Source organism: Grampus griseus (assembly GCF_964374135.1).
Source record: "Grampus griseus genome assembly, chromosome: 11".
Classification (NCBI taxonomy): domain Eukaryota; kingdom Metazoa; phylum Chordata; class Mammalia; order Artiodactyla; family Delphinidae; genus Grampus; species Grampus griseus.
Window position 1 is genome coordinate 70722165 of NC_139005.1, and position 72089 is coordinate 70794253.

Below are 72089 nucleotides of genomic sequence, written 5' to 3' on the forward strand. Positions count from 1 at the left end.
GCAGAGGGAAGAACACTCCCAAATTCATTCTACGAGACCACCCTCACCCTGATACCAAGACCAGACAAAGATGTCAAAACAGAAAGAAAACTACAGGCCAATATCACTGATGAATATAAATGCAAAAATCCTCAACAAAATACTAGGAAACAGAATCCAACAGCAAATTAAAGGCATCATACATCATGATCAACTGGGGTTTATACCAGGAATGCAAGAATTCTTCAATATACAAAAATCAATCAATGTGATACACCATTATTACAAACTGAGGGATAAAAACCATATGATCATCTCAATAGATGCAGAAAAAGCTTCTGACAAAATTCAACACCTATTTATAATAAAAACCCTCCAGAAAGTAGGCACAGAGGGAACTTATCTCAACATAATAAAGGCCATGCATGACCAACCCAAAGCAAACATCATCCTCAATGGTGAAAACACCAAAACCATTTCCACTTACATCAGGAACAATACAAGGTTGCCTACTCTTACTACTATTATTGAACATTGTTTTGGAAGCTTCAGTCACAGCAATCAGAGAAGAAAAAGAAATAAAAGGAATCCAAATTGGAAAAGAAGAACTAAAACTGTCACTGTTTGCAGATGACATGATACTGTACATAGAGAATCCTAAAGATGCTACCAGAAAACTACTAGAGGTAATCAATGAATTTCGGAAAGTAGCAGGATACAAAATTAATGCACAGAAATCTCTTGAATTCCTATACACTAATGATGAAAAATATGAAAGAGAAATTAAGGAAACACTCCCATTAACCACTGTAACAAAAAGAATAAAATACCTAGGAATAAACCTATCTAAGGAGAAAAAAGACCTGTATGCAGAAAACTATAAGACACTGATGAAAGAAATTAAGGATGATACAAAAGATGGAGAGATAAACCATGTTCTTGGATTGGAAGAATCAACATTGTGAGAAGAACTATACTACCCAAAGCAATCTACAGATTCAGTGAAATCCCTATCAATTTACCAATGGCATTTTTTGTAGAACTTGAACCAAAAATTTCACAATCTGTATAGAAACAAAAAGACCCCGAACAGCCAAAGCAATCTTGAGAAAGAAAAACGGAACTGGAGGAATCAGACTCCCTGACTTCAGACTATACTAGAAAGCTACAGTAATCAAGACAATATGGTACCGGCACAAAAACAGAAACATAGATCAACGGAACAGGAAAGCACAGACAAAAACCCATGCTCATCTGGTCACCTTACTTTTGATAAAGGAGGCAAGAATATACAATTGAGAAAATAAAGCCTCGTCAATAAGTGGTGCTGCCATTAAAAGGATCATACACCATGACGAAGTGGGATTTATCCCAGGGGTGCAAGGATTCTTCAATATACGTAAATCAATCAATGTGATAAAACACATTAACAAATTGAAGAATAAAAACCATATGACCATTTCAATAGATACAGAAAAACCTTTTGACAAAATTCAACACCCATTTATGATAAAAACTCTCCAGATAGCGGGCATAGAGGGAAACTACCTCAACGTAATAAAGGCCATATACGACAAACACACAGCAAACATCATTCTCAATGGTGAAAAACTGAAACCATTTCTTCTAAGAGCAGGAACGAGACAAGGTTGTCCACTCTCACCACTATTATTCAACATAGTTGTGGAAGTCCTAGCCATGGCAATCAAAGGAGAAAAAGAAATAACAGGAATACCAATTGGAAAAGAAGAAGTAAAACTGTCACTGTTTGCAGATGACATGATACTATACATACAGAATCCTAAAGATGCCACCAGAAAACTACTAGAGCTAATCAATGAATTTGCTAAAGTTGCAGGATACAAAAGCAATGCACAGAAATCTCTTGCATTCCTATACACGAATGATGAAAAATCTGAAAGAGAAATTAGGGAAACACTCCCATTTACCACTGCAACAAAAAGAATAAAATACCTAGGAATAAACCTACCTAGGGAGACGAAAGACCTCTATGCAGAAAACTATTAGACACTGATGAAAAGTTAAAGATGATACCAAAAGATGGAGAGATATACCATGTTCTTGTATTGGAAGAATCAATATTGTGAAAATGACTATACTACCCAAAGCAATCTACAGATTCAGTACAATCCCTATCAAATTACCAATGGCATTTTTTTTTACAGAACAAGAACAAAAAAATCTTAAAATTTGTATGGAGACACAAAAGACCCCAAATAGCCAAAGCAGTCTTGAGGGAAAAAAAACAGAGCTCGAGGAATCAGACTCCCTGACTTCAGACTATACTACAAAGATACAGTAATCAAGACAATATGGTACTGGCACAAAAACAGAAACATAGATCAATGGAAGAAGACAGAAAGCCCAGAGATAAACCCACGCACCTATGGTCAACTAATCTATGACAAAGGAGGCAAGGATATACAATGGAGAAAAGACAGCCTCTTCAATAAATGGTGCTGGGAAAACTGGACAGCTACATGTAAAAGAATGAAATTAAAACACTCCCTAACACCATACACAAAAATAAACTCAAAATGGACTGGAGACCTAAATGTAAGAATGGACAATATACAACTCTTAGAGGAAAACATAGGAGGAACAGTCTTTGACATAAATCACAGAAACATCTTTTTTGATCCACCTCTTAGAGTAATGGAAATAAAAACAAAAATAAACAAATGGGACCTATGAAACTTCAAAGCTTTTACACAGCGAAGGAAACCATAAACAAGACACAAAGACAACCCTCAGAATGGGAAAAATATTTGCAAACGAATCAACGGACAAAGGATTAATCTCCAAAATATATAAACAGCTCATGCAGCTCAATATTAAGAAAACAAACAACCCAATCCAAAAATGGGCAAAAGACCTAAATAGACATTTCTCCAAAGAAGACATACAGATGGCCAAGAAGCACATGAAAAGCTGCTCAACATCACAGTTATTAGACAAATGCAAATCAAAACTACAATGAGGTATCACCTCACATCAGCTAGAATGGGCATCATCAGAAAATGAACAAACAACAAATGCTGGAGAGGGTGTGGAGAAAAGGGAACCTCCTTGCACTGTTGGTGGGAATGTAAATTGATACAGCCACTATGGAGAACAGCATGGAGGTTCCTTAAATAGCTAAAAATAGAATAACCATATGATCCAGCAATCCCACTACTGGGCATATACTCAGAGAAAACCATAATTCAAAAAGACACATGTGCCCCCAGTGTTCACTGCAGCACCATTTAGAATAGCCATGTCATGGAAGCAACTAAATGCCCATCAACAGATGTATGGATAAAGAAGATGTGGTACATACAATGGGACATTACTCAGCCATAAAAAGTAACGAGATTTGGTCATTTGTAGAAACGTCGATGGATCTAAAGACTGTCATACAGAGTGAAGTAAGTCAGAAAGAGAAAAACAAATATCGTATATTAACGCAGATATGGGGAACCTAGAAAAACAGTACAGATGAACCGGTCTACAGGGCAGAAACTGAGACACAGATGTAGAGAACAAACGTATGGACACCAAGGGGGGAAAGCGGCAGGGGTTCGGGGTGGTGGTGTAATGAATTGGGAGATTGGGATTGACATGTATACACCGATGTGTATAAAATTGATGACTAATGAGGACCTGCTGTATAAAAAAAAATAAATAAAACTCAAAAATTAAAATTTAAAAGAAAAGTGGTGCTGGGAAAACTGGTCAGCTACATGTAAAAGAATGAATTTAGAACATTCCCTAAAATCATACACAAAAATAAACTCAAAATGGACTGGAGACCTAAATGTAAGGCCAGACACTATAAAACTCTTAGAGGAAAACATAGGCAGAACACTCTATGACATAAATCACAGAAAGATCCTTTTTGACCCACCTCTTAGAGAAATGGAAATGAAAACAAAAATAAACAAATGGGACCTAATGAAACTTAAAAGCTTTTGCACAGCAAAGGAAACCATAAACAAGATGTAAAGACAGCTCTCAGAATGGGAGAAAATATTTGCAAATGAAGCAACTGACAAAGGATTAATTTCCAAAATTTACAAGCAGCTCATGCAGATCAATATCAAAAGAACAAACAACCCAAACCAAAAATGGGCAGAAGACCTAAATAGACATTTCTCCAAAGAAAATATACAGATTGCCAACAAACACATGAAAGATGCTCAACATCACTAATCATTAGAGAAATGAAAATGAGAAGTACAATGAGGTATCACCTCACAGTAGTCAGAATGGCTATCATCAAAAAATCTACAAACAATAAATGCTGGAGAGGGTGTGGAGAAAAGGGAACCCTCTTGCACTTTTGCTGGGAATGTAAATTGATACAGTCACTATGGAGAACAGTATGGAGGTTTCCTAAAATACCAAAAACAGAACTACAGTACGACCCAGCAATCCCACTACTGGGCATATACCCTGAGAAAACCATAATTCAAAAAGAGTCACGTGCCACAATGTTCATTGCAGCTCTATTTACACTAGCTAGGATATGGAAGCAACCTAAATGTCCATCGACAAATAAATGGATAAAGAAGATGTGGCACATATATACAATGGAATATTACTCAGCCATAAAAGAAATGAAATTGAGTTATTTGTAGTGAAGTGGATGGACCTAGAGTCTGTCATACAGAGTGAAGTAAGTAAGAAAGAGAAACACAAATACCGTATGCTAACACATATATATGGAATCTAAAAAAAAAAAAAAAGTTATGAAGAACCTAGGGGCAGGACGGCAATAAAGATGCAGACCTACTAGAGAATGGACTTGAGGATACAGGGAGGGGGCAGGGTAAGCTGGGACAAAGTGAGAGAGTGGCATGGCCATATATACACTACCAAATGTAAAACAGATTAGCTAGTGGGAAGCAGCCCCATAGCACAGGGAGATCAGCTTGTTGCTTTGTGACCACCTACAGGGATGGGATACGGAGGATGGGAGGGAGGGAGACGCAAGAGGGAGGAGAGATGGGGATATATGTATATGTGTAGCTGATTCACTTTGTCATAAAGCAGAAACTTACACACCATTGTAAAGCAATTATACTTCAATAAAGATGTTAAAAATAAATTAAAAAAAAAAACAATGAAAACCCTAACAATGAAATCTTTTCCACTACAAAGAGAAGGATATATATTATTAAGTATACGATCAAGTAGTTGTTAATTAAATGGTGCTTTTGTTTACTATCCATTCACCTAATGCTCAGTAGAATGCACAGGAAAACAAAGCAATCTCCCAATTTGGAGATAAAAATTGTCTCCCAATTTGGAGACAAAAGGGTTAGCACAACAGCTATGAGAATATATAAGCTACAGAAAGATGAAGTGAGAGTGGGGTGATCTGAAGTGAATGTCCAACCTATTTAAATTGGGATCCTAAACCTCCTAAGCATCTTGCTACTTCCCACGATAGTAATGTTTTCTGAACAATCTCAGATAAAAGATACCCTAGTTGGGGCTTCCCTGGTGGCGCAGTGGTTGAGAGTCCACCTGCCGATGCAGGGGACACGGGTTCGTGCCCCAGTCCGGGAAGATCCCATATGCCGCGGAGTGGCTGGGCCCGTGAGCCGTGGCCGCTGAGCCTGCGCATCCGGAGCCTGTGCTCCGCAATGGGAGAGGCCACAACAGAGAGAGGCCTGCGTACCGCAAACAAAACAAAACAAACAAACAAAAAAACCCCTAGTTGACCCACATTGTAGTGGGAGGCAGAACTATCTGGTCTTCTATCTGCTGAACTGGGCCAGCATACTACAATAATATAAATATGCCAAGCATTCCCATTATTCCCTTAATTATTTTCTTAAATTATTTCACATGTTTCCTGTATGATCCTCAAAGGTAGTAACTCTGAGAAAAAGATAACTCAGTCCTCATAATTCTCCATGAAACCTTGCAAAAGAGAGCTATCTGAACCAGTTCTATTTAAAATCAACACTATTCCTTAATGCTCAGTTTTTTTTTCTACTTACAAGCCTGAGGCAGGGATTGCATAGAGATTTACCTTGTAGTGGCCTAACTGTAGCATTTTGCCTAACAGTTATTCTTGATTTATGCCACAAGTTATCTTATTAGCAAGGAGGATGAACGAATGTGAACAGGTGGAAAAATTCAAATGGCAAAGACTGGCTATCTTGGGATGTAGTAGTAGCCAGAACTGACACTAATTTTATGCTTTCCCCTCCAATATTAGCTGAATATTATCATTTTGATGATATAAACTGGGTGAGTCTCTTTCCTAGTCTTCACTTTCTAAGGCTGAGACATATTATGAACTCTGCACATGCAAGGGACACTTGCTTAGGAGCAATCTTTTCACCCCACCATCTTTCTTCTTTGCTACTATATACCTTCACTCTTGTCCTGGGATTTTTCTTATCCACCAGAGGAGCTTAGCAAATGGAAAGTGTCAGGTATTGGAAAGTAATGCAGAAGTCATGGTTTTCTCTAATTTTTTTTCAATTTCTTAAGTGCTAAGAAAATTATAGCAGCTATACTGTTTGTGATCTTAGCGCCCTCCATTATCCTGAAAATGCAGGGCTGTTAGCAGTAAAATCAAAGGATGGAAGGCAGGGTTTTATAAGCAACAAAAATTTTGAGATTCTTTGAATGTCAATCCTTTCTTCTTTCTCTCTTGTAGACCATGATGAAAGAAACACTTTTGAAATCTTGAGGCATTAGTCCCTAAGCCCTCTGTAATTTTTTTCCCCTTTCTTCAGCATGTCTGAGGCCTTGATCTCTGCCATCTGCTTATTCTCATACTGTGGTGCTCCACCTTTCATTTGTACTGGGTCATCTTCTTTTCAGGTGTGCTGCCTCTCCATCTTACCTCTGAACTAAACTTCTTTTGAAAAGCCATAAATCTACCAAGTGCTACAGGGAGGAAAAGTGAAGGGAAGTTCACTTAAAATAAACTATAGTATTTTTCAGGTAAAGTTTAAGAGAAGTCTTTTGGACATTTTTTAGCCTATCTTTTAGAATACTTTATACAAACTGTATAGTTTTCACTTTCCTCCTTTCTTTTTTTTTTTTTTTTTAAGATGTTGGGGTAGGAGTTTATTTTTGCTGTGTTGGGTCTTCATTTCTGTGCAAGGGCTCTCTCTAGTTGTGGTAAGCGGGGGGCCACTCTTCATCGCGGTGCATGGGCCTCTCACCATTGCGGCCTCTCCTGTTGTGGAGCATAGGCTCCAGACTCGCAGGCTCAGTAGTTGTGGCTCACAGGCCCAGTTGCTCCACGGCATGTGGGATCCTCCCAGACCAGGGCTCGAACCCGTGTCCCCTGCATTAGCAGGCAGACTCTCAACCACTGCACCACCAGGGAAGCCCAACTTTCCTCCTTTCTAGTTTGGTGATTGGCATGGTCAAATACTAATTGTTGTGATTAAACAGAATACAGGGAATTACAGCCAAATAGCTAAGGTAATGATTTTAAATGATTTAAGAATAATAGTTAGTAGCATTGAAATGTCTTAGATTTTCTTTTTTTAAAGTCTTTTTCATATCTGACTAAAGTAGATGTTTTATGTAGCAAACACAAGTATACTCTATAATATCATTATTTCCATTCTAAAGATGAGAAAACAGTCTATGTAAAGACCTCACAGATAGCAAGTTACATAGCACTTTTACAACCAGTTTAGATCTCTACACGTTGTCAAGAAATGTATATTTAACTGAGATCTACTAAATTTAGGCATATTTCCCAAACTATCACTTATTTCTTACAGAATGAAGACATATATGCTCTCAATTGAGCAGTTGTATATTCATTCATTTTTTGCAAAAATATTAACTGAGAAACTAGTGCTAATAGTTATTTTGCTTGGTGATGGGAATACAAGGTTGAATAAGACAATAAATAAGAGAGTGAAGATCATAAGTATTTTAGATGAAATAGTTAAGATACCAAGATAATGCATGGGAAGGTAGTAGCTCCTTCCACATGGTGACTGATCAGTGAAGACTTAGAAGATATTTAAATTAAGTCCTGGAAGATTAGAAAAAGTGAGTTATAAAAAAAAAGGGGCATGTATTTTAGGTAAAGGAAACTGTAATCAAGAAGGCCATTAGGCAAGCAACAGCTTGTTATGTTCTATTGACTTTTAGAGGATCAGTGTGGCTCTAAAACAGTGGGTGAGAAGGAAAATCATTCAGTGAATTGGGAAAGGTGGTCAGGAATCCTATAGGCATGTATGCTCCATCTCAGTGAATAACACAGGGTGTCATTGGTGACTTTTTATCAACAGGAATTTTACTGATGTGGTAGGGCAGATAAGCCAGAAAGATGTGCTTCAATGTAAATTAGAAGTGAGAAAGTGGAGACAGCATCTGTGTGTAGACAACCCTTCCTTTCAGGACGTTTTGCTATAAAGAGCCCCAGATGGGGAAAAATTTAGCATATACATATGCATTGATGATCAGAGTTTTGTAGAAACATATAGATGAACAATAAAATGTAAAATATATTAAGTTAATTTATGTGTTGTAGAGTAGAATACACCTAAAGAAAATTACTTTCTATATTCAACTTTCAAGCATTAATATGTAGTTCATGAGTTTAAAACAAATTCGGCAAATCATCTATTGGCTTGGTATTAAAATTTAAAATATATAAAACTGAAGTATCTGATACCCATATTTTCTTAGAATTTCATGTCAAATTAATTGCCTACAAATATAAATGCTAAACAAGAAATAAATATGGTCTCAATTCTGACATAAAATCTATTGCATTGAACAGGTTGCTGTAGGACTCAATTCTATAGTTGTTATGTACCCATAAAGTGTTAGAATAAAGTTAAATTTTCTTTGTATACCCTGAAATCTATGATTTTATCAGATCATATAATAAACATTTTTGTTTTTCATTTGCTTTTTTTGATTGCAGTAAGAGAGACACAACAAGTTGACTCAAGCTGTATATCATCCTTGATATTTGAACAAATGGAACGCTGGGCTAAGTGCTTGAATAGGAAAGTTCACCATCATAAAGTTATTAATTATTTCTAAGACAAGTTACAAACTTACAGTCTAATAAACATCGGGACAATTTTTGACTTGTTTTGCTTCTTTGTAACTAAACTGATTACAGATTTCATATACATGAAAGCATACAATTATGTTATGAACTGGGTAGGAATTTGCAGGAAAATAAATAAATTCACACTTCACTCTTGACATCAAGAAAAATTCCAAAGGTATCAGAGAAGGGAAATTGTGGCATTGCATGGAGCATGAATCTTGCCATGAATCCTTGTCCACTCCCACTCCATGAGATTCTGCCCTGCTTACCCCTTACTCTCTACCATCTCTGAAGTTTCTATCTCCGGAATCTCTCTGACCTTCTGCTCTGCCAGTTGCATCCCTCTCCACTTTTGAATTCATTATTCAGCAACCCTCCCAATCTACTTTCTGTCATTCAGAAATATAATGAAATAACATAGTTTCACATGCACATGCACACATATATGAAGGCTTTATTGCTATTTGTTTTTACCTTTTTCTTCCTTTACTATACTTTAAAAGGAACCAGGGAATAAAATGCATAAAGCTTATGTGTTTAGTCCGTACTTAATTAAATACAGTTTCATTTGGCAAAATGACAGCTCAACCTAATAGTAAGTCTGGTCTAAAACTAAAAAACACTTAAATCAGAGCAATGTCTAAGTGATACTGTCTCTTGTCTTTATAAGGGACATAGAGTCTCAAGTATTCCATTAAGATCATTTATATATTGTGTTTTATCTTATGTCATGTGTTTTCACTTATGTCATCTTATAACTCTCAACTTTTAGAAACATGTTCCCCTCTATATTTTGCTGTTCTTATTAATAATAGTTTAAGTTCCTTTGCTACTTAGATTTATATTTAGTATCTTGTAAAGTCATCCTATATGCCTATCTCACATTTCAGGTGATAACAAACATTTAAAAAGTCTGAGTTTTAAATAACCTTTGCTTTCATCTCTTTCCATTTCCCTAACCACACCTTTTTCTAGCATGGGCCCAGACTCTTCTTCTGGGTTAATGATGTAGGTATGAGCTTCTCAAGCAGAAATAGGTACCTCTTCAGTTATATAATCATGTTCCAGGAAAAGGATTCTAAAAATCTGTGTCCCATACAGGTATACAGTGGCTAACTGGAGGGGGTGAACAATTCAGGGACTTTGATTTTGAAACTGAGTTGCTATTCTTTTGTTTGAATGAAGAAAAATTCTGACAAAAGTTATACCAAGGTAAGTTAATTCAGTACATTGCTTACCTAAGTGATAAATGGCTCTTCATGGAGTCAGTTTACTTAGCAGAAATTGTTTTTTAAGGCACAGTACTCTCAATCAGCACCTGCATGGAAAACTGTAACATTTTTTTCCCCAATGTGATGTTTTTATTTTGAATGCAAGAGAACCAAGTCCATAAATCAAAACAAGAGGGAGAATTTGTACAGATAGTAAATAATTTAAATCAGATTTTATTAAAACAAGGATATGTTACAGAATTTTTAAATTTTAAAATATTTAAGGACAAGACATGAGACTCTAAAAAAAAAAACCTTTAAAAATAGTTCAGTTATGTTAGACTAGTGCTCTTCAAACTTTCCCAACTAGTAAGAAAGAGGAGAATATTAATATCCATGGATATTTGAGAGTAGATCCCCAAGAAGCTAACCATAAGTGTGAAATATCTTTAGAGTCTAGTCTAACATAACTGAACTATTTTTAAAGGTTTTTTTTTTAAATTAAATATTCAGAGAATTTAGATTCATAGAGCTTTAAGCATGTGAACAATTAAAAAAGTTTGACTAGATTGCCCAGATGATATAAGGACATAGTAGCACATATATTTAGAAGTAAAACTGTTCAGTCATGGGCTTCCCTGGTGGTGCAGTGGTTGAGAGTCCGCCTGCCGATGCAGGGGACACGGGTTCGTGCCCCGGTCTGGGAAGATCCCACATGCCGCGGAGCGGCTGGGCCCGTGAGCCATGGCCGCTGAGCCTGAGCGTCCGCAGCCTGTGCTGTGCAACGGGAGAGGCCACAGCAGTGAGAGGCCCGCGTACCGCAAAAAAAAAAAAAAAAAATGCATCTAAGAAGTTTTTGTTTTGTTTTGTTTTTGTTTGGCTTCTCACCAGCAAGAGAAGAAGGTATGCCAAGCTCCACAGACTACTTAGATTGCATGCCCTTGAATGCTCTATGATGCTCCTCAGCGCTCCATGAAAATATGGTGCGTCTTTCACCTGAATTATAATACAGGCAAAACAAATAAACAAAAACACCTAAGTATTTTAAAAATTATTTTACTACCTTCTGGTATTGCTTATATTCAATTGATCTCCCAATTTAATATCCCCAGGTTTTGATTCCATGAGTTTGCTCTGCCTGAATACACTTTTGCCTTCCTACACTCTGTCATTTACACCGCTAACCTTAGGTTCCATCCAGAATTACACCATTTTCTTAGGGAGTGAAAAGGGCTAAAGAAGAAAGAACAAACACATGGTAGGGAAATGAATGCATGTACAATGCTGGGCTTAAGTGATAAGCTGTGGGTATGGTGATGCAAATGCTGTACATGTGTACCCTACTTAAAAGATAAGCAGTGCCTTGTTGCAGTATTCAGAGTTTAAAAGATAAGTCATGCAAGGGTTTGAACTAGAAGTAGGAAATCTGTACACAGACTAGCTAAACTTTGGTTAAATGGAACATTTAAATGTAAACAACTAAAATCAATACTGATTTCTTATTTTGGCTAGTCAATGGAGGTAACACCTACTGTCATATCATGAGTTAAAGATATGGGACTACATTGACATTGTAAGGTTCTCAAATAAACATATTCATTGACTTGAATTTGGATTTTTCCTGTATATTTTTAATGTTACCTGGAGACTTAGACCACTTATTGAAGGGACATCAGATGTGACATTTCCTAAAATGGAAATCTTAGGACACTATTTACCTGACTGCAATCTTTCAATCTCTACACAAACCTTTCACAACAAATTCAGACTTCTTGAGATGACATATCATGCCCTTCAGGACCTCTGCAAACCTCTCTAATCTGACTCTATTTCACACACCTACACACACACACACACACTCTACCAGTAACATCAGTATACATGCAGTTCTTGCAAAAGGATAACTTTTTAGACCTATAACCTTCACAGCTTTACACAGGCACTTTCTTGTGCTCTTACCCACTTTTTCAATATTTAGACTCAGCTCAAATATTTTTCTGGCCCCTACAATTTGGGGAGAGTGAAACTGCTTAGCACTACAACACCAATCTATGCATACCTCTACCCACTGCATCCAAGTCATTCTACTGTAAATTGTAGGTACATGTTTCTACCTCTCCCTTAAAGATAAGAACTGTGGTTTGTTTATAATATTTGGTATATGGAATATAAAATATTCAAATATAATTTATAAAATGAATTATGGGTTAATTAATGGAATTTTTATTGATATACATAGAAATTGATATTTCTCTTGTGATTTGGGGGTGCATTTTTAAAACATTTAAAAAATGTATTAAACACAAACACAAGTTAAAATCATCTGCTATCCTACTATCCAGAAAACAAATAATTGTTTATATTTTGCTTTATTTCCTAAACTCTTTCACAGTTCTAGAATGTTGTTATTTTAAATTGTAAATACATGTGGATGTGTGAATTCGTTTTTAACATGTATCTTTCAAAGGAAAACAATGGCTATTTTTAACAGGCTGGCTACAGCCACCAAAATTCCAGTATAGTAGCAGGCTATTTTCAAAAAGAAGAGCAACTTTTTTATTTGGAGAAATTTTAATGAGCCTTTTAGTTATTCTAAGAAGAGGCTAGAGTAGATTGGAAAGACTGAGACAAATTGGAGTTAATTTGCTCAGTGAAACAATGTAAAAGAGACTCCCTTTCTCACATTATAACAGAATTTCTGGTTTTTAGCTGGACACATGGCTGCCTAAAATGAAAACATTTCCCAGTGTTTTACGCAAAGTGACGTAGAGCTGCACAGTTAGATGTCACATAAAGCCTCCTGCAACTGTCCATAACAGAGAGCGGCTGCATATTTCTTGCCCTTCCTCTTCATTCATTCCTTCATTCTGCTGCTTAGAATGTGGTGTGATGGCTGGAACTCTGCTCACCTATAAATATTCTATAACGACCTTTTTTGAACATGAATCTCTTACATGTCTCTGATTGGTCTGTGTGGGAATCTTCCTAGAAATGGAATGCATGCTTAATGCATTTGACTGACATTGTCAAATTGCACTCTAGAATAACTGCAGCAAAATAGTCACACAATGAATGAATGTTCCAATTCAAAATATTCTAAATATCACTGGACACTCTTGTGTTTGAATCTTCATTAATTTTTAAACAAAAGCATCTCATTGATGCTTTAACATGTATTTTTTGTATTTACTGATTAGGTTAAATTTTATTCATAATTACGCCTTTTACAATTTTTTGTTCCTAGTCTTTTCTTTGTCAACTGTTTCCTCTATTAGTTCACATTTTCATCGTAACTGAAGGAGTTGTGTATCTAAATTTTATTAATTTTTTAATTGAGGTAACATTCGTTTATAACCTTATATAAGTTTCATGTATACAACATTATATTTCTACCTCTGCATACCCTACAGCATGCTCACCACCAAATATTTAGTTTTCATCCATTACCACACAGTTAATCCCCTTTAACCATTTCTCCCTCCTGTCCTCTGTTCCTTCCCTTCTGATAACCACTACTCTGTTCTCTGTATCTATGTTTTTATTGTTGTTGTTGTTGTTTGGTTTGCTCATTTATTTTGTTTGTTTGTTATATGCTAAACACAAGTGAAATCATACAGTATTTGTCTTTCTCCATATGACTTATTTCACTTAGTATAATACCCTCAAGGTCCATTCATGTCCAAAGGGCAAGATTTCTCCTTTTCTTATGGTTCCATAGTGTATATACACCACATCTTCTTTATCCATTTAACTGTTGATGGGCACTTAGGTTGTTTCCGTAACTTGGCTATTGTAAATAATGCTGTGATGAACATAGGGGTGCAATTCTCCTTGCCATTAAAGATGAAAATTTTTTTTTCTAATTTGAAATATGTCTTTAATTCTCATTATGGTATGACTCAAGATACAAAATTTTAAATTATATATTGAAATATACTTCTATGAGAAACATTATTAGAAGGAAGAACTTGGATTATTTATTGTTTTATAAAAAAACCTTATATCTCTACACATCCACACATTCAGAGAGAATAGAGAAGAATGTCCAACACTGGCCTTTAGATTTGTGTAGATCTTCTAATTTACTTTGAAAAAACCTTGCCTGCATCCACACAGATTAATAGAATCAAGAACTATTTCAGCAGTTGGCATTAAAGAGGCCTCACTACTAAATACAATCCCAGACCAAGCAGATAAATTTGTAACTATACTGTTTATTTCAGGAACTTTCTAAAAAAACACTTCTCAGAACAACATACTGCTCAAATAGCCCTCTGTCAGGACAATCAATTTCCCCTTAAGGTAAACAGCCCCCTTTTTAGGGTAATAAGTCACTCAACTGGGCAAACTTTTTGCTTATCAAAATACTTTTCTCATCAAGTCCTTGCCTCACTGTGTCCACCAACCCTAAACAATTCTGTCATAAACTTAACCCAGTACTAATAAAATATCTACATCAGTGAGCTTAGACCTTCCTAATACCAGATCCTAAAACCTTATGAATATATGGCCTTGATAACCGCACCCCACACACACACTTCAGAAGTACTACCAAAAAACATACCAAGGTAGCAAGATGAAGTCTCCCTTACTGCAACAGGTGATAGTTTGACTTACACTGAATGATAGGTCATTGACAGTTTATTTGGTGGCATTTTTGAAGAGCTGGAGGTAGATAATATGGACTCTCCAGGAAACTGAGAATTTTTTGTGGCTCCTCTTGCCTAATGTAACTCCCCTTCCCTCATGCCTTTCTTTATCCTGTCTTTTGGTATCAGCTAGAGGACATTTTCAATTCTAGTCTCTAGGAAATCCACACATTCCTTAAGGATAGTCTCTATTTTTTGTTGTTTGGTTTTCACTTCTTTTGCCTCCTTTTCATCTTTGATTCTAGCACAGGTTCTCAGTCATCCAGCTCCTTTAAGACCTGTTTTTGTGCAGAGGTGGAATGGTGGAGGAGTCGTAAGAAGAGTGGAAGACCCAAAGCTGGCCAAAATAAGCTTTTAATAAAATTATATTTCCAGTTAGTTATTGTGTAAAACTGGATGCTTTTCTTCCTCTGTCTTGGTTCACTTTATCAAATTCCCCCATTTTAATCCTAGTGGATGAATTTGAGGAAAGTATGAAAGCTACATCCCATTATACGTGGCACTGTCCAGGAGATATTGTAGATCCTGCATCTCTAAGTAATTGGGTGTGCACTGAGGGAGGCACAAATCACTTCCTTTAAATTCCACAAACTGCAATGTTTCTATCTTTCATGCAGTAAAGTGTGTGTCAGAGTCAACCTTCAACTTTGACTGCTTTTCAGTGTTACAGCAAAGAAAATCATCTGGACTTTATCAACAGGTAGATTGCAAACTTGGCTTGTCAGAAGCATTGAGTTCCGAAATAAATGTTTGCCATAAGTGTATACAAACCTTTCTGAAATGTTCTTCAATTTTACTTTACATGTAAATACAACGTTTTGGAAGTTTCATTTATACAAAATCAATTGACTGCTTTCAGCATTTTCAAAAGGAATATAATTCTTATTTTATCTTGTCTCATCATTGAGGTATTAAACTACAATGTTCGTATTCTATACATATAAATTTTTTTATATATAGATGTATTTTCAGAGTATTCACTGCATTTCCCAGAGGGAAACTTACTTATCCTTTATTATGTTATAACTAAAATTTTTCAAATATTTTGCCAATTAACTATAAATTCTAAATAAAATATGTAAGTGATTCATAATATTTACATAGGTATAAATACTTTGTTTTTTCAATTAAGTGTTTATAAATATATTCAGGTATTCTCTTCTTGTCCTTAATCAGAAAACACCCTAAATTTTACATTAAGCCATTATATTGCAGCTGCCATATTTAATATTATGGCTGCTGTTTTATTAAAAAAATTTTTTTAACATCTTTATTGGAGTATAAATACTTTACAATATTGTGTTACATTTTGCTGTATAACAACGTCAATCAGTTTTAGGTATACATATATCCACATATTCCCTCCCTTATGCGTGTCCCTCCCACCCTCCCTATCCCACTCCTCTAGGTGCTCACAAAGCACCCAGCTGATCTCGCTATGCTATGCGGCTGCTTCCCACTAGCTGTCTATTTTACATTTGGTAGTGCATATATGTCACTTCATCCCAGCTTATCCTTCCACCTCCCTGTGGCCTCAAGTCCACTCGCTATGTCTGTGTCTTTATTCCTGTCCTGACTCTAGGTTCATGAGAACCTTTTTTTTTTTTTTCAGATTCCATATATATGTGTTAGCATACAGTATTTGTTTTTCTCTTTCTAACTTACTTCACTCTGTATGACAGACTCTAGGTCCACCCCACTCACTACCAACAGCTCAGTTTTGTTTCTTTTTCTGGCTGAGTAATATTCAATTGTATATATGTGCCACATCTTCTTTATCCATTCATCTGTAAATGGACACTTGGTGTGCTTCCATGTCCTGGCTATTGTAAATAGTGCCGCAGTGAACACTGTGCTACTTGACAATTTTTGAATTATGGGTTTCTCAGGGTATATGCCCAGGAGCGGGATTGCCGGGTCATATGGTAGTTCTATTTGTAGTTTTTTAAGGAACCTCCATACTGTTCTCAACAGTGGCTGTATCAATTTACATTCCCACCAACAGTGCAAGAGGGTTCCATTTTCCCACACCCTCTCCAGCATTTATTATTTGTAGATTTTTTGATGACGGCCATTCTGACTGGTGTGAGTAATACCTCATTGTAGTTTTGATTTGCATTTCTCCAATGATTAGGGATGTTGAGCATCCTTTCATCTGTTTGTCGGCAATCTGTATTTCTGCTTTGGAGAACTGTCTCCTTAGTCTCTTTAGGTCTTCTGCCCATTTTTGGATTGGGTTGTTTGTTTTTTTGATATTGAGCTTCTTGAGATGCTTCTATATTTTACAGATTAATCCTGTGTCAGTTGCTTTGTTTGCAAATATCTTCTCCCATTCTGAGGGCTGTCTTTTCGTGTTGGTTATGGTTTCCATTGCTGTGCAAAAGTTTTAAGTTTCATTAGGTCCCATTTGTTTATTTTTGTTTTTATTTCCATTTCTCTAGGAGGTGGGTCAAAAAGGATCTTGCTGTGATTTAACTCAGAGAGTGTTCTGCCTATGTTTTCCTCTAAGAGTTTTATAGTATCTGACCTTATATTTAGGTCTTTAATCCGTTTTGAGTTTATTTTGGTGTATGGTGTTAGGGAGTGTTCTAATTTCATTGTTTTACATGTAGCTGTCCAGTTTTCCCAGCACCACCTACTGAAGAGGCTGCCTTTTCTCCACTGTATATTCTTGCCTCCTTTATCAAAGATAAGGTGACCATATATGAGTGAGTTTATCTCTGGGCTTTCTATCCTGTTCCATTGATTTATATTTCTGTTTTTGTGCCAGTATCATACTGTCTTAATTACTGTAGCTTTGTAATATAGTCTGAAGTCAGGGAGCCTGATTCCTCCAGCTCTGTTTTTCTTTCTCAAGATTGCTTTTGCTATCTGGGGTCTTTTGTGTTTCCACACAAATTGTAAGATTTTTGTTCTACTTCTGTGAAGAATGCCATTGGTAGTTTGATAGGGATTGTTCTGAATCTGTAGATTGCTTTGGGTAGTATAGTCACTTTCACAATGTTGATTCTTCCAATCCAAGAACACGGTATATCTCTCCACCTGTTTGTATCATCTTTAATTTCTTTCATCAGTGTCTTATAGTTTTCTGCACACAGGTCTTTTGTCTCTTTAGGTAGGTTTCTTCCCAGGTATTTTGTTCTTTTTGTTGCAGTGGTAAATGGGAGTGTTTCCTTAATTTCTTGCTCAGATTTTTCATCATTAGTATATAGGAATGCAAGAGATTTCTGTGCATTAATCTTCTATCCTGCTATGCTACCAAATTCATTACTTAGCTCTAGTAGTTTTCTGGTAGCAACTTTAGGATTCTCTATGTATAGTAAGTATGTCATATGCAAACAGTGACAGCTTTACTTCTTCTTTTCTGATTTAGATTCCTTTTATTTGTTTTTCTTCTAAAACTTCCAAAAGTATGTTGAATAATAGTGGTGAAAATGGGCAACCTTGTCTTGTTCTTGATCTTACAGGAAATGGTTTCAGTGTTTCAACCTTGAGAATGATGTTTCACCCTTGAGAACAATGTGGGTGTGTCATATATGGCCTTTATTATGTTGAGGTCAGTCCCCTCTCTGCCTACTTTCTGGAGAGTTTTTATCCAGAATAGGTTTTGAATTTTTTCAAAAGCTTTTTCTGAATCTACTGAGATTATTGTATGGTTTTTATCCTTCAATTTGTTAATATGGTGTATCTCATTGATTGATTTGCATATATTGAAGAATCCTTGCTTCCTGGGATAAACCCCACTGGATCATGGTGTATGATCCTTTTAATGCGCTGTGGGATTCTGTTTGCTAGAATTTTGTTGAGGATTTTTGCATCTATATTCATCAGTGATATTGGCCTGTAGCTTTCTTTTCTTTGTGACAACATTCTCTGGTTTTGGTATCAGGGTGATGGTGGCCTCGTAGAATGAGTTTTGGAATGTACCTCCCTCTGCTATGTTGTGGAAGAGCTTGTAAAGGATAGATGTTAGCTCTTCTCTAAATGTTTGATAGAATTTGCCTGTGAAGCCATCTGGTCCTGGGCTTTTGTTTGTTGGAAGATTTTTCATCACAGTTTCCATTTCAGTGCTTGTGATTGGTCTGTTTATATTTTCTATTTCTTCCTGGTTCAGTCTGGGAAGGTTGTGCTTTTCTCAGAATTTGTCCATTTCTTCCAGGTTGTCCATTTTATTGGCATATAGTTGCCTGTAGTAATCTCTCATGATCCTTTGTATTTCTGCAGTGTCAGTTGTTACTTGTCCTTTTTCATTTCTAATTCTGTTGATTTGAGTCTTCTCCCTTTTTTCTTGATGAGTCTGCCTAATGGTTCATCAATTTTGTTTATCTTCTCAAAGAAGCAGCTTTTAGTTTTAAAGATCTGTGTTATTAGTTGCTTCATTTCTTTTCCATTTATTTCTGATCTGATCTTTATGATTTCTTTCCTTCTGGTAACTTTGGGTTTTTTTAGGTCTTCTTTCTCTAATTGCTTTAGGTGTAAGGTTAGGTTGTTTGAGATTTTTCTTACTTCTTGAGGTATGATTGTACTTCTATAAACTTCCCTCTTACAACTGCTTTTGCTGCATCCCATAGGTTTTGGGTCATCATGTTTTCATTGTCATTTGTTTCTAGGTATTTGTTGACTTTCTCATTGACTTCTTCAGTGATCTCTTGGTTACTTAGTAGCATATTGCTTAGCCTTGACATGGTTTTATTTTTTACAGTTTTTTTCCCCTGTAATTGATATCTAGTCTCATAGAGTTGTGGTCGGAAGACATACTTGATACAATTTCAAACTTCTTAAATTTACCCAAGGTTGGTTTTGTAATGATCTATCCTGGAAATTGTTCCATGAGCACTTGAGTAGAAAGAGTATTCTGTTGTTTTTGGACAGAATGTCCTATAAATATCAATTAAGTCCATCTTGTTTCATGTGTCATTTAAAGCTTGTGTTTCCTTATTTATTTTCATTTTGGTTGATTTGTCCATTGGTGAAAGTGGAATGTTAAAGTCCAATAATATTATTGTGTTACTGTTGATTTCCTATTTTATGGCTGTTAGCATTTGCCTTATGTATTAAGATTCTCCTATGTTGGGTGCATAAATATTTACAATTGTTATATCTTCTTCTTGGATTGATCCTGTGATCATCAGGTAGAGTTCTCCTTTTCTCTTGTAATCATCTTTATTTTAAAGTCTATTTTGTCCGATAAGAGGATTGCCACTCCTGCTTCTGATTTCCATTTGGATGGGATAGCTTTTTCCATCCCCCCACTTTCAGTCTGTATGTGTCCCTAGGTCTGAAGTGGGTCTCTTGTCAAGAACATATACATGGGTCTTGTTTTTGTATCCATTCAGCAGTCTATGTCTTTTGGTTGGAGCATTTAATCCATTTACATTTAAGGTAATTATCAATATGTATGTTCCTATTACCATTTTCTTAATTGTTCTGAGGTTTTCTTTGTAAGTCTTTACCTTCTCTTGTGTTTCCTGACTAGAGAAGTTCCTTTAGCATTTGTTGTAAAGCTGGTTTGGTGGTGCTAAACTCTCTCAGCTTTGGCTTGTCTGTAAAGATTTTAATTTCTCCATCGAATCTGAATGAGATCCTTGCTGGGTAGAGTAATCTTGGTTGTAGGTTTTTCCCTTTCATCACTTTAAATATGTTCTGCCAGTCCCTTCTGGCTTGCAGAGTTTCTGCTGAAAGTTCAGCTGTTAACCTTATGGGGATTCCCTTGTATGTTATTTGTTGCTTTTCCCTTGCTGCTGGTAATATTTTTTCTTTGTATTTAACTTTTGAGAGTTTGATTTATTATGTGTCTTGGCATGTTTCTCCTTTGATCTATCCTGTATGGGACTGTCTGTGCTTCCTGGACTTGACTATTTCCTTTCTCATGTTAGGGAAGTTTTCAACTATAATCTCTTCAAATATTTTCTCAGTCCCTTTCTTTTTCTCTTCGTCTTCTGAGACCACTATAAATCGAATGTTGTTGCGTTTAATGTTGTCCCAGAGGTGTCTGAGACTGTCCTCAATTCTTTTCATTCTTTTTTTCTTTATTGTTCTCTGCAGTAGTTATTTCCACTATTTTATCTTCCAGGTCACTTATCCATTCTTCTGCCTCAGTTATTCTGCTACTGATTCCTTCTAGAGAATTTTTAATTTCATTTATTGTCCTGTTCATAGTTTGTTTGCTCTTTAGTTCTTCTAGGTCCTTGTTAAACGTTTCTTGTATTTTCTCCATTCTATTTCCAAGATTTTGGATCATCTTTACTATCATTACTCTGAATTGTTTTTCAGGTAGACTGTCTATTTCATCTTCATTTGTTTTGTCTTGTGGGTTTTTACTTTGCTCCTTCATCTGCGGCATATTTCTCTGTCTTCTCATTTTGTTTAACTTACTGTGTTTGGGTCTCCTTTTCACAGCCTGCAGGTTCATAGTTCCCATTGATTTCAGTGTCTGCCCGCAGTGGGTCAGGTTGGTTCAGTGGGTTGTGTAGGAGTCCTGGTGGAAGGCACTGGTGCCTGAGTTCTGGTGGATGGAGCTGGATCTTGTCTTTCTGGTGGGCAGGGCCACATCTGGTGGTGTGTTTTGCAGTGTCTGTGTAGTTAGTATGATATTAGGCAACTTCTCTGCTAATGGGTGGGGCTGTGTACTTTTCTTGCTAGTTGATTGGCATGGTGTATCCAGCACTGGAGCTTGCTGTCCATTGGGTGGATTTGGGTCTTAGCATTGAGATGGAGATCTCTGGGAGCTCTGTTGGTGACTGATATTATGTGGGATCAGGAGTTCAGGTGGTCCAATGTCCTGAACTCGGCTCTCCTACCTCAGAGGCTCAGGCCTGATCGCAGGCCAGAGCACCAAGACCCTGTCAGCCACACAGTTCAGAAGAAAAGGGAGAAAAAAGGAAAGAAAGAAATAATAATAATAAATAAATAAAAATTTTTTAAATGAAAAATAATAAAAAAAGAAAAGAAGATAGCAATCAAACCAATAAATAAATCCACCAATGATAACAAGCACTATAAACTATACTAAGATAAACATAAAAGTCAGATACAAATCAGTCACAGACAGGAAATCCCATGTCTACAGTTGCTCCCAAAGTCCACCACCTCAATTTTGGGATGATTCTTCGTCTATTCAGGTATTCCACAGATGCAGGGTATATCAAGTTGATTGTGGGGATTTAATCCACTGCTCCTGAGGCTGCATGGAGAAATTTCCCTTTCTCTTCTTTGTTCGCACAGCTCCAGGTGTTCAGTTTTGGTTTTCTCCCTGCTTCTGCGTGTAGGTCACCCTCAGGCATCTGTTCCCACCCAGAAAGGACGGGGTTAAAGGGGCCGCTGATTAGGGGGCTCTGGCTCACTCACGCCAGTGGGAGGGAGGGGTATGGTAGTTATAATTGGAATGCAGGGTGAGCCTGCAGTGGCAGAGGCCAGTGTGACACTGCAACAGTCCAAGGCGCACCATGTTTTCTCCTGGGGAACTTGTCCCTGGATCATGGGATCCTGGCAGTGGCAGGATGCACAGGCTCCCGGGAGGGGAGGTGTGGATAGTGACCTGTGCTTGCACACAGGCTTCTTGGTGGCTGCAGCAACAGCATTAACGATTCTGGGGTCCAAGCTGATAGTCACAGCTCACAGCCGTCTCTGGAGCTTGTTTAGGTGGTGCTCTGCCTTCTGTGTACAGACAGGAAGAAATCCCCTCTCCTCACGCACTCCGAAACAATGGTCTCTTGCCTCTTAGGCAGTTCCAGGCTTTGTCCTGGACTCCCTCCCGGCTAGCTGTGGCGCACTAGCCCCCTTCAGGCTGTGTTCATGCAGCCAACCCCAGTCCTCTCCTTGGGATCTGACCTCTGAAGCCTGAACCTCAGCTCCCAGCCCCCACCCGCCCCAGCGGGTGAGCAGACAAGCCTCTCAGGCTGATGAGTACTGGTCGGCACTGATACTCTGTGAGGGAATCTCTCCGCTTTGCCCTCTGCAACCCTGTTGCTGCATTCTCCTCCGTGGCTCCGAAGCTTCTCCCCTGCCCACCTCCCCGTCTCCACCAGTGAAGGGGCTTCTTAGTGTGTGGAAACTTTTCCTCCTCACAGCTCCCTCCCAGAGGTGCAGGTCCTGTCCCTATTCTTTTGTTTCTGTTTTTTCCTTTGCCCTACCCAGGTGTTGTGTGGATTTTTTTGCATTTTGGGAAGTCTGAGGTCTTCTGCTAGCATTCAGTAGCTGTTCTGTAGGAGGTGTTCCACATGTAGATGTATTTTTGATGTATTTGTGGGGAGGAAGGTGATCTCTATGTCTTACTCCTCTGCCATCTTTAAGGTCCTCTATCTTTTTTAAAAAAGTGAAAAAGTTGTTTTACAGCGGCATATTCATAAATCCTAATCCAAATTATATATATCTGGAGGTTTATCCTTTAATATTTTACTTTATGAAAGCCTTAGTAAGAAAATACCCATTTTGTTTTCCTTTTATCTTAATAAAATATAATTTACTAGATATAGTTATAAACCGGTATTAACATTCAACTCTATAAATATTTATTGAAAATCTACTATGTGCAAGATGCCCTACAAGAAATATAAATTAGAATCAAATTAGCTCTTGATTTAAGGAGCTATATTGTCATGTATGAAATAGGGCTGCTAGCCCAGAAAGCATTTATAGATAAAATGTTGCATAAGATGATAAGGTCATTTAGAAATCTAAAATTCATGGTGAAGATTGAGAAATTAGATTTCAACCTTACCTTATAGATTATACTGGACCTAGATGAGTGGGGTTAAAAGGATACAGGTTATAGTTGATGGGCTGTGAAATGAGAATATTAAGTGCCACAGTACCTTCTGAGAATGGACAACGTTAGTCCCATCTCGTCTTCCAAAAACACTGTTTTTGTTAACTTGAAATACATTTTATTAACTGGTATCTGATAGCGAGATTGTCCTTTCCATCTTAAATGGTCTATAAAGCACTCAGGGAACATTGCATAGGCAAAGAGAGAGAAGTCAAGGCACATAACTGAGCAAGGCTGGAATGCAGTGCATGTGTAAAGAAATTAAGGACAATAAATGTAAAAAATGATTAGGTTATATTATGGAAAATCTTATATGAGTCTTAGGGTTGTATCACATTAGATATCTCAGTTCTCAAGATAATTGTTGGGATAATAATGCATGGCAATTGGCTTTATTATCAGATATGTTTCTTTTCAAAAGGTTAGAGAGTTGTCATTACAAGTTGCCTTTCCCTTCATCTGGTCATATACCCGAAGTTCTAAGGAGCTCACCTGGGATGAGTGAGGTTATTTGACAGAAAAAAATTTTGATATCACTCTTACTAAGAGGATGTTTGTTTTAGCTGTTAGCTAACTCAAGAATTCTTTATTTACTCCTTATCTATTTTGTGATTATTCTCAGGGTAATATCACATGTTCTGCCCAAGCATCCCAGCCATCTACATGACAGCTTCACTTCAGAGTTGTAGGCAATCAGTCATTGCTACTCTGATTTGTTTATTTAGTGTTAGCCAATTGTAGCCTTATTATCTACAGAGCATAGATCTATGCAAACATTATCCAGACATAACTTTGAATAACGAGAAAACAAGGTAACTTGTGGTACATAGGCATTCCCTCTCTGAAACGTCTACAAAAGACTATTTCTGAGGAAAGCAGAAACAGTTCTAAGGGTTTGTGCCTGACCTGGTCCCCTTAGGAGGCAATGAGAAGGAATTAACATTTTTCAAGCAGGAGAATGATATGATCAGAACTGAACATTGCTGAACACAATTTGTCAGTAATGTCAAATTTGAATCAGAAGGAATATATAAATTATTTAAAGAGACCAAGTATAAAGTAAAAAAAGCCAGCAAGAAGCATCAAAAGGCATTTAAGAGGCAGGGTTACAATGCACAGATCACTGCAATTAATTGGAGGGAGAGGTGGTAAGAAAGGGAGAAATAACTAAGTTTTCAGGTCTTGGTGGTTGGGAAATTTTGAGTTTACATACAGAGAATTCAGGAAAAAGAAGTCATTTTGAGGTGGAAACAGTCAAAATTGGGTTGTGCCCAACAGGGAATACAGATAAATATGTCCCAAAGACAAATGAAAATTAGATCTGATTTATGAAGGCAAGATGAGAATCAGAGACTTAGAGGTACAGATCTGGCTCACATGCACAAGATGATGACACCCTGCTGCAAAATATATGGTGACTCCACTATTAAATAAAAAGTTTATATTTGGAAAACAGACAGCAGATGGTTGTTGCTGATCTTTAAAATGTCACATTAACCTTCAAATAACTTTTTTTTCCTTATTAAAAGTAAAAAGATAATGCTAAATTCTTCATAGTAATATTAGAATAAAAAACAAAGAAAAAATATAAATGGGACTAACAAGCAAGTTTAATTTGAGGAAGTTCTCTTTGGTTACTCATAGTTTAGAACAACTTCGAAAGCAAAGTCAGAATATATTACCTCCGAGTTTCAAGTATTGATGCCCATCAATGCTTACTTATGTCAGCAAATCACTTCAAAGCTCTGAACCAGAGTTGGCTGAATCAAAGTGGGCAGATTAATGAGGAAAACCTCTATAGAATTTTATTTTATTTTAAATCAAGCACACATAAAAAATTGCATAATATGTATTCTAGCATTTTGAACCAAAAGTTCAATGTTTATAGGCCTCAGGCAAATGCTATGCCTTCCAAAGTATTAGGCACACAGTCAAGAAGAAAATTCACTCTCCATTGGAGCCTACTAAATCAACACCTGTCATATTAACTCCCTCATCTATTTCTACTGCTTAGAAAATTCAGGGACTAATCTTAAAGTGAAAGTTCAATATAAAAACTACATATTATGTATGAAGCTGGAATTGTGGTTAACACAGGAAGTCAAAGAATAGTTATCAGCCATGGTTTGTTTATTTTTGAAATCTAGGCTTTTTTTAAACATGAAAATTTAGAGTCAATGTATTGGAAAGGAGGGTCCTAAGAGATTATTTACACCAAAAGATATGTCACAGAACTCTTGAGAACCATGGAAGGAGCTTGAATCATTACACGAAGTTTTATTCACACTTACTTTGAAAACCTATGGTAACATACTATATGCACACTGAAATATCACACACTAAATATTAACACATGATTTATCATTCGTTTTGACTTCATGATTTGGGGATTATTCAACTTGGAGAGGAACTTGAGATAAAACATCTGCTGTGCTTGTTTAGTTGAAGAGTATGAAGAGATTACGAATTAAGTTTAAAAATGTAGTACCACATTGCAGAAGTAGCAGGCTGAATATGGGATTCCCTACAAATTTCAGACATGAATAAATGTAAGTTGTTTAACACTTCGAAGGAAACACAGAAGAATAAATACTACAAAGGGTAAGTAAACAAAGTAGAAGTAACAAAAATGATAAAGCTAACATAAAGTGATAGCTTATCTTTAACTCCCATTTTTAAATATGGTCCGTATAATTGAACTATTATTCTCATCGACTGTAGAAGTATTAAATGCTATAAACTGCATATATAAAATTTAAAACTGGAAATCATGGTTTCAATTTTGAATATGGGGTCACCTTGCCTCCTATTTGTATTTATCTTATTCACTTCTGCTGTAGAAAAATGCCATTAACTGGGTGACTTATAAACAGCAAAATTTATTTCTCACAGTTCTGGAGGCTAGAATTCTAAGATCAGGTGACAGCATGGTTGGGTATTAGCAAGGACCTTCTTTTGAACTGCAGACTGCTAACCTCTCGTATTCTTATAATGGCAGCAATCCCATTCATGAGAGTTCACCCTCTTAGTTATCTCCCAAAGGCTCCAACTCCAAATGACCTAATTACCTCCTAAAGTCCCTACCAACAAATACCATCACATTAAGAATTAGGTTTTAATATATGAACTTTAGGGAGATTCAATCCACAACAGTATTTGATTAGTAGTATCCAATGATGATATTTCACTTATCTCTATTACTATATCATACTATAGATTACGAGTGCCTTCTTTAACACTGGGAATAGAGTTATTAGTGCCTTTAATATACTCATATTAGAAAACCAATTTTTTAAAACCTAGAACCAATTTAGAAAACTCAGAACCAATTCAAAGAACTCAGCCTTAAGATTCTACTCCTCTAGAAACACTCTTGGAAACAAAATCTGTACCGGTTAGTGTTCTACCAAAGAAACATAATTACATATATATATATATTTTGTAATGTATATACTATACGTATATATATATATGGTACGTATGCATGAATGTGTGTATATGTATATGTGCACGTGTTTATACACGTGTGTGTAAACATACATATAGAGAGAAGGAAATTCATTTCAAGGAATTGGTTTATGCAACTGTAGAGTATGGGTAGGTAAGTCTAAATTCTGTAGGGCAGGATGGTATGCTGGAAATTCTCAAGTTGGAGCAGACACTGTAGTCCACAGGAAAAGTTTATTTTTCTTCAGGGAAACCTCAGTTTTCTTCTTAAGGTCTTTCAACCGATTGTATGAGGCCTACCCAGATTATCAAGGATAATAAACCTTACCTAAATTCAACTGATTGTAGATGTTAATCACATCTACAAAATATCCACACAGTAACACCTAGAATAGTGTTTGATAGAATAACTGAGAAGTACAGTCTCACGAAGGTGATATATAAAACCAACCATCACAGGCACTAAAGAAGGAAAAAGTAATTAAGAATAGACTGGACAAATAGAAAACAAATAAGAAGGGATACTGAAATCTCACCTAGTAGTAACTGCATTCAAAAATGCCCAAACACACTAATTAAGAGGTAGATATTTTCACACTGGATATAAATAAGACTAAACTGTAAGTTTCCTATAAGGGACAGCTGTTAATGAAAAGTCACATATAAGTTAAATGTGAAAAGAGAGAAAATGTTTACAATGCAAACACAAATAACAAGAAAGCTATATCAATTTAAGAGAGACTATATTAGTTTAAATGAAACAGGCTGCAGGAGAAAAAATATTACCAGAAATATAAAGGAAATTTCATACTAATAATAGTGTAAATTTATCAAGAAAACGTATCAGAGAAGACCGTCAAGGTGGCAGAGGAGTAAGAGGTGGAGATCACCTTCCTCCCCACAGATACATCAGAAATACATCTACATGTGGAACAACTCATACAGAACACCTACTGAACGCTGGCAGAAGACCTCAGACTTCCCAAAAGGCAAGAAAATTCCCATGTACCTGGGTAGGGCAAAAGAAAAAAGAAAAAGCAGAGACAAAAGAATCGGGACAGGACCTGCACCTCTGGGAGGGAGCACTGAAGAAGGAAAAGTTTCCACACACTAGGAAGCCCCTTCACTGGCGGAGAAGGGGGATGGGCGGGGGGGGGCGGGGGGAGCTTCAGAGCCACGGAGGAGAACACAGCAATAGTGGTGTAGAGGGCAAAGCGGAGATTCCCGCACAGAGGACCAGTGCCGACCAGTACTCACCAGCCGGAGAGGCTTGTCTGCTCACCGGCCAGGGCGGGTGGGGATGGAAGCTGAGGCTCAGGCTTCAGAAGCCAGATCCCTGGGAGAGGACTGGGGTTGGCTGCGTGAACACAACCTGAAGGGGGTTAGTGCAACACAGCTAACTGGAAGGGAGTCCGGGAAAAAGTCTGGAACTGCCAAAGAGGCAAGAGACCATTGTTTCGGGGTGCATGAGGGAAGGGGATACAGAGCACCGCCTAAATGAGCTCCACAGACAGGCATGAGATGCTAACGCTGCTGCTACAGCCACCAAGAAGCCTGTGTGCAAGGACAGGTCACTATCCACACCGCCCCTCCCGGGGACCTGTGCAGCCCACCACTGCCAGGGTCCTGTGACCCAGAGACAACCTCAGTAGGAGAACACATGGCCCGCCTCAGTCTGTTGCAATGTCATGCCGGCCTCTGCCACCACAGGCTCGCCTACATTCCGTACCCCTCTCTCCCGCAGGCCTGAGTGAGCCAGAGCCCCTAATCAGCTGCTCCTTTAACCCTGTCTTCTCTGGGCAGGGAACAGACGCCCTCAGGCGACCTATATGCAGAGGCGGGGCCAAATCCAAAGCTGAACTCCAGGAGTGGTGCAAACAAAGAAGAGAAAGGGAAATCTCTCCCAGCAGCCTCAGGAGCAACGGATTAAATATCCACAATCAACTTGATGTACCCTGCATATCTGGAATACCTGAATATACAATGAATCATCCCCAAATTGAGGCAGTGGACTTTGAGAGCAACTGTAGACTTGGGGTTTGCTTTCTGCATCTAATTGGTTTCTGGTTTTATGTTTATCTTAGTTTAATATTTAGAGTATATAACCTTTAGTAGATTTCTTTATTAATTTGGTTGCTCTCTTCCTTTTTCTTAAAAAAAAAAATATGTATTGTTTTTCTTTTTCTCTTTTTGTGAGTGTGTATGTGTATGCTTCTTTGTGTGATTTTGTCTGTATAGCTTTGCTTTTACCATTTGTCCTAGGGTTCTGTCTGCCCTTTTTATTATTTTTTCTTTAGTATAGTTTTTAGCGCTTGTTATCATTAGTGGATTTGCTTTATGTTTGGTTGCTCTCTTCTTTCTTTTTTCTTTTCCTTTTTTATTACTTAATTTTTTATTTTTAATAATTTTAAAAAATTTTTTATTTTAATAAATTTTATTTTATTTTTCATTTCTTCTTTCTTTCTTATTTTCTCCCTTTAATTCTGAGCAATGTGGCTCACAGGGTCTTGGTGCTCCAGGCGGGTGTCAGAACTGTGCCTGAGGTGGGAAAGCAGAGTGAAGGACACTGGCACACCAGAGACTTCCCAGCTCCACGTAATATCAAATGGTGAAAGCTCTCCCACAGATCTCCATCTCAATTGTAAGACCCAGCACTACTGAACGACCAGCAAGCTACAGTGTTGGACAGCCCATGCCAAACAACTAACAAGACAGGAACGCAACCATTAGCAGAGACGCTGCCGACATCATAATAAGGTCACAGACACCAAAAAAACACACCACCAGACACAGTCGTACCAACCAGAAAGACAAGATACAGCCTCATCCACCAGAACACAGGCACTAGTCCCCTCCACCAGGAAGCCAACAGAACCCACCAAACCAACCACAGCCACTGGGGGCAGACACAAGAAACAACAGGAACTACGAACCTTCAGCCTGAAAAAAGGAGACCGCAAACACAGTAGGTTAAGCAAAATGAGAAGACAGAGAAACACACAGCAGATGCAGGAGCAAGTTAAAACACACCAGACCAAACAAGTTAAGAGGAAATAGGCAGTATACCTGAAAAGGAATTCAGAGTAATGACAATAAAGATGATCCAAAATCTTGGAAATAGAATGGAGAAAATACAAGAAACATTTAACAAGGACGCAGAAGAACAAAAGAGCAAAAGCAAACAATGATGAACAACACACTAAATGAAAATAAAAAGTCTCTAGAAGGAATCAGTAGCAGAATAACTGAGGTAGAAGAACGGATAAGTGACCTGGAAGATAAAATAGTGGAAATTACTAAAGCAGAGCAGAATAAAAAGAATGAAAAGAATTGAGGACAGACTCAGAGACCTCTGGGACAACATTAAATGCACCAACATTCGAAATATGGGGGTCCCAGAAGAAGAAGAGAAAAAGAAAGGGACCGAGAAAACATTTCAACAGGTTATAGTTGAAAACTTCCCTAATTTGGGAAAAGAAAAGAGTTAATCAAGTCCAGGAAGTACAGAGAGTCCCATGCAGGGTAAATCCAAAGAGAAACATGCCAAGACACATATTAATCAAACTATCAAAAATTAAATACAAAGAAAAAATATTAAAAGCAGCAAGGGAAAATCAACAAATAACACACAAAGGAAACCCCATAAGGTTAAGAGCTAATCTTTGAGCAGAAACTCTAGAAGCCAGAAGGGAGTGGCAGGACATATTTAAAGTGATGAAAGGGAAAAACCTACAACCAAGATTATTCTAACCAGCAAGGATCTCATTCATATTTCATGCAGAAATAAAAAACTTTACAGACAAGCAAAAGCTAAGAGAATTCAGCACCACCAAACCAGCTTTACAACAAATGCTAAAGGAATTTCTCCAGGCAGGAAACAAGAGAAGGAAAAGACCTACAATTACAAACCCAAAAATTAAGAAAATGGGAATAGGAACATACATATCGATAACTACTTTAAATGTAAATGGATTAAATGCTCCAAACAAAAGACATAGACTGGCTGAATGGATACAAAAACAAGACCCATATATAAGCTGTCTACAACAGACCCACTTCAGACCTAGGGACCCATACAGACAGAAAGTGAAGGATAGAAAAAAATATTCCATGCAAGTGGAAATCAAAAGAAAGCTGGAGTAGCAATTCTCATATCAGACAAAATAGACTTCAAAATAAAGACGTTTAAGACAGAAAAAAAGGACACTACATAATGATCAAGGGATCAATCCAAGAAGATATAACAATTGTAAATATTTATACAACCAACATAGGAGCACCTCAATACATAAGGCAAATGCTAAGAGCCATAAAAGCGGAAATTGACAGTAACACAATCATAGTAGGGGACTTTAACACCCCACTTTCACCAATGGATAGATCAACCAAAATGAAAAAAAAATAAGGAAAGAGAAGCTCTAAATGATATATTAAACAAGATGACTTAATTGTTATTTATAGGACATTCCACCCAATAAAACCAGAATACACTTTCCTCTCAAGCGCTCATGGAACATTCTCCAGGATAGATCATATCTTGGGTAACAAAGAAATCGTTGCTAAATTTAAGAAAACTGAAATTGTATCAAGTATCTCTTCTGACCACAACGCTATGAGATGAGCTATCAATTACAGGAAAAACTCCGTAAAATATACAAACAAATGGAGGCTAAACAATACACTACAAAATAACCAAAAGATCACTGAAGAAATCAGAGAGGAAACCAAAAAATACCTAGAAACAAATGACAATAAAAAGAGGACGACTCAAAACTTATGGAATGCAGCAAAAGCAGTTCTAAGATGGAAGTTTAGTAATACAATCCTACCTCAAGAAACAAGAAATATCTCAAATTAACAACCTAACCTTACACCTAAAGCAATTAGAGAAAGAAGAACAAAAAAAAACCCAAGTTAGCAGAAGGAAAGAAATCATAAAGATCAGATCAGAAATAGATGAAAAAGTAATAAAGGAAACAATACCAAAGATCAATAAAACTAAAAGCTGGTTCTTTGAGAATATAAGTAAAATTGATAAACCATTAGCCAGACTCATCAAGAAAAAAAGGGAGAAGACTCAAAGCAATAGAATTAGAAATGAAAAAGGAGAAGTAACAACTGACACTGCAGAAATACAAAGGATCATGAGAGATTACTACAAGCAACTCTATGCCAATAAAATGGACAACATGGAAGAAATGGACAAATTCTTAGAAAAGCACAACCTTGCAAGACTGAACCAGGAAGAAATAGAAAATATGAACAGACGAATCACAAGCACTGAAATTGAAACTGTGATTAAAAATCTTCCAAAAAACAAAAGCCCAGGACCAGATGGCTTCACAGGAGAATTCTATCAAACATTTAGACAAGAGCTAGCACCTAACCTTCTCAAACTCTTGCAAAGTATAGCAGAGGAAGGAACACTCCCAAACTCATTCTACGAGGCCAGCATCACCCTGATACCAAAACGAGACAATGATGTCACAAAAAAAGCAAACTACAGGCCAATATCACTGATGAACATAGGTGCAGAAATCCTCAACAAAATACTAGCAAACAGAATCCAACAGCACATTAAAAGGATCATATACCATGATCAAGTGGTGTTTGTCCCAGGAAGGTAAGAATTCTTCAATACATGCAAATAAATCCATGTGATAAACCATATTAACAAATTCAAGGACAAAAAGCATATGATCATCTCAATAGATGCAGAAAAAGCATTTGACAAAACTCAACACGCATTTATGATAAAAACCTTCCAGAAGGAGGCATATAGCAAAATTACCTCAACATAATAAAGGCCATATATGACAAAGCCACAGGCAACATTGTTCTCAGGGGTGAAACACTGAAACCATTTCCTCTAAGATCAGGAGCAAGACAAGGTTGTCCACTCTCTGCACTATTATTCAACATAGTTTTGGAAGTTTTAGTCACAACAATCAGAAAAAAAAAACGAAATAAAAGGAATCTAAATTGGAAAATAAGTAAAGCTGTCACTGTTTGCAGATGACATGATACTATATAGAGAGAAACCTAACGATGATAGCAGAAAACTACCAGAACTGATCCATGAATTTGATAAAGTAGCAGGATACAAAATTAATGCACAGAAATCTCTTGCATTCCTATACACTAAGGATGAAAAATCTGAAAGAGAAATTAAGGAAACACTCCCATTTACCACTGTAACACAAAGAGTAAGATACCTAGGAATAAACCTACCTAAGGAGACAAAAGACCTGTATGCAGAAAACTATGACACTGATGAAAGAATTTAAATATGATACAAACAGATGGAGAGATGTACCACCTGTTCTTGGATTGCAAGAATCAACATTGTGAAAATGACTATACAACCCAAAGCAATCTACACATTCAATGCAATCCCTATCAAACTACCAATGACATTTTTTACAGCATTAGAACAAAAAGCTTCACAATTTGTATGGAAACACAAAAGACTCTGAATAGCCAAATCAATCTTGAGAAAGGAAAATGGAGATGGAGGAATCAGTCTCCTGGACTTTAGACTGTATTACAAAGCTACAGTAATCAAGACAGTATGGTACTGGCACAAAAACAGAAATAAAGATCAATGGAACATGATAGAAAGCCCAGAGATAAACCCATGCACATATGGTCGCCTTATTTTTGATAAAGGAGGCAAGAATATACAATGGAGAAAAGACAGCCTCTTCTATGATTGATGCTAGGAAAACTGGACAGCCACATGTAAAAGAATGAAATTAGAACACTCCCTAACACCATACATAGAAATAAACTCAAAATGCATTAAAGACCTAAATGTAAGTCCAGACACTATAAAACTATTAGAGGAAAACTTAGGCAGAACACTCTATGACATAAATCACAGTAAGTTCCTTTTTTACCCAACTCCTAGAGAAATGGAAGTAAAAACAAAAATAAAGAAATGGGACCTAATGAAACTTAAAAGCTTTTGCACAGCAAAGGAAACCAAAAGCAAGATGAAGAGACAACTCTCAGAATCGGAGAAAATATTTGCAAATGAAGAAACTAACAAAGGATTAGTCTGCAAAATATACAAGCAGCTCTTGCAGCTCAATATCTAAAAAACAAACATCCCAATCCAAAAATGGGCAGAAGACCTAAATAGACATTTCTCCAAAGAAGATATACAGATTGCCATAAACACATGAAAGGATGCTCAACATCACTAATCACTGGAGAAATATTAATCAAAACTACAATGAGGTATCATCTCACACCAGTCAGAATGTCCACCAGCAAAAAATCTACAAACAATAAATGCTGGAGAGGGTGTGGGGAAAAGGGAACCCTCTTGCACTGTTGGTGGGAATGTAACTTGATACAGCCACTGTGGAGAACAGTATGGAGGTTCCTTAAAAAACTAAAAATAGAACTACCACACGACCCAGCAATCCCACTACTGGGCACATACTCTGAGAAAACCATAATTCAAAAAGAGTCATGTACCACAATGTTCACTGCATCACTATTTACAATAGCCAGGACATGGAAGCAACTTAAGTGTCCATCGACAGATGAATGGATAAAAAAGATGTGGTACCTATATACAATGGAATATTACTCAGCCATAAAAAGAAACGAAATTGAGTTATTTGTAGTTAGGTGGATGGACCTAGAGTCTGTCATACAGAGTGAAGTAAGTTAGAAAGAGAAAAACAAATATGTATGCTAACACATATATATGGAATCTAAAAAAGGAAAAAAAGAAAAAAAACTGATTCTGAAGAACCTAGGGGCAGGTCAGGAATAAAGACGCAGACGTGGGGAATGGACTTGCGGACACAGGGAGGGGGAAGGGTAAGCTGGGACAAAGCGAGAGAGTGGCATGGACGTATGTACACTACCAAATGTGAAACAGATAGCTAGTGGGGAGCAGCCACATAACACAGGGAGATTAGCTCGGTGCTTTATGACCACCTAGAGGGGTGTGACAGGGAGGGTGGGAGCGAGACACAAGAAGGAGGGGATACGGGTATATATGTATACATATAGCTGATTCACTTTGTTATACAGTAGAAACTAACACAACATTGTAAAGCAATTATACTCCAATAAAGATGTTAAAAAATATCAATTATAATATGTATGCAAATCATAATATAACTTAAAAATAAAGAAAAATAAAACTGAAGAGAAAAATATATATCCAAAATTACAGTTAATTACTCCAAACTCCTCTTGTAAAACTAATAAAACAGACAGACAGCTAATAAGTAAGACTATAGAATACTTAAAGAACACTAACAACAAATATAATCTGTTTGATAGCTATTGGATTGTACACCAAAAACTGCACAAATGCATATTTTTACATAGACAAAACACTCCGTAATAAATTTCCAAGAAAAGAATGGTCCAAGAATATATTCTCAGACTAAGACACAATTACATTAAAAATCAGTAACTGTAAACTACTAGGTAGGTCCCTAAGACAGTATATTAAACATCATAGTTCTATCTCATGTATCAAAGAAGAATTCACTCAGGAAATTAGAAAACAATTTTGCTAAATCAAAATGAAAAGGCAAAAAATAGTATCTGTGGAATGCAGCAAAAGCAGTGATAAGAAGAAAATTTATAGCTTCATGAATCGAGTAAAAACAAAGGTTCAAAGTCAATAAACTCAGCTCTCAGTTTATGAAACTAAAAAAAAAATAGGTAGTGAAAATAAAAAGAATATTTGTAAATAATCACAGAAATCAGTGAAAGAGTAAATAAACAACAGAAAAAAGACAGCAAAGTCAAGAGTTTATTCCTGAAAATTTTTAATAAAAATGGATAAACTTATAATACAACTCATGAATATCTAGAATCAAAGAATTTCTATAGATCCTATAGATCTTCAGAAGAATATAAAATAATATTAGAACAATCTTATGCCAATATTCAATGAACAACATGAAATGTAAAAATATCCTAAAAAAATAAATAAGACCATCACAAGAATAAATTAAAGATCTTAAATATTATATTAATTAAAGAAATAAAATTTGCAATTGAAAACATCCCCAGAAAAACCTCCATGACCAGATGTTTTGTACTGGAGACAGAGATCAAATATTTAAGGAAGAATAGTACAAAGCCTACAGCAACTCATCCAGAAAATATAGAAAGAAAGGATAATCCCCAGTTCATTTTATAAGGCCAGAAATACACTAATAGCAAAATCAAAAACATTACAAAAGAAAAAGAAATACTATAGACCAAAATTCCCTATAAATATAAATGCAGAAAATCTTTTAAATATATTTGCAAATTGAATACAGCAAATATAGAAAGGAAAAAACAAATGTCCAAGACTGTTTTGAGGATCTGAGGTTGATTTACTATAAATAAATCAATGTTTTATCACAATATTAACAGAATAAAAAGTCATGTGATCATCTCAACAGTTAAAGAAATCGTATTTGAAATAATTCAAAACACATTCAGGATAAAAGATTCCAGCATGCAAAGAACATAAGGGAAAGTCTTCACCTATAAAAAAGCATCTATGCCCACAGTTAACATCATACTCAATAGTGAAAAACTGAAAACTTTTCCTCTAAAATCAGGAAAAAGCCATGGATGCCCACTCTCACCACTTTTATTCAATATAGAACTGTAAGGTCTAACCAGAATTATTAGGCAAGAAAAATAAATAAAATGCATCTAAATAGGAAAGGAAGAAGCAAAATTGTTACTATTTGCAGATGATATGATGTCATATGCAGAAAACCTAAAGAGTCCACCAAAAATCTGTTAAAACTAGTCAATTAATTCATCAAATTTGCAGGATACAAAAGCAATATACAAAAATCAGTTATATTTCTGTACACTAACAACAAACTATCAGAAAGAGAAACTAAGAAAACAATCACATTTACAATAGCATTAAAAAAGAGAAAATCTAGGAATAAATTTAACAAGGAGGTGAAAGACCTGTACACTGAAATCTATAAGACACTGATGAGAAAAACTGAAGAAGACAGAGATAAATGGAAAGATATTATCTGCTCATACAATGGAAAGAACCAATACTGTTAAAATATCCATAGTACCCAAAGCCATCTATGGATTCAATGCAATCTCTACACAGGGAAATGACAGTCTTATCAATAAATGGTGATGAGGAAAAATTGGAAGGCCACGTGCAAATGAAAGTGGATCCCTATCTTACACCATACACAAAAATCAATTCAAATTGGATAAAGACTTGAATGTAAGCCCTGAACCATAAAACTCCCAGAATAAAACATAGGGGGGTAAGCTCCCTGACATTGGTTTTGGCAATGATTTTTTTAGGTTTGACATCAAAAGCAAAGGCAATACAAGCAAAAATAGACAACTAGAACTACCTGAAACTAAAATGCTTCAGCACAGCAAAGGAAACCAACAACAAAATCAAAAGGCAACCTATGGAATGGGAGAAAATGTTTGCATATCACCTAACAGATAAGGAGTTAATATCCCAAACATGTAAAGAACTCATAGTAATCAAAAAAAAAAATCTGATTGAAAATTGGGCAGAGGTAATCAACAGACATTTTTCCAAATATTTTCAAATGGTCAACAGGTACCTGAAAATGTTCCCAACATCACTTAATTAACAGGGAAATGCAAGTCAAAGCCACAATGATGTATCACCTCATGTCTGTTAAATGGGTATCATGAGGAAGACAAGAGACAACAGGCACTGGCAAGGATGTGGTAGAAAAAGGAACACTGATACACTGTTGGTGGGAATGTAAATTGGTCTAAACACAGTGGAAAACAAAATGGAGATTCCTCAAATAATTAAAAATAGATCTGCCATATGATCCAGCAATTCCACTTCTGAGTATATACCCCCAAACATGAAAACAGAATTTCTATACTGTTTGAATTTTTTAATCATGTAAATGTACTGTGTTTTAAAAAATAATGTTATCTGGTTGGGGTATCATGAGTTGCTTTTGCTTTTATGCTATATTTTCCTGTCTTTCAAAGTTAATAAACATTATTAAAATATAAATCATAGGTGAATCACAGAATCATTTCAGCAAAACAAGTGTTTATTTCTAAATCAAAAATGTATATAGCAGAAATTTTCAAACTAATTAAAAAAATTCCACTGCCAATTGCTAATCAGTCAAATATAAGACATTTGAAAAGAATTGAAATCACTGGAAAATATCATTAAATTAGAAAAAAATCAGTTAGTTTTCAAGATCTCAAACTACATAACGTCAAGTACAACTACCTATCTGGCTGTCAGATATAGTTACCTTGTTGCCTGTTCTGTTTCACTGTAATCTTTCTTCTAACTGCAAATTCCCTTTACAGTTTTGTATGACTTTATTATAAAGATGGTTTTGGTGTTTTGCTATCAGTTAGCTTCTTCAAAGATTCATTTCATGGAGTTAATTTTTATGGCTTCTAAAAGGAAGGAGCATCTGACCACTAAGCAGGAGCTCTAGGACTGTTGCAACTAATTGTGGGACCCAGACCACATCATTTAGTATTCCTGAGCATTGCTCTGCAAATCTGAATACCTACTCTGTGTCAAGAACTGTGATCACCTCACAAATAAATAAATTACTTCCTAATTCTAAAATTGTACAATTTCATAAATTTTCATACATTTTCCAATTCAAGATAGAATTAAGCCATAGATAATTCCAATTTTTTAATCAGAAGGACCCAATAAGAGTGGGATTAATTTTTAGTTCTTTTCCCAGCACAGAAACACACTTAGTTCTATCCATGCAACAAATATAACTTATTTTTATAACTTTCCAATTTAATGCATGTTTCCTTCACATTAACAATTAGAAATAACATGAACAGTATATTAGACCTGGATTCAATTTTTTGGTGTTTTTTTCTGTCATTTTGCTGTATTCCAGGTATTTGCAATAGAAGTACAGAGAACTTGCTCCTTTCCTCATTGAGATTCTGGGAGGATTCTGAAGATCCTGTGCACAAACCATTTTGCCTCATTCAGAAGAAGGGGGCTTTATATAAAGGGACTGTTGTTATTACTTACCATATAGTGCAAACATGTTTCATGATAAAGTCTGCTTCCCAAAGGAATCAGTCATTCCCACTTTCTATTCAAAGGGTGAATGAATTATGGTTGAACAGGGCACAAAAAAGTTCTATCAGTAAATACTGCTTTGAAATACTGCTCTTAGTGATTATATAATTTTGCTGCTTTTTCTCATTTAAAGCTAACACTACAAAATTTCATACAAACTGACAATCACTCTTTTGCCAGTAGGCAAATTCAAGTAATACAATACAGTGAAATTATAGTTGGAAAATAGTTTTGCTGCATAACTAATTTACTTTACTTTCAGTGTGGCTGGAAGACACACAATGTTTTCAGTTTTCCTCTGCAAGGTTAAGAAATGTAGCTTTTAACATTAGGTCTGACAAGAGTGTGAGAGATTAGAAATAACAACACTGGACTCTTTCCCTCCCCTCTCTCTTACTGCACACTGAACTAATTTCCTCAGCATAAACAAAACACACATCAAAGCAAGGGACTTTAGACATAAAAATATAAAGAGAGATTTTTGCGCAGAATATGTAATTTCTACATGATACCCAAAAGCTCAAAGTATTAACTAACGAAAAGTAATGACATCTCAACGTAAGTAGGAATCAACTTGAAGGACAACACTCAAGCCCCTCATAGCAATAGTCACAAATGCCCAGCATATTAATATATAACATGTGAAATTAATGCATCACTAAGCTTTCCCTAATTTTGTTCATATGCCTTTTGGTTTAAAAGATCATAGTACTAACACTATAATATTTTGAGAAAGGAGATTCTATTTTTATGATTCTCAGATTATATTTTATATTTGGATTAGAAAAGTAAGTGGCATTTTTGTTGTCAAGTGGTGAATGGTATTCCTCCATAAACAGGAGATGTTGAAGAGGAATGGATAAGGAGGGGAAAGAAAAGTAAAAACACCAAGGACTTTAGTTAAACATGTTTCTGAGAGAGTAAAGAAATCTGTTCTTGGGACATTTTATTTCAACCACATAACATAAAATCACATGTATCTTGATATTTACCTGTCCTCTTGCAAAATTCAGGAACAGAGAAGAGTTATTTAACTAAACTTGCATTGGCTTTCTATTAGAAATCTAATAGATTTTGAGATTTCTGCATAGCAGACCACTTGGGTAAAAATCTAGTAGACATTGGTAACTACCACGTTTGAGAGGCTCTAAGCCAGTGTTTCTTATGTTGGCGTGCCTAAGAATCACCAGGAGAGCTTGTTATAACAGACTTCTGGGGACCAGGTTTGGGATTGGACATGAGAATTTGCATTTCCGTAAAGCTCCTAGGTGATGGTGATGCTGCTAGTTTGTAGGTGACACTAAGTAGCACTGCTCTTGTCATCATTTGGCACTATTTATGTCCATATACATTAAATGAATACCTGCATTAAGTGCTATTTAAAAAAAAATCTAAATAGTCAGATTCAGTCCATAAATTTTTAGCAAAACTATCTTTCCTTATATAGATATTAAAGACAACTAGGAAAGCTGAAATCTATCTATTTTCCAGGTTCATGATTCTAAACAAGGGTCTCAGCTTTATAACATGCTTAGATGGTAGATAAATGAGCTTCATCATAAACATGACCTTTATAAAAAGTGAGAAAAATAAGTCAGTATTACATAAAATGTTAATCCCAGAATCATAAAATAACATCTCGTATCCTACATTTTAGCATGTCAATGTCTAAACCTTTTAAACTAAATGACATATAAACAAAATCATCAAAAGCTTAGTGATGTATAAATTTCACATGCATATAATTAATAGATATTTGTGACTATCAATTTGAGGAGGCTTGAGTGTTGCCATTCAAGTTGATTGCTCCTTATTACATTGATTTTCTCCATCTTCTATAGTTTTCTATTTCTTTTATTCCTCCTATCTTTATTGCTTCCTTCCTTCCATCTTTTTGGTTTAAATTTAGTTTTTTGAGTTTTAAAGTTGCAAGCTTAGAAGCCTAGATCACTGGTCTCAAACTTTTCTTCTGATATAAGTATCTAAAGCACAAATTTTCCTTGACGTACTGCTTTTGCTGCAACCCACAAATTTTAATAGGTTTTGTTTTTATTTTCATTTATTTTCTAATTTCCCTTGTAATTTCTTCTCTGAACCATGAGTTGTTTTCCAGATATATTTTTGTTTATTTCTTAGTTTTATAGTTTCAGAGAATATACTCTGAGTGATTTCAATTCTTTTAAATTTATTGACTTTTATGGCCAAGCATATGTTCTATGGTTAATGTTCCATGTGCAATAGAAAGTACTGTGTATTCTGCAGTTGCCTGGTGTAGTGTTCTATAAATGTTAATTAGGTTTAATTGGTTGAGAGTGTTGTTCAAGTATTCTACCTACTTCCTGACCTTCTTTCTGCTTGATCTATTACCGACAGAGGAATACTCAAATTACCAATTTTAATTGTGGATTTATCTATTTCTCCTTTCAGGTTTGTCAGTGTTTGCCTCATGTGTTTTAAAGCTTTTATTTTTGGGGCATACACATTTAGGCTCGTTATAGTTCTTGATTAATTTACGTTTTTTTTTTTTTTACATCTTTATTGAAGTATAATTGCTTTACAATGGTGTGCTAGTTTCTGCTTTATAACAAAGTGAATCAGTTATACATATACACATGTTCCCATTTCTCTTCTCTCCTGCGACTCCCTCCCTCCCACCCTCCCTATCCCACCCCTCTAGGTGGTCACAAACCACCCAGCTGATCTCCCTGTGCTACGCGGCTGCTTCCTACTAGCTATCCACTTTACGCCTGGTAGTGTATATATGTCCATGCCACTCGCTCACCTCGTCACAGCCTACCCCTCCCCCTCCCCATATCCTCAAGTCCATGCTCTAGTAGGTCTGTGTCTTTATTCCCGTCTTACCCCTAGGTTCTTCATGACCTTTCTTTTTCTCTTAGATTTCATATATATGTGTTAGCATACGGTAAATTTACTCTTTTATCATTGGGAAATGTTACCTTTATCATTGATATTTCTTATACTAAAGTCAACTTTGTCTGATATTAACATAGGTACTTCAGCTTTTTTATTATTATAGTTTGAACATAAATATAACATATTCCTTGAAGAAAATACACAGAAGGAATACGTACAAAGAAAATACAAAGTCTGAAGAATTTGATAGGCAAATTTGACCAATTTTTAATAAACTCATGAATCCAACATTTGAAGTCTCTTCCAGAGAAGAGAGAAAAAAGATAGTATGCCCCAATTCATTCCATGAGGCCAGAATGACACAAAACTTGGCAAAGACATTATAAAAAATAAAAATTATAGATTCACCTCACTTGTGTATATATATGCAAAAATGCTAAACAAAATCCTACTGGACAGGCACTGATAAAATAACACCATGATCATACGGGGTTTACCTCAATATCCAATGTTGGATTAATATTAGAAAATTCTCAAATGTTATCTACCATATTAACAGATTTATGTAGAACAATAAGTATTTTCATCTCACTGGATACAGAGATAGCATTTGATAAAAATCCCTTTTATTTTCCACTCAATATAAAATATGTAAAGTCAGATATTACATCATTTCTTTAGCCTTCTGCCAGTGAGGCCCTTGTCCTTGAAATATTTCCTACTTTTTAAGCAGCAGAGATTCTCCCTGTATTAGAGGAGGAAAGAGCAAATTTATCCATGTTCAAATTTTGACATGACTTGGTTTCTCCCATTAGTGAACTTCTCCTTTTTTTTGACTATTTTTTCCAGTTTTATTAAGATATAATTGACATATAATTTTCTATTAGTTTAAGGTGTACAACATAATGATTTGATACATGTATGTATTACCAAATGATTACCACAAGTTTAGTTAACATCCATCAATCACCTCATATAGTTACAAATTTTCTTCCTTGTGATGAGAATTGTTAATATCTACTCTCAGCAAATTTAAAATATACAGTAAAATATACAGTATTGTTAATATAGTCACTATGCTGTATATTATAGCCCCAGAACTTATTTATCTTTCTTTTTAACTCAAAATGATGAACTATGAGGACCTCCAATTACAACTTTTTCTTAATGGGATTCCTGGAAAGCAGGTTTTCTCCAATCTCTTACAGAAATAATTCAAAGTAACAAGCACTTATGAGAAGTAAAAAATTTCACGACAAAAGTGAAAAAAAAATGCTTTCATTGAATCCTTTTGTTGTAAATGATACAAATCATCTTCTGGAAGAGGAATGTTCAGACACTGCTATACCATGCTTCTCTAGTGAGAACTAATCAATTCTATCTGTTACCACATGAGGTGAAATTTGTCCCATGGCAACAGCAAAGGAAGCTACTAAGTGAGATAACATTGACCAATGATCTCTGGCCTAGTAATTTTAGCAGTAGAGATAAGATAGAACATGTCTCTTATTATTTCATTGGAATACCTTTATAACTAATTTTAAGCTGTGTTCATACTAAGCATAAACATACTTACAAATACTCAGCCCCAACTGCAGAAATCCTATGTTTGTTTAGTTGATGAGCCTAGTTCAATATACTATTTTCTTTTTGGTTCATCCCTCCCATATTTTTCTAAAATCAATTTACTGTTTTTCATCTGATGCCACCATGCTGTAGGACTAACCAGGGTTTGATTTAGAACATACCATTTATTAAGTTCTCATCTTATTGTTTATAAAGCAAATTCAGTTCATAGAATTTCTGAATTTGTTTTTATAATACATAATAAATTACTGAAGAGATTTTTTTATTGGTAAATTCATGTATTCAAGAGGCTTGTTGAACAAAATGAACTTATCAGAGATCAACAAATAGTTATGTAAAGGACAGCATAGTAAATATTCTAAGCTTTGTGGGCTATATGCTCTGTGTCACAACTACACAACTCTGTCATTGTAGTGCTAAAGGAGCCATAGACAATACAAAAATAAAAGTGCATGGCTGTGTTCCAATAAAACTTTATTTATAAAAAACAGGCAGTAGACAGATTTGGCCTAGGGGTCATAGCTTGTCCTATTTCTATTCCAGACAGAGGCTCTTAATTAACTGCTTTATTTTGGCTCCAGTCTCCTATTCCTACATACAATAAAGTTAAAAGCAAGTAAGGGAGATGGGAAAGAAATGAAGGACAGTATGCATTTGTCTCTCTCATGTAGTGTAATCATAGCTGTTCACATAGACACTTTCTAACTAATAGAGATGCCATTAGTATAGACAAATATTGAAAAACAAACCAAACCTACATACTAATATGTAGCTCTATGGCAGTAGCTTTGGTGTTCTAGTTTCAGAAAATGGCAGTTATTAACTGGCAGTTAGATGAATATGTAAAGAAATGCACTGAGGGAAAACTGTGCCCAGTTGGTAAGTGGATGAGGTCTGGATATCACAGCAAGCCTCATGCTGCTCAAGTGAATACACTGAACCCAGCAAGGATCAAACGACAGTGTAGCTGAGCAAATCCTCCTCTTTTACTACTGGAAGAACAATTCATATCATATGACTTACAACTCTGTCTCATTAACATTGTCTTACAATTCGACATGTATTGGATTTCACAGATTTGTCGGGAATGTGTTATAAGAATCTAGAGGTGAGTAAGGCATATAATATTGCCCTGCAATATTACAAAACTCCATCCAGAGATGGGAAATACACTTCATCTTAAGTGCCACATTTAAATTGATAACTTGCAGGTTTGGCCTATAAATCACAAATTCCTCTGCTTTAGGAGTTGGCAGACTTCTTCTATAAACAGCTAGACGGTAAACATTTTAGGCTTTGAGAACCATATGGTCTCTGTCATACCTACTCAACTCTGTCATTATAACACAAATGTAACCATACTCATTGTGTAAACAAATGGGTATGGCCATGTTCCAATAAAATTTTATATAAAAACAAGGAAGTGGGGGGGCACACATTAAGCCCCTGGCCTTAGTTTGCCAAATTCACCTCTACTCTTTCTACTTTTCCATCTGCAACTTAGATGCAAAAGACATAATCAAGGAATTAAAGGTCTTAATGAGTGGAAAAGATTCTGGACCTTCAGTCACTACCCAGAAGACTGCCTATTGAACAGTGTATCGAAATTGTAAATGAGACAGAAATAAACAAACCTTGGTTTTAAGTTGCAGAATTTAGCTTACTCAATATAGAAGGTTTTTTACAAAAGGTGGAACATATATTTCAGTAAGAACATAAGTTTTCATTGCACTTGGCTAAATACCTAATAGTAGGATTACTGTATGGTGTGTAAATGATTAAATTTTTATAAGAAACTGCCAAACTGTTTTCCGAAGCGGCTATATCATTTGCATTTTCATCACCAGTTCATCTGCATCCATGCCAGGACTTGGTATATGTATATATATGCCAGGATGTGCCAATCTGTGATTTGGGCACTTAAGCCCTTTTCAGAGAAGCCATGAAACTAAACCGATTTGTACCACAGTTACAAAAACGTTGTTCATACGAAATTGCACAAACAACCATAATTCCTTATTCCTTTCTGCATCCACTCCCCTATACACAGTAACTTTGCCACTATTTCTCCACCCCTTAAATCTGAGCTGGCTTTATGACTTGCTTTGATCAATAAAATGTAGCAGAAGTAACAGGCCAGTTTTGAGCCTGGTCCTCAAAAGATTTTGCATGCTTCCACTCTTGTTCTTGGAATCCTGTGACTACTATATGAACAAGCCTAGGAGGATATGCAAATACATGAAGCACATTCAGGTTATCCTAGCTGAGGCCATTTTAGACCAGCCAGCCTCCATCCAGTTTGGCAGCTGATCACAGATGTGTGAATGACCCCAGTCAAAACCAAAAGAACTACCTAGCCTAGGCTAGACAAAAATGCCAAACCATAGAATCATGATTAAATAAGTGGGTGTTGTTTGAAGTCACTGAGTTTTGAGATGGTTCATTATGTAGCAATAGCTAATTGATATGCTGTTTCATCCCTAATCAATTGATATAATCCAAAATAAATTGTTTGCTGCTATGATTAAACAAAATTAATGTTATTACTGGCTCTTATTTCTGTAACTATTCAAATTTGTAACATAACAGGGTTTTCATTAAAAATAAAATGGTACTCATAAAAGCATGCAGATTGGCTTCTGTAAATAAGTTACACTCTTACTTCTGCCAGTAATAAGCTTTGTGATTTTAGAATCATTTACCTTTCATTTGCCTCAGAATCTTCATATATAAAATGAGAATACTGGAGAAATCACAATTTAGGGAATGAAATGTATAATATTCATATATATGAATACACATTATATTTATGATATATATTATACACACATACATATGCACTTGTATATGTTTTCATGTGTGTTTTTATTTCTACATATATGTATTTTTAAAGACCTTAAAAGAACAAACTCTAAATGGAGATGAGTCAGAAAAGCCGTTCGTTCCCCCCAAATACGTAAAGTAGGTGCTTCATATTTCTAAACCATCTAGGAAAGCCCAAATATATGTGAGTCTATAATTAGTAGAGAAAGATAAAGAAATGAGGGTGGTAAAAATTTATACCAAATGTTCCTATATAACCAACTCTCTGAGTGATAAGGAAAGTCAACTGACCAGTCAGTGGTTAATACACAAGTGAAAGATGCAAGTAGAACTTTGCAGATAGTACAGTGAAAGCAAACCACAAGTATTGCTTGAATGAATCATAGAACTTTAGAGGTAGTAGGAACTGTAAAACTCAAATCCAATTTTCAAAGTTTCTTGATTTGACTCAGTTCATTTCAACAAAAATTATTGAAAATCTCTACTGTGAAGCATACTATGCATAGATTATGAAAATTCTATTCTGGAAAGATCAAATGACTTACACAAAGTCAACGAATTAGTAGTTGAGAATAGAAAACAAGTTTCCTGATTTCCATTTCAATACTGTTTCTATCATATGAGATAACTACACCAAATGGTGACAAAATATCTAATTATCTGTTACAGGTTATAACTATATATTAGTTATATATTAAAAAATGAATTTTAGCATATTGCAAGAGAACCAGCTATGCAATGTAATCTTATTTTGAAAAGATATTTTTTAGAGGAAATAAGGTGAAGAAAGTCTCCCAATTTAACCAGAAGACCAATGTAATCAAACTCTTACATCTAGGCTGGATTTCTGCGATCCTATCTATGTAGAATCTAAATTGTCCTGCCAATCACAGTTAGGAACTGGGTTATAAGCTGCTGAAATCAATTCATGCCTCATCCACTTTGCTCCCTATCTTAAAAAGGATGCCTTCATCACTATAACAGGAGGAAGTTTTTCTCTTCTCTGATATCTGCTCTCTTCGTGTTACAAAACTCTCTATCATCCTGTGCCACAAATGTCTCTTAAAATTAACTATTCTGAGTCGTAATGGTCTCCCCTTTCCTCTTCTCTTTCTCAAGTATACTATACCATGTTATCCAGACCTCCTTTAAGAGATTATATTCCTATCTGGGGGAGGAGGAAGATGTTCAAGATGTCTTGGTTTTAGAAAATAATGGTGATAAAGAGATGGCAGTTGCTTTTTAATGTTTCTACTTGGGGAAAAAAAAAACTTGTAAGTCTAAGGGTATATGCCCTTAAACTATTTTCCTCACTGGTTCAGGAAATTCACAAGTGCAGGAATCAAACAATAGAGTTTCAGATTGACAAATATTCCAGATTGATAAAGCAGATATACAGTTATCCCTGGGTATGGGGGGAGTGGGAAGGGATTGGTTCCAGGACCCCTGTGGATACCAAAATCTATGAATGCTCAAGTCCCTTATATAAAATTGACATAGTATTTTCATCTTCACATAAACTTTAAATCATCTCTAGATTACTTATGATACCTAATACAATGTAAATGCTATGTAAATGGTTGCTGGCAAGTGGCAAAGTCAAGTTTTGCTTTACAGAACTTTCTAGAATCTTTTTCCTAATATTTTCGATCTGCAGTTGGCAGAACCTGCAAATACAGAGGGCCAATGATATTTACAAATTCTCAGCAGAGTCAGAAAGCTTTATTATTTATTTTTATTCCAACAATTAAGCTGTATATATAATACCAGAGGAATGTTTTATTTAATCAACTCAGGAAAAGGTGAAATAAAAAAATTTAGGGAAATTAACTGCTGACAATGAATTATTGATAAATAATATTTCTAAAATGTTTTACAGTTTCTTAAAACCTTTCACAAATATTATCTCCTTTGATAAGGCCAGGTTGTGTTTCTGATCTCATTTTACATGAAGAAACCGGGGTTATCATAGATTTACTAAGGATTTAATAATTGGAGGATCCAATAAGGATCTAATAAGAAATTTAGACATAAATATTTTGACTTTAATTCTAGGGTTGTTTCCATTGCCTCAGACTGCCTCATGTCAAGAAGCTCAAATGGCATATTTCAATTGGCCCCAAATCACATAAGACTAGGCAAAGAACAGCATTCACATATGTAATTACATAGTAAAACTAGATTTCATGAATGTGGCAAAATTGGGCGTTTGCTCGCCTAAAATGTATGGAGGGTAGCAGAATCTCTTTGCAAGAGATGGTCAAATTCAGCTCAATGACAGACATACTTTAAGTTGTAGTATATATATATAGTAAATTGAAAATCAATTTGCAGCTTATTAGCCACTCTAAATCTAGCTATCCTAGGGTAGATTGTGCTTTAACTCAAAGCATTTTTTTTTTCAATTAGTTACCTCTTTCCTTTTCATTCATAGAAAAGTGCTCCTTGAAATCAGAGATGTATCTCTACCAAGTCTCTTTACCAATTACTACACCCTTTCCCTAAGGAACCCCTTTGAATTGTGAACATTCTTGGGTGGAATTTATGTCCACAAGTATTACATACTGCATATTTTCAAATTATATTACATTGACTTAAAAAAAACACTCTTTCTAAAATGTGTAAGTCAATTTTTCATCTGAAAGTATTCTAGAAACACACTGTCTAGATGTAGCTTCAAAATGATATAGCTTTTAAAGAGATGTTCCTTGGAACACAAAATCTAGAGCCTTTTTTTGCTTCCATTTCTTAAATTTCTTTAAATATTTTGATAAGAATTATACCTGGACTTAAAAAATTAGGGTGCAGTTCTTTGGGGGGAAAACTCTTCTACACACTGTATAGGCATATAGATTTTACTTCTTCCTCCAAGGGGAGGAAAACTATTATATCAGAAAGATTTCAAAAATAAATCAATAATTAAGATTTATACAGAAAGTTAGTTACAAAAGGCTACTGTATGGGTGTGTGTGTGTGTTTCTGAAAAGACATATTAATGAGCATTGTGCTACTCATTTGAAATATTTTATTCCTAAATGAGATTTCCACAGGTCCAGAAAGAAATTTACAAGGAATAATTGGATTTTGTCCTAGCTTACCAAATAAGGAAGGAAACTGAGATTTGAATCAGTACAAATCAAAAGACACTTTGAAGCTTGCTATATGCCTATACTCACCCAATCATTATTTATTCATTCAACAAATATTTATTGGAAACCGATTACATGTTCAGCAATAAGATAGGTCTTGAGGATAGATTGATGAATGAAGAAAGAAAATCACAAGATTTTTTCTTCAAAGAGCTTACATGTCTAATGTAATGGTGGATTCAGGAAGCTATATAACAAGATAAGAGGTTTATGGAAACCACATTAGAAGAGTTAAAGAAACCTGCTGAATGAGGAGAATTACTAAGGAGTAAGTAGGATTTCGGCATGCAAAAGAGTGAAAACAGCCAACAATAATAAAAACATGGAGGTTGAAATATGACATTTAGGACAGGGCAGGTCATTGGACAGAATTTACTACGTAGCTCTAGTTAGAGGAGACAGAATTTGAGGGTATTGTCAGGAGTGTTGGGTGATGGAAATTAATATAAAGGGGAAGTGAGAGAAGGTAAGAAATTAAAGAGCTTCCCCTTACTAAGGAAGAATAAAACATAGGAGGAACTGAGCTTAAAAAGTGGGATATTTTAACTGAAAATTTCAGCATATAGTTTCAGAGTTAGAAAAAAAAGAAAGAACTTCATTCTCTATTTGTAAGCATTTTACAAAGAAAAATAATTAGAACTATGAAAAAAATGACATTCAAAATAGTGGGTTATTCTTTAAAATCAAAGAAAGTGCCTCACCTATAAAAAATATTTCTGGAAATGAATAAAATGTTAGAAGATTTTTAGTTAGTATGTTCAATTGGATTAAAGAAGATATTTTATCTAAAAATATGGAGAAGATAATCATCAATAGAAAATCAACTGAAATCCCCCCAAAATTGTTTAAATTTTAAAAAGTTAATTGCCAAATTATAAATCATGATGAAAGTTGCAGGGTAAATATTGAGAAAATCATATCAGTAAAATTAGAAGAGAAAAATAAAGAAGTGCTCCTAGAAATCAGAGTAAATTAAAATTTTTAAAAACCCTTTTAAATTGAAGAAGTCCACACTAAAAGTTAATCTGAAGAAGATGTACAAAACCAATACACAGTGTAAGCTTTCAAATCAATAAGAAAGAGGACAAAATATAAGAAATGGCAATTTATAGAAGAGCAAGCAAACAGCTAACGAGGACATATAGAGATGATAAACTTTTGCACAGAAATGCAAAATAAAATGTAAATGATAACTTGCTTTACATACATCTCAGTAGTAAATATTTGAAAAGTAGATAATGTCAGTTTTTAGCAAACGTGAAAATGAAACTTTCATGAAATACTGGTAGATGTGTCAAATGGGACAATCATAATGATGAGAATTCTGGCAATGTTTTAGTAAAATGTAACACATGTAAACCAAGAACATTCTTGAGTATGTACAGCCAAGTAATTCTTCCACTCGTTTATAAAAGACACATAAGAATATGTCTTAGCAAGGTGTTCATGGTAGTGAGTAGGTGGTGTCCATCATTAAGGGAATGGATATATAATAGATATTATGTAATATTATGCAGCAGGTATAAGAAATTAACAATATGAACTCCAGAAATTAAATATTTAAATAAAGAGTGTTAAGCAAAAATTTAAGAAATTATGAATTAAAAGATGACAGAAATCCAGAAGAAGGAATCTAAGTATACTAGAAATCAAAAACATAATTTTATTCCCTACCTAGATTGTAAAACAAAATAGATAAAAACAAAAATAATTATCAAAGAAAGAACATCAAGGAAAATATTTCTAAGCTGAAGAAAGACCTAAGTTGGTTAATCAGAAGAGCTTTATGAAAATAGATTAGACAAGATTGACTAGGTTATATTGCAAACAACTTCCAAAATTCAATATCTTAACCCAACTAAAGTGACACTCTGGGGTGAAACTTCAGGGCAACTGGCCTGAGTAAAGTGGCTGAGTGATGCAGGCTGTTTCTATATTTAAGCTCTCTATCGCAACATGTATATCTACTATTTCTGTGCTAGGGAAATAAAGCCCAGAAAAAAATCACAGACTAGCTCTTAAATGCACACATCTCTTCTGCTCTTGGCCCATTACCTAGACCTAACCACATGGCCAATTACCAAGAATGCTCGGAAATAAAAGTTTCCATATGCTCAGGAAATGAGGAGAAACAGATAAATGGGTGAACACACAGACAAAATATTTTATATGGTATGTAAATCTCTTTCATGTATATGCTATGCTATATTCAGGAGCATAGTTCAGACAAATCTGTAGTTTGAAAATTAGTGAATAAATGTTTGTACTAATTTATCCAAAATGCAGGTAATTATGTAGAAGAAAGAATACTTAAATTAGAAGTCTAGAGATTCTGAGCCTACTCTAGGTGAATATACTTATTCATTATATGATCTTTAGTAAATTTATTTATTTGGGTCACAATTTCATTATTCTGAATATGACAGCTGACAATAGTTAAAATGTTCTTAGTTTTTCCCTGTGTCATTCTTCTGAATATTTTGCATATATAGCTCACTTAATAATTACAACAACTTCTTGGGTTCTAGTAAATATCTTCATTTTACAGTTGAAGACAGAAGTTAAGTAATTTGTCTGAAGTTACAGAGCTAGAAGAACAAGGATTAGAACCCTGTCAATCCAACGCCAAATCTCATGTTTTTAATCCTAGCTAGCATGAACCCTCTTTCTATCTGTGTCCTTCCTGTCCTATTTCATGTGCTCAATTGAAATATCAAATGAGTTTATAAAAATTCTTCATAAATTGCAAAGCCCTGTGCAAAAATACATGGCTCAAAATAATCAGCAAATAGTGTTTTCCAAATTCCTTAGCAGTCATTTCTCTGAGTCATAAAGAACAGTGAAGGCATGTTATCTTCTGCCACAACCTTCACATTTCATAGTTTTCCCATTATAGGTATAGATTACTCTCACCACAATCCTTTTAAACAATATAAGTTGATAAATCAAAGCATGAAAGGAACTGAGAGAATTATAAAAATATAATTTTATATGAGTTCCATATTTTTAAAATCTGTTCTACAATGTATAAAATGTTTATTTTTTAAAACCTGCAATATTAAGCTTGCAATTTAATGATATGAAAATATAAATGTTCCACACATAATTATATAATTTTTCTGTGTTTGAAAATGAACCAATTCTTTCCTGAGCTCATATATTTCTTATAATAGTTTGCTAAAGACAACCAATAATAGCCAACACAGGTTATGACATTCTGGATCTTCACAACAATTTCTCCTCAGTCTTTAGGTTCATTAAGTCACATGGTTGCTTCAAAGTTATTGCAGGCAACATTTTCCCCACAGCATGTCTAGGCTCTCCTGACTTCCACCATGCTTTCTCTCTTTTTTTTAATTGACAGCCACCCAACCACTAAGCCATGGCTACAAATTTTATATTTGTTATGCAACACTCTAATATTAAAATTTTTCTATGTCAGAATAATGTTATTTACTGTAATAAATGCATATGAAATGTCACTGGCTTGATACAATATAACTACACTTGTGCCCTTAACAATCTAGTGCAAGTGTTCCAAGTTGGTGGGTGGTCTGTTATAGTGTCACCTTGACTCAGACAATGCCACATTTAATACGTGAGCTAAGGTTACTCTGCACATTGATCTCTGGCCAAGAAAGGAAAGAAGAAAGTGTTTGGAGAAGATGCATCCTTCTTCTTGGCTACCCTGGCCTAAGAGTGGCACACATCATTTTTGGTAGCATTCCCTTATTGAGAACAAAGCAGGCCCTAAATGCAAAGACTGTTGGGAAATATAATCATTTTCTAGGTAGACAATACCAAGCAATAACAGTCTATGATAGAAGGAAAAAAATATTATCATTGGACAACTAGCCATTTCTGCTACACAGAGACTATCACACGTTTAGCTCTCAATGACTGTCAACTATTTTTGATTGGTTATTATTATGTTGCTTTTATTTAGTCTAACATTCACTTACACTTGCATCCCTGTTTCCCGGGGTCAACTTCCTTAACTCAGTAATGATTCCTTTACTTGTCATCGTGTTTGAATCACTTGGGAAACCTTAATGAATACCAATCTCTGGATCTAATCAGAGTCTCTGGGTTAAGAACCTAGAAACAGCATTTAGTAAAATCTTCCTTGATGGTTCTACTTGGCTCCCAGAGTTAACGACAGCTGCCTAACATGTTGTGGGAAATCAGAACTTTTGCATTTATATATCTCCTGTGTGGATCTTTCAATCAATACTGTTGCCTCTAGTTCCTTCCTAGGCTGACATTCACTTTGCTAAGTTTGTTGAAGCTTGCTTTGCTTCTTTGTTGGCACCAGCAGAAAAGTGGATGTGTGGTCCGCTAAAAAGAATTACAACGCTGGTAGTGTTATTATAAAGGTGCAGGTTTAATATGACACATGTTGGAATTGGTTCGGAACCCTGTAAGTTGTTTTGTACGATGTAAAGATTTTTTGATGGCAGGACACAACACAGTGACACTCAGATAGACAAAAGGCCAAACTCTGTTCCTTACAGATCCAAATAAGAGAATCCTGCTAGGTAGGGACAAACAGGAGGTTGTACTGAGGGACGAGGTAACAGAAAGCTAGAGCTGTATAAATGGCAGTTTATATACAGCCATCAAGGTAGGGTTAGCTAGGTTTTTCAGGTTCCCTGTAGATTGGCTAATTTGAATAATTCTGCAGGCTCCAAGGCTCAGAGGCTGTCCCCAGTTGTCTGGTACCCCATCGTAGGGGCAATTAGGACAGGGGCATAGTGTGCCCAGAGTGTGAGAGTCCCATAAAGGAAGTGGTTGGGGTGTGGATTTACAGCTGCTCAGGAAGAAGAACTGACTGGCCTCTAGCCAGAACCTCAAAACTAGGTCAAGACAGCTTTTCAAAAAAAAAAATCTGTATTAAAAATTGACCCCTTGATGTCTTAACATAAGTACTGAGCTCAATCATTTCAAGTATTTGAGTGGCCTGAAAAATAGAGGAGGCTTCCAGAGAGTATAAGATGTCCTCAGTTTAGGAAACATTTTCTTATGAGAGAAAAAAGAGAAAAACCAATGGAAGGACAAGGAGTCGCTTATACACCAGCCCATAAGCAAGTTCACCATTTATATGGCATTAACCAAGAACACAAATCTGAAATTTCTAGAGTCTCTAACAGTGTCTTTAACTGGCAACATTTTTATGAAAATAATAACTTGTATTCCTTGATCAAGTTGGAGTTACAGTGTTGGAGGGTATGAACTGATAGTTCAGTAAGGGGTAGTTAGAGGTTAGTGGTATTTTTTTTTTCTGTAACCAAGGGGAAGGGGTAGCTGTGACAGTCATGGTCAGAGACACAGTGGGAGGTCACGGTAGAGGGCTGAGGGGCAGAATATGAGAGGATTCTGGAGAGTGAGAGTTACTTTTCCCAGAAGGTTAAGGGGTGAACCTGTGTGAGGCAGTTGCTCCTGGGGAAAGCAATAATCTCCAGTATTTTTTAGAGTGGCACAGACAACGGTACTCACTACAAGATCTTTCTTTAGGTATCGAAATGTAGGGGTGAACGTTTTGGAAGAGAACAAGATACATATGACATCATGGGCTAAGCAAACAATGAGCTCAAGAAATGTAATAGAATCGCTTATATTGAAGCAAGAAAAGTAATAAATGTCCCATGTATAATTTGTGAGCTCTTAGGAGAGGCAGCCCATGGGTATTGCTGGGGAAGTGGTACAAGTGTCTAGGATGAAGTCATCTCCAGTGCAAGGGGTAAAAGTCATCTCTGATGGTGATGCCTGGGCTAGGGCAATGCCATCTGAGATAATGTTATCTCTAGTGGTAAGTTCCAGGGTCAGGGTGATATGGGACATGGGTACTCGTCCCAAGTGGATACCCACTCAGATTGATATGGGTCATGTTTTTGTGGCTATACGGTATTATAACAAGGCTGAGCTACATTGGAATTTGAAGGCAACATTGGGCCTGGGAGCTTGATTTACAAATATCTTCTAATTCAAGGGGTTTTGTGATTGCTTAGCCAGCAAAGGTGATGTATCACTGCCATAATCTCTGACTCTGCCATCTGTGTCACTGCCATAACTGAACTAAACTACTGGAACCTGAGCAGCCCAATTAAAACTCTGGTTAAGTGTGGCTGAACCTAAAAACTGTCAACAACCCAGCATTTTGCCCAGAAAAGAGATGATGACGATTTTGCTGAAAATAGGTTTTGAGTCATATGGACTGATTTGAGTACATGTTGTTCATAGGGTATCAGGTTGTTTATTAAGTAAAATATCTGTGGCTAAGATTGGACCTCTAGCGTTAGCTTGTAGTCAGGCCCTCTAATTTAGCTAATTATTACAGGGCCTTTGTCTCTGTTGTCAGTTCAATTGGTGACAGGCAAGTTAGCAAGGTCTTTGGGCTGCAGAGCTTGCGTCAGCCACAATCGATGACATGTGGGCCTCAGCATTTACCATGCTTAGTTGAAACAAGAGTTTATTTGGAAAGTTTGGGCCTCCAGATCACAAACAAATGAAAGCGCCCAGACCAAGAGTAACAAGTCCAACCAGCTCACAGAATATTGGGCAGCTGCATTTGACAGTCTTTTGTTGTCTGATGTTGATTTTCCTTACCAGGGAGGAGTTGCCTGATTTCATCATTATGGGATATGGTATTGATTCCATTATGACTTCCAAATGTGATTTTAATTTACTAGGTAGAGTTTCCTATTTTTCTTCTTGGTAGTGCCTACTGTCTTGTGGAAAGGCCCTGGGCCACTAATTTTAGTTTCTTATAGGGTATCAGAGGGAGAGTCTGAATTATCTACCTCTTATAACCTGAATATTGAAGAAGTTTTTTGGGGGGTGTTGGAGGTTCAGGATTCCCAGTTAAAACACTTAATGTAAGTTAAACTTGACCTTCAAGGATTCAAACTGGCTATATTATAAGGCCTAATTAATGAGTAGCTCTCCCACTGCTTTTCCATTTGACAGCAATTTTGCCTGGTCTTAAACCTGGAAAGAATGAAGGTGCCTCACACTGGGTTACTACAACTTTAATTCTGTGATTTCCATTAAGACCTCCATACCCAAGATAATATTAATGAATTTATGATCTCCATCAAATCAGCAATTGATCTTGCTATTACACATTTGGCTAATATGTTCTATTCAGTTTCTATTTCCACAGGCCATAGACCCCTTTGGGGATCTATGATTATATAGATGAATGATTATAAACTTCTGGCAATGTACCATGGTCCTTCCTCAAGGGGATAAAGCCTTCCATTCATTCAGAGTCCTGGGTCTGTAAGGTGGCTCAAGTCTGGGAATTAATTAAGGGGCCACTATTCTTTGCTTTTATGATTCAGGTTAGACTTTTGTTCACTTGACCTAGAACTTTTCTGCTTATACAGATTAAGTAAAAATTTAGTAAGATTCCTATCTCCCTTCAAAGAACATCATGATTAACTAGCCAACACTACAGGTCTGCACAGGTCAGACTGTTCTGATTGCTGCTTAGACACTGCTCTTCATTATGGTAAATATTCCCATCTTGCCTTTGGTGGTTAAGTGTACCACTGGGCTCCTGCCACCCTGGGGTCCAATTATTACTACTGCATTTAGGTTTCCCAATTCAGTAATTGCAGTTCCCACTGTAAGGTTGGGCCCACAGAGAAGAACAATCACAGAGCTCTTCACAGATGCTGGGGCTACTCTCACAGATTTATTTGTCACAGTATTGGTGAAAGGTATGTCTTCTGGACATTCCCAGTGTGGGTAAGTGGATCTTAAATAATAAATTCACTCTAACATTTCAATCTCCCTAAGCTTTTGAATTCCTTCATCTACATTAAACCAAAGCAGCTCTAGCATTTCCAGCACTCACTCTGAGCCACCTTTTGGTCTGTGTCTCAGTTAACCAACCAAACAAACTCCATGAGCCATAACATTAAATGCAGAACCTCTGCTTTGTGAACTCATATCAATAAATTTAGCCTGACCTAACTTTATGGCTCTTCCACCATTATCCTTCATTTTTAGTATTCACTCCTACATACGTGTGATACTATGGACTAAGTATTTGTATATTCTTCCCTAAGTCGTATGCTGAAGTTCTAACTCCCAAAGTGATAGTATTCGAAGATGGGGCCTTTGAGAAGTAATCAGTGTTAGATTAGGTCATGAGGGTAGGTCTTTCATGACGGAATTAGTGGTCTTCTAAGAAGACAAAGCTTTCTCTCTCTCCCTCTCTCTCTCTCTCAATGCCCACCACCCCCTTCCATGTGACCACACTGAGTAAAGACCATCTGAAGACATAGCCAGAAGGGGGGCCATCTGCAAGCTAGGAAGAGAGGCTTTACCAGAACGTAAGCTAGCACCTTGATCCCCACTTTCTAGCCTCCAGAAATATGAGAACATAAATTTCAGTTATTAAGCCATCCTGTCTGTGGTATTTTGTTACGGCAGCCCAAGCTAAGATATGCATAAACATGGTTAGTATAAATACATATATATTTTCCTCTCTCAGATGAGAAACAATTCAGCAGCAATGAGTACACCTAGTCTCTAGATTTCAGTTTCTAATATTATTCTCCAATAAAAGTAACCAGGGATCCTTGGAGATATGGCCGATTCTAAGACTAGGGAAGAATATAATAAAAAATGAGTCTGGAGCAACTTGTATTGCCAGAAAGTATTAATAAGCACTTATTGATAAGCACTCAAAAAACAAAGACACACACACAAAAAAACAAAATAAGGAAGTATTCAAAAACAAACAAACAAATAACTGTTGTATCCTGGAACCAAAAAAAAGACATTAGGTGAAAACTAAGAAAATCTAAATAAACTATGGATGTTAATTAATAATGTGTCAGTATTGGTTTATTGATTGTAATCATATATAATGTTAATAAAAAATGTTAATAAACCTTGGTATGTGGTATATGGCATCTGTGTACTATATTCTTAATAGTTCTGTAAACCTAAAATGGTTCTAAAAAACAAAGTGTATTAAAATATATATATATTAAGTCAAGTGTTTTTTATTTGCATGTGGGTTTTTTCACTTATTTCAAAAGTAAAGTTCTTTTCTTCATATTATACATTCTTTGATATTTCCATCAATAACAAAAGTTTGCAAAGTATTATCCTTAATCCAGGAGCAGCAGAATCATTGAGAATTTATTAGAAATGTAAATTCCTGAATCCCATTTCAGATATACTGGATCACAAACTCTGAAGTTGAAACAATTTGTATTTTAACAGGCTATTCAAATACATACTAAAATTTGAGAACCATTAACCTTTAATGCTAGATATATACTCTTAAGGATAAAAATAACCTGAAAAAGTACCATAATTAAAAAGGGATTCAAACATTTAGAAATAAACATTCAAAGATAAAACAAATACTCATTAGGAGACCAATATGTTAATCATCGACAAACATTAAATTAATTAATCTGGGACAACATTAAACACACCAACTTGCGAATTATAGGGGTCTCAGAAGAAGAAGAGAAAAAGAAAGGGTCAGAGAAAATATTTAAAGAGATCATAGTTGAAAACTTCCCTAACATGGGAAAGGAAATAGTCAACCAAGTCCAGGAGGCACAGAGAGTACCATACAGGATAAACCCAAAGAGAAACATGCTGAGACACATATTAATCAAACAATCAAAAATTAAATGCAAAGTAAAAATATTAAAAGCAGCAAGGGAAAAGCAACAAATAACATACAAGGGAATCCCCATAAGGTTAACAGCTGATCGTTAAGCAGAAACTCTGCAGGCCAGAAGAGAGTGGCAGAACATATTTAAAGTGATGAAAAGGAAAAACGTACAACCAAGACTACTCTACCCAGCAAGGATCTCATTCAGATCCAACTGAGAAATTAAAATCTTTACAGACAAGCAAAAGCTAAGAGAATTCAGCACCACCATACCAGCTTTACGACAAATTCTAAAGGAACTCCTCTAGGCAGGAAACACAAGAGAAGGAAAAGACCTACAAAAACAAACCCAAAACAATTAAGAAAATGGTCAAAGTAACATACATATAATCACCTTAAATGTAAATGGATTAAATGCTCCAACCAAAAGACATAGACTGGATGAATGGATACAAAAACAAGACCCATATATATGCTGTCTACAAGAGACCTACTTCAGACCCAGGGACACATACAGACTGAAACTGAGGGGATGGAAAGAGATATTCCATGCAAATGGAAATCAAAGAAAGCTGGAGTAGCAATTATCATACCAGACAAAACAGACTTTAAAATAAAAACTATTACAAGAGACAAAGAAGGATGCTACAAAATGATCAAGGGATCAATCCAAGAAGAAGATACAACAAGTGTAAAGATTTACACACCCTTGGACATCCCTGGTGGCGCGGTGGTTGAGAGTCCGCCTGCCAATGCAGGGGACACGGGTTCGTGCCCCGATCTGGGATGATCCCAACGGCTGGGCCCGTGAGCCATGGCCGCTAAGCCTGCGTGTCCACAACGGGAGAGGCCACAGCAGTGAGAGGCCCGCGTACAGCAAAAAAAAAAAAAAAAAACAGACTTACACACCCAACATAGGAGCACCTCAATACATAGGGCAAATGCTAACAGCCATAAAAAGGGAAATCGACAGTAACACAATCACAGTAGGAGACTTTAACACCCTACTTTCACCAATGGATAGATCAACCGAAATGAAAATAAATAAGGAAATACAAGCTTTAAAAGATACATGAAACAACATGGACTTAATTGATATCTATAGGACATTCCATACAAAAACAAAAGAATACACTTTCTTCTCAAGTTCTCAAGGAACATTCTCCATGATAGAACACAAATCAAGCCTTGGTAAATTTAAGAAAATTGAAATCATATCAAGTATCTTTTCCAACCACAATGCTATGAGTCTAGATATCAATTACAGGAAAAAACCCTGCAAAAAATACAAACACATGGAGGCTAAACAATACACTACAATATAACTAAGAAATCACTGAAGAAATCAAAGAAAAAATCAAAAAATACGTAGAAACAAATGACAATGAAAACATCATGACCCAAAACCTATGGGATTCAGCAAAAGCAGTTCTATGAGGGAATTTTACAGCAATACAATCCTACCTCAAGAAAAGAGAAAAATCTCACATAAACCACCTAACCTTACACCTAAAGCAATTAGAGAAATAAGAACAAAAAACCACAAAGTTAGCAGAAGGAAAGAAATCATAAAGATCAGACCAGAAATAAATGAAAAAGAAATGAAGGAAACGATAGCAAAGATCAATAAAACTAAAAGCTGGTTCTTTGAGAAGATAAACAAAATTGATAAACCATTAGCCAGACTCATCAAGAAAAAAAGGGAGATGACTCATATCAACAGAATTAGAAATTAAAAAGGAGAAGTAACAACTGACACTGCAGAAATCAAAGGATCATGACAGATGACTACAAGCAACTATATGCCAATAAAATGGACAACCTGGAAGAAATGAACAAATTCTGAAAAAAGCACAACCTTCCAAGACTGAACCAGGAAGAAAGAGAAAATATAAACAGACCAATCACAAGCACCAAAATGGAAACTGTTATTAAAATCTTCCAACAAACAAAAGCCCAGGACCAGGTGGCTTCACAGCTGAATTCTATCAAACACTAAGAGAAGAGCTAACACATATCCTTTTCAAACTCTTCCAAAATTAAGCACAGAGAGGAACACTCCCAAACTCTGTCTACCAGGCCACCATCACGCTGATACCAAAACAAAGATGTCACAAAAAAAGAAAACTACAGGCCAAGGTCACTGATGAACATACATGCAAAAATACTCAACAAAATACTAGCAAACAGGAACCAACAGCACATTAAAAGGATCATACACCATGACCAGTGGGGTTTATCCCAGGAATGCAAGGATTCTTCAGTACATGCAAATCAATCAATGGGATATACCATATTAACAAACTGAAGGATAAAAAGCCATATGATAATCTCAATAGATGCAGAAAAAGCTTTCAACAAAATTCAACACCCATTTATGATAAAAACTCTCCAGAAAGTAGGCATAGAGGGACCCTACCTCAACATAATAAAGGCCATACATGACAAACTCACTGCCAACATCATTCTCAGTGGTGAAAAACTGATACCATTTCCTCTAAGATCAGGAACAAAACAAGGTTGCCCACTCTCACCACTATTATTCAACATAGTTTTGGAAGTTTTAGCCACAGCAATCAGAGAAGAAAAAGAAATAAAAGGAATCCAAATCGGAAAAGAAGAAGTAAAGCTGTCACTGTTTGCAGATGACATGATACTATACATAGAGAATCCTAAAGATGCTACCAGAAAATTACTACAGCTAATCGATGCATTTGGTAAAGTAGCAGGATACAAAAGTAATGCACAGAAATCTTTTGCATTCCTATACACTAATGATGAAAAATCTGAAAGAGAAATTAAGGAAACACTCCTATTTACAATTGCAGCAAAATGAATAAAATACCTAGAATAAACCTACCTAAGGAGACAAAAGACCTGTCTATAAACTATAGGACACTGATGAAAGAAATTAAAGATGATACAAATAGATGGAGAGATATACTATGTGCTTGGATTGGTAGAATCAACATTATGAAAATGACTATACTACTCAAGGCAATCTACAGATTCAGTGCAATCCCTGTCAAACTACCACTGGCATTTTTCACAGAACTAGAACAAAAAATTTCACAATTTGTATGGAAACACAAAAGACCCCGAATAGCCAAAGCAATCTTGAGAAAGAAAAATGAAGCTGGAGGAATCAGGCTCCCTGACTTCAGACTATACTACAAAGCTACAGTAATCAAGACAGTATGGTACTGGCACAAAAACAGAAACATAGATCAATGGAACAGGACAGAAAGCCCAGAGATAAACCCACACACATATGGTCACCTTAGCTTTGATAAAGGAGGCAAGCATATACAATGGAGAAAAGACAGCCTCTTCAATAAGTGGTGCTGGGAAAACTGGACAGCTACATGTAAAACAATGAAGTAAGAACACTTCATAACACCATACACAAAAATAAACTCAATATGGGTTAAAGACCTAAATGTAAGGTCAGACACTATAAAACTCTTAGAGGAAAACATAGGCAAACACTCTATGACATAAATCACAGCAAGATCCTTTTGGACCCACCTCCAAGAGAAATGGAAATGAAAACAAAAATAAACAAATGGGACCTAATGAAATTTAAAAGCTTTTGCACAGCAAAGGAAACCATAAACAAGACCAAACGACAACCCCCAGAATGGGAGAAAATATTTGCAAATGAAGCAACTGACAACGGATTAATCAAAATACACAAGCAGCTTATGCAGCTCAATATCAAAAAGTAAGTCAGAAAGAGAAAAACAAATACTGTATGCTAACACATATATATGGAATCCAAAAAAAGAAAAAAAAATGGTTCTGATGAACCTAGGAGTGGGACAGGAATAAAGATACAGACGTAGAGAATGGACTTGAGGACACGGGGAGGAAGAAGTGTTAGCTGGGACGAAGTAAGAGAGTAGCATTGGCATATATACACTACCAAATGTAAAGCAGCTAGTGGGAAGCAGTGGCACAGCACAGGGAGATCAGCTCAGTGCTTTGCAACCACGTAGAGGGGTCGGATAGGGAGGGTGGGAGGGAATGCAAGAGGGAGGTGATATGGGGATATACGTATCCATATAGCTGATTCACTTCGTTATACAGCAGAAATTAACACAACACTGTAAAGCAATTATACTCCAATAAAGGTGTTTAAAAAAAAAATGACAAACCAGATTTCAAATCTTGGCTCAGTCACATTTTTGCTCTGTGATTTTGTTATTTAAATCACTGAGTCTCAATTTCCTCACCTTTGAAATAAGGCTGATAATATTTGCTTATTCCACACTTTTCTTATGAGTACTAAGTTTATGCATGGAGAAACATTTTAAACATTAAAGAGGACCCAAAAAGGATGTTATGTTTTGACTCCCTTAGCAGTTCGTATTATTATCAGGTTAATGGGTCTCTGCTGTCAAGGATACATGTCTCAGTTTCTTTACAAATATGAAGACTCATGAAATGTAAACAAAGGGTAAAAAAAAATAGGGGAAAGATGAGCACATATTAGATTCATTTCAGTTCTATTTCTTATTTCTTTTTAGGTAGTAGGAGAATGCAATTAGATACACAGCTTGACATTACAGAGGTCCAGGTGCATGGATAATCCAAAAATTTGAAATGAGACAACAAATTAAGCTGCTTCTGTGGAATCTAGAAAAAGAAGACATATTGATCTGTCACATAGGTTTTAAATATTTTAAAGTCAATTTAGATATAGATTTAATTCATTTCTCACAGTATTAAAGCCAGGGTAATTGTTAGTAATGCAGAAACCGAGGAGGGGTGTAAGTAAATCGAGTAATTACAAGCCAATCACCTTAATTAACACAAAACACTCAACAGCAGAGATTAGAATTGATCCTATGCAAATTAATTTGGATGACTTACAGGAGATTCATGGTCAAGGGCCAGTGCATAATACAAGCTAGTATTCTTGCCTCATGAATGTAAATTTAAGCATGTAAATCCTACTGTGACTCTAATATGTTTGATGCAGTTGTTCAATAAAATGAGCTTTAGAGCTATTATCTTAGTTTTTGAAATCATTCATTTTTAAGAAAAAAATGACTTTAACTTGTAATTTAACAGAGATAGGTCATAGTTTACTTCAAAGATAAACTGTCAGAATGTTGTAGAAATAATCTGTCTACCATGACCACTACAAAACATATATGATAGGTGCAGCAGACAGGGTTCTGTCAGGGAGGTAGGACCAGTAGATGTGATGTAGAGTAAGTAATTTATTATAAATATTAAACCTCACCCAGTTTGTGGGAGCTGGTGGAGAACTCTACAGTCATGGGACACATGAATTTTATCCAGAACTTTAGCTTCACCTTTAAGCTATGCAAAACTTGGCACTCACCGAAAGAGATAATTGAGCTATAAAAAACAAAGTAATCTTTATAATACTATATAATCAATGAAGAATTGACAACATGCTCCTCTCTATTAAAGAGAAAGCTATCAGAGGAATAAACTGCTATTTACTTTACAGCTAAAATTAAGGACATAAAGGGGTTAAATATTCCCTAAGAAAAATAACTTTTTATAAAATCATCATCTTTAATCATGCCTAAGAATTACAATTAGAAAAAAGATTATCATTTTCTGGCATGTCTGATGATGGTTTAGTCATTAATTATCCCCAACTTCCTTTGTGTAAAGCATAATGGGATAAAATATTTCAAGATTTCTATTTATACCATTATCATTAACCTTTGTCTTCAGGGTATACTCTTCCTAACTTTGAATACAACAGTGAAAACATTAATGAATATTCATATGAGCCCTTGTCTTTTACAATTGTTATTTTAACACTTGTCTTTTCCTTATGGACTTACACTTGTTTCTGTGTTTCAAAACTTCTGTTGTACTTTTCAATCATTCCAGAGAGAAAAGTTACAATATTTTTTGATTACTATTAGGTACTACAACTGTGCTAGGAATTTTATTCAATTTCATTTAATCCTACAAGAAAAATGAAATACAAAAATATATTCACACTCATGACTCCCTAGTTCATTATGCTGTCTATGATCAAGAAGTCTACAGTTTTGCCCATAATCTGTAATTGCATCAGCAATTCCACAGCATAAAAACCAAAGAAAGAACAAAATTATGCAATCAGGAACTCTGTAATAGAACTGGGAAGATTATAGAAATCAAAGTGCTGGACCATGTCTGCTGAATGTTCTTTATATAGTGCAGCATAGTACTTTGCATATTTTGTATTTAATGAGAACAGTTTTATGACAATAATGACAAACAAGAAAGAGTACTTGCAAAAAAAAAAAAAAATCCTACCACACAAATAGAAAGAGGCAGCTTTCCACAGATCCTAATACCTGAGAGGGAAGGGAGCCTACTATATATTCTGGGAAATCTAACATCATCTCAAGTTACTTTGAACTGGATAAGATATTAAAAAAGCCCAGAAATTGTGTGTTGGCTGACTATTCATCTAGCTTTGTTAATAATATAATTGACTGATTTTGCCAATACAAGAATCCCATGTCTTTGTAAACAGTGTTAAGTTCCTTTGAATTTTTATGTCCTCTTTCAATCTGCCTTTCCAGAACCATAAAATCAATAACCTAGTATTGCATAATGTAATATTAAAACATTGTGCAAAAAGTTTTTTTGAATAATAACACTCTGATGTTAAATCACATTAATCCATACATTCACACAACAATTGCCTTCTCCAATATCACATTCCACAAAGTTATGGAGGGCTATGGAGTTAAACAACTTTTGCTGAATAGAAATTTATTCAAAGATGAGAATATTACCTTTCTGTAATTCATTTACACAGAGGATATACTGTCACTGGACCATTGGGCAAGATATTTCTTTAAATTTTTCTTTATTTTGAGGTAACTTTTGAATATTTTTGGGTTATCAGCCCAAATTAAAGTGCCAACCCATATCTCATTGTGAAAAAAATTTTTTTTTATTTCCTATTTTAAAAGTAGGGGCTTACAGATAAATTTTTTCTTGTGGTTTCAGTTATGGCATATTTTTTATTTATATGTTAGCAAGATACAAAAATCAATTGTAAACTATTGTTTATGCTAAACTTTAAGGAGGACAATTTGTATAGAGGATGGTACATTTTTGATGTTGAAAAACTGTACAAAATGGTCCGTGTATTCTTGAAATATTCAAAACTGCTTGCAGTTCATGCGAATGTTTAAATAGGGGTTTAAGAAGATTTGTCCAATGGGTTTTTATTAAAGTTGAGCACCTCTAAAAATGGTGTCATCATTTGTGAGGTATTCAATAACATTTTATGTATCAGAGTAAGAATGTGAGTTTTACATGGGCAGGAACTAAAACATAAAAATACACAATCAATAAACTTTTGAAACCCTTACTTTAACTCGAGAAATGTGAAAGAGCTAAACTTTAAGGTTGTTGCTAATTTTAAACTTGCATGATTCTATGAAAAACTTGATGATTTTGTAAATACTAATTTATTGAAAAATTCTGTAATGAGCACTTATACAATGTTGGAAACTATGGTTATATACATGAAAGTTAAATAATATCTATGACTCTGTGGTAGGCAGAAAATAGCCTCCCAAAGAGATCCAAGTCCAATCTTCAGAATTTATGAATATATTATGTGATATTACAAAGGGAAATTAAGGTGACAGATGTAATTAAAGTTGCTAATGAGCTTATTTTAAAATAGGGAGACCTTCCTGGATTATCCAGGTGGGTTAAGTATAGCCACAAGAGTCCTTAAATCTGGAAGACAGAGGCAGAAAAATCAGTGTCAGAGTGATATGATGTGAGAAAAACTAACCAGCCCTTGATGGCTTTGAAGATGAATGATGCCCATGAATCAAAGATATGGGCAGCCTCTAGAAGCTGCAAAAAGCCAGGAAACAGATTCTCCCCTAGAGCCTCAAGAAAGGAATACAGCCTCACCAACACCTTAATTTTAGCCCATTGTGACCCATTTCAAACTTCTGACCTCTAAACTCTAAGAATAAATTCATATTATTTTAAGCCACTAAATTTATGGTAATTTGTTACAGCAGCAATAGAAAACAAATACAGACTCTATGACATAAATATGCATTAATAAGGGTAATCAGAGCCTACAATGGGATTACAAAGCAGAAAGCTGAATTCAATACATGGTAGTGATGGGAGAGGTCAAGAAAACGTTTCCCTAAAGAGTGATAGATACTATAGCTGAGTTTTAAGGAATGAGTAGAATTTGGTGAAAAGTAAACATGGGAGAAATTTATTCTAAGCAGAGAGACCACCATATGCAAAAGTTCACAGAAACAAGAAAACATGGGCTGTTTGTACGTCACTAAAGCAGATGGGGAAACACAGAAATGAATGCATGGTTTGCCTTGTGTGTTAAACTGCGATGGTTGCATTTTATCCTGCAGGCAGAGTAGAACCAGGAAGAATGGAGAGAAGAGGATGAGTTCAGAAAGTTTGTAAGAGGTATGATGAATAATTGATTCTAATTTCAAGGTTCTAATTAAGTTTAAGTTTCCATAACTTTTGCAGTAGTGTTCTGGTAATCCAGCTCTAAAAAACAAACAAAAAAGGGCTTCCCTGGTGGTGCAGTGGTTGAGAGTCCACCTGCTGATGCAGTGGACACGGGTTCGTGCCCCGGTCCGGGAATATCCCACATGCCGCGGAGTGGCTAGGCCCGTGAGCCATGGCCGCTAAGCCTGTGCGTCCAGAGCCTGTGCTCCGCAACAGGAGAGGCCACAACAGTGAGAGGCCCACATACCAAAAAAAAAACAAAAAAAAACAAAAATCTCTGCGGATGTGTAGCATCTGTAATTTTTGCTTCTTTCTTCTATTGCAGATTTTTTTTCTTGTATACTATAATTGTCCCCAACATAGATATCTCATCTAAATAATTTAAGCTAACTCTTTTCACTGATATCACCTTAGGTGGTTTTCATTCTTTACAATTTTCCAATCGTTGAATATTTCCCCACACAGTGGGGCTTCCAATGATTAGGCTTTTTTTTCCCTCTGTAAATACCCTCTCTATCACAACCAGCATACAAATGTATTTGTTTTAAAGAGAAATAATGTTTAAAATCTCATATAACCATATAACCATAATATCCTGGCATTAGTGTAGCCTGGGCACAATAAAAAATATTATCCTTAATTTATTCTAGAGGAGAAATTTTTAAAATATAACAAGCAATAAAATAGTTCATGTTTTTTAGAAAACAAAGCTTGGAGTGAAGAGGTCAATAAGGAAATATCAAAATAATTACTTCACTCAGTGAACATTAGACATTTACTATTTATCAGGGATTGTATAAATGCTGGGAATTCAGAGATGGAAAAGACACAATAATCCCTATTCTCAAGAGACTCACAACCAAGAAAAGGAAAAACATATTTTAAACATATAATTGCTCAAGGATTTATTTCAGCCCATAAATTCTTCAATTTATACTTTGCAGAAGAAATTAAAATTGTAGGAAACCTAAAGACAACTTCAGTTAAATGTGGAATATTCAAAATTTGCGATGTTTACACAGTTTAAAAAAAATCCTATTTTGTATTCATATTACCCTTTTCTTCCATCTCCTTTGTAATGTTGTTAGTTGTTTGTATTGCACTGACAACATATATTTCTTCTGTGGGAAACAGAATATTCCTGCAATATCAACAGTGTATTTGTGAGCTCTGAAAAGTGCATCAGTGCTTCATCCAAATGAGCCACTGGCCACAAAAATGATAGCTAATTAGATGCATTTTAATTCCTTTTTCAATATTCCTAAGCATTACCAGCAACTTTTGTCATGACACTTTAGGATATCTTTGAAAGGAATAAACAAATATATTCTGCTTCTGTCTCATAACTATTAATTATTAGACTAGTTCTCTGTAATTCAGTTAAGAATTTTATCCCATATAAACAAATTTCTCATTTATTTAGAAATAAGATATATATCAAAATGATATTTTCAAAATGTGTTTTCTCCTTTACTGAAGTATAATTGATTTACAATATTATATTAGTTTCAGGTGTATCACATAGTGAGTCAATATTTTCATAATGAAATGATCACCGTAAGTCTAGTTACCATCTGTCACCATACAAAGTTATAACAATATTACTGACTATATTCCTTATGCTGTGCATACTATCCTCATGACACTTATTTTATAACTAGAAGTTTGTACCTGTTAACCTCCTTCACCTTAATCACTTATCCCCCTACCCCATTCCCCTCTGGCAATCACCAAATTGTTCCCTGTATCTATAAGTCTGTTTCTGTTTTGTCACATTTGTTTGTTTTGTTTTTTAGATTCCACATATAAGTGGAATCATACGGTGCTTGTCTTTATCTGTCTGACTTATTTCACTTACTATAATACCCACTGGGTCCATCCATGTTGTTGCAAATGGCAAAATTTCATCCTTTTTTATGGTTGAGTAATGTTACATATATATTCATTCTTCTTTATCCACTCCTGTACTGATGAATACTTAGGTTGCTTCCATGTCTTAGATGTCATAAATAATTCTGAAATGGAACACTGGGGTGTATGTATCCTTTCAAATTAGTGTTTTTGTTTTCTTTAGATAAATATCCAGAAGTGAATTTCTGGGTCATATGGTAGCCCTATTTTTAATTTTTTGAGGAACCTCCAAACTGTTGCCATAGTGGTTGTACCAATTTACATTTCCACCAACAGTACAATGTGGTTTTTTTTTAATTAGGGAAAATACACAAAAACAAAAGACACCTACTGTGTCAATTTTCCATTCTGACCATTAAGGACATATTGAGGGAAGCTATGCCAAGGAGGTTGAGAAAATAAAAATATTCTCTTTTGCTAGCTTTTTGCCAGCATTTATTGAGCACCTACTGTATGTGTGTTCTGTATTATGTTAAGTGCTAGGAGAAGGAGAATAAGAACATAGGAGGTAATATTTGCTTAGTAAACAAATGAAATTATAGATCGTACTCTCAAGAACAGGACCACAGGACATAGGATATGCACAAAAAACAATAATATGGAACCTCATAAAAATTGAGTCAAAAAAGGTACAAAAAGTAATATGGACCATCAAAAGAATAAAATGACTTTTCCCTGAGAGGGGCCAACATTTCAGCATACTCTTGTGTAGAACCAGTCACACTAGAATCCTCAAATTTGAGAATGAACTCAAATAGCAATATAAAGAAATCCTTAAGTTTCACTAACTAGAATTTTTTTTTAAATTCCTGAAATTTCGCTTGATGGCAAGAGTATTATAATAATATCAGTTACAACCCCCAACTACATGCTGAAAGCAAACTTAAAATGAATCCTAGAACCAGACTTTCTAAGCAAAGATAAGAAGAAGATAGGGGAAGTTAAGAAGCATCAAACAGAAAAAAGGACAAAATGTGTGAGCAGAAACCCAAGTATTTGTAGATTTAATGTGTCATGACAGCAACTCAGCTGATGAAGAATTAGAAAATATAAATGGAATTGTGATGCCAGAGTAAAAGGTAGGTCCTTAATCAGAAGACAATGATAGATGGAACAGGATCCTGGTTACAGGCAGCTCAGCTATTATGGCCAGAGACGGATTAACCACAAATTTGGTGTGATGCTTTGTTATCCAAAGATTTGATTGGTGTCAGATCCATACATGAAGCTTAACCCATGGGCAGAGATTCCACAACAGGGCAAGAATCCAGGAAGATTAAGAAGCTAATATATCTTCTAATGTTTATACTCTGATTTAGAAGTCAAAATTCTCTACCTATTTTCAACAGCTGCATCAACATATTCCAAGTATAAATTTTCCTATATATTAGGTTTAATAAGTGCTATTAAAACGCATATTCTAAATCATATTCTTTCATTAAAATAGGCTCTTATTAGATTTAGAATTATTATTTAGGTCATGACATTAGTTTCTATACTTCCTTGTTCTAGGAGTACTATAAATGCAATTTTCTGGGATATATCAAGCTGTGTAACTCAGGCAGAATGTTTCACTATAGCCCAGGATAGAAATGTGAGTTCTTTCATAGCAGTCACCTAATTATCTTTTTTTTTTTTCTTCCCATCAAGAGGGCACATTCATACCTTTAAAAAGAGCTTATTAAACTAGACTTCTTACATTTACATATTTCAGTAATACTGTACATACCGTGAAAAAACCAACAATATTACTGTAGCTCCTGTTACAATTATTAACTTTTTTACAAGCAAAACTGTCAAAAAATACTTCATTTAGGGTGAACAGCTTTGACCCTGTTGTTTCTTAGTAGGCAACTTTATTTTGTGGCAGCTAACATTTGTGTTGCAGTCAGTCAACAAGTACTTACTGTCCACCCTTGGGTCAAATTCACCTGTATAATGGGGCAGCAAAGAGAGCATAAATAAATGGAATTGAAGAGAACCTTCAAACCTCACTAAATCATGAGCATCAGAATATTTTCCCAATCAAATATTGGACAGATTTGATTATTTGAGTATCTCTATTTTCCCACAAGATTCTAAAAATAGGTGGCCCAATACAGACAATGGCATATGGAGTAGGGTACAAATATATTATCATCTTGGAAATTGGTCTATTTTCAGTATTTAGAATAAGATAATATATTGGCAAATAAAGCAATAAAATTATGTACTTACTGTTCTAACATAATAGCGCACATAACAGATCAGAGACAAGGAAATGTTCTCCTCACAAAATCAGCTCCCAGCATTTGTCATCAATCTGACTATCTAAATTTAACTAAGGAAAGAACATGTCAATCAGAGGAACAGGGCAGTAGGCATCTGGTCAGCA